Below are 61,922 nucleotides of genomic sequence, written 5' to 3' on the forward strand. Positions count from 1 at the left end.
GGGGTCAAGCTGCTCGTTTCTGAGATAATGGGTAGCGTCTATGACTACCCTAGTTCCGCACAAAATTCGAGTACTTTTTTTACAGGTACCCCATACATGTTTCAAGCACAAGGCTACTTGACACATTGGTACTAGATGAAATAAAATTGCATATTTGTTTTACCCAGATGAAACTATTATTTTTTACAACCAACACACTCACATTTATAACCAATCACAGGACTTGTGGTGTTTACTTCTCTATCAAAAGTTGGGTGCACCTCGAACTTTGACCCAGCTGGAAATTATTTGGTTTAGTATTACCTATAGAGACATAACTGTAACTTTATCCAAATGTGTGACAGCTTTGTAGATTAACTAAACTTAGTGTGCATTTTCATGGGCTGAAACTAAGGTCTGTCCCTTTAAGGACCACACACAGATATCGAGAGAGGGTACCCGCTGTTGCCACTTCATGGGCTACTCTTTTTATATGCACCCACCCACAAACAGGATAGTACATACCATGGCCTTTGTTACACCAGTTGTGGAGCACTGGCTGGAACAAGAATTAGCCCAATGGGCCCACTGACGGGAATCGATCCTAGATCGATTGCACATCAAGCGACCGCTCTACCACTGAGCTACATCCCACCCCAACACTGAACCACGTCCAACTCCTGAACCACGCCCAACTCCTGCCTTTCTGTGTTGTGTAGCACGGCGCGGAACGAGAAATAGCCTAATATTTTGTGTTTGTTTGTTTTGTTTAATGACACCACTAGAGCACATTGATTCATTAAAGGAGACCGGACACCAAAAGACATGTAGTGTGTAATGGATTAAGTCAGCGTCAAAGACCGCATTACTCGAACGCACGGCTCGCTGCGAGTCACCAGTCAGCTGCGCATCTTACAATAATGTAGGTTTGGGGTAAAAACAGAAGTGGGTGGGATTATGCATAGATCTGAACGAAAGCGAGGCAATACGTCATCGGTGAGAGTTATCAAGCAATACCGGTACACGTGTTGATTCTTTGGTTGTGCCTTTTAGTCGTCTTTTTTTCTTTTCTTTTCTTTTTTGTCTCCAGGTTTATCGGAAATTTAATTTACAAGATAATTAGTGTTATTATATACTGTCGACATAATTATATGATGGTTAACTGCAACAGTAACAGCAATGTATCCCAAGAAACGGCCAAAATCATGGTTTCGATTTTAAAAAAACCCGAAAGTTGTTTTAAAACATGGACGCATTATTGTCGTCAAACACCAACTAAATACAGCAGGTTATGGTACATTTACTATGTGAAAATTAAAACAAGTATGTACTTACGATATACATTAAATAAAGTTATTGCAATTTGTTCACATACGAATATTTAAACTTCACATTTATTTACCTATAATTACCAAATTAATTTTCACCGACAGCCCATAATGACTCCATACCTAAGTCTCTTGATCTCGTTGGTCTGTTAACCTCGTAACAAAACAGCTTCAAAACATGAATTATTACGTTAGTTAACAATGTTTATCGTCAGTTCAGTATATTGTCATTAAAATTAAAATGCTAACACTTTGGCAGGAACAACATATGTACTCTGGCCAGAAGGAATGATGGTTAATTAGTTTTAAAGCTAATGTTGATTATTAAAGCATAATAAAATTGTACTTTTCAATGCTTTCTTTATGTCATATTAAAAATACTCTACACCAAATGATTGTTTACCTACCCTGGGTTTCTACCAGAGGGTGCGGAGGGTAAACTTACATGTATGTACTAAAAAATCTCAGAAATTAATGTATATATATATATAATGTTTTCTTTTTTCGATAGATTATAGTAACATAATTGCTGTTTAAAATTTGTAAAAGTGCATATAATAAAATGTCCAATAAAAAAACATTTCAAACCTATAACTACCCAATATACTCCTTTGAATATATACTCTTCAAAAAAAGAAACGCAAAAGGGTACAAATGGGTTATAACTCCGATTTTATGTTTCCTACCGGTTCATGCTTTGTGAATATAAGGTCATTGCATGTCCCAAACACATTCCCACGGTTACATTCGATAAAACGCAGCTACTGTACAATAAAGTTCCAAAATGTGAATATTCGCAAAAACGCAGCCACGTGCAAACCATGTCACCACTGCACGTGCGTTGTCTGCACGTGCAACATGAACACCGACAGTATAAAAGTGCAGGGTGTTCACTTGCCTGGCCTCTGTATCTGGCCGACAGTTGACAATCCAGGACATGCCACGTCTCAGTGAACCGCAGAGAAACAATGCCATCGGCCGACTAGACGCAGGCGAATCCAGAACGGCCGTTGCCAGGGCATTCCATGTGTCCCAAAGCACCATCTCCAGACTGTGGGACCATTACCAGCAACATGGATCAACACGTGACCTCCCTAGATCCGGTCGACCACGGGTCACTACCCCCGGGCAGGACCGCTACATCTGGGTACGCCACCTTCGGGAACGATTGACTACTGCCACCTCCACGGCCGCAGCAATACCAGGTTTGCGCAGGATATCCGACCAGACCGTACGGAACCGCCTTCGTGAGGTAGGAATTCGTGCCAGACGTCCAGTTCGAGGTGTCATCTTAACACCACAACACCGTCGACTCCGACTGCAGTGGTGCCAGATTCATCGACAATGGCCTCAACTGCGATGGAGACAGGTGTGGTTCAGTGACGAGTCCCGATTTCTGCTCCGACGTCATGATGGAAGATGTCGCGTGTATAGGCGTCGTGAACGTTATGCGGCAAACTGCGTACAGGAAGTGGACAGATTCGGCGGGGGTAGTGTTATGGTGTGGGCAGCCATCTCACACACTGGCAGAACTGACCTGGTCCACGTGCAGGGCAACTTGAATGCACAGGGCTACATTGACCAGATCCTCCGGCCACACATCGTTCCAGTTATGGCTAACGCCAACGCAGTGTTCCAACATGACAACGCCAGGCCTCACACAGCACGTCTCACAACGGCTTTCCTACAGAACAACAACATTAATGTCCTTCCTTGGCCATCGATATCACCGGATTTGAACCCAATTGAGCATCTATGGGACGAGTTGGACCGACGCCTCCGACAGCGACAACCACAGTCCCAGACCCTGCCCGAGCTGGCAGCAGCCTTGCAGGCCGAGTGGGCCACCATCCCCCGGGACGTCATCCGTACTCTGGTTGCTTCAATGGGCAGGCGGTGCCAGGCAGTTGTCAACACACGCGGAGGCCACACCCGGTATTGACTCCAGATGACCTTGACCTTGGTGGTGTGTCCTATCACTTACTCACAATGGACTAGAGTGAATTGTGAACAATCCTGCAACATTTGGTAATTATCGGACTCACCATTCAATAATTAAATCAATTCTCCAAATGTTACGACAATGTGGTTTTGCGTTTCTTCTTTTGAAGAGTATATATAGTTTTTACAGGCCCATAGGAACGACTTTGGGGAGGTGGGGGGGGGGGGGCACTGACGGACTGGGTATAAACTCTACATCAGATTTTGGTTACAATGGCAAAAATTAATGTGATAAAAATAAGCTCACAAGTTGGGGGGTGGGGGGTGGGGGGGCTGTTTTATTATGTACCCTCAAATTATTTTCTGGCAAAAAACCTGGTACCTTTGGCAGAGGTTGAAACAATTGGTCATCTAATTTTCAACAGTTACCATACAATAATATAATTAATCACTTTTGGCATCTAGCAATTTAAAGCAAAATTAACAATAGTTACCACATGGAATAAGCATCATATATTATTTTGTTTTACCTGTAATATATTTTCACCAGGACTTCATTCTTCCTCCATGAATGATTAAAGAAAATAACACTGGATATATTGTAATTTTTTTTTTTTTTATTCCAATATATAACAAATGTGTTTTATGTCAGTATGTGGAGCAAACTACCTGAAACAGTTGGTTTGAAATCATGATTACAAAATCCTAAAGATAAAAGGAACTGGCTCCTAACCTCACCCTCTACATATTATCTACATCTGTACAGGCCTGTAGGAACGATATTTGAAGTGTGTGTGTGTGTGGTGAGGGGGAATACAGTCTCTCGTGAAGGATACAAACTAGATTTTTATCTTTGTATCATCTTTATTTATGTAGAGTAGTGAAAATTTAAAACATACATTTTCATCCTAGAGTGTGTGATGGAGAACAAGCCCCTAGGCCCGCCACTCCCGAGTTCCTACGGGCCTGTTGTATTTTATATTAATAAATGCAAAGATTACATAATAATATTGTCGATAAGACATATTAGTTGTAAATTGATTGTCAGTATGTGGCAACAGTATAATATTTTCCAACATTTCTGTGTTTCTGTACCCGGCTGTACATTTTCTTAATAATCAAAAATACACGGTTTAACCAAACACATTCAAACTTGGAGGATAACTAGTTAAGAGAACAAGGAAAATTGTGCTAATTTTAGTTTTTTGTTAAATTATTATACTTGCTTTGGTGAGGGGACGCTTTTTGCAAATTTGCGAAATCGGCCTATGGAATATCCACTGACGTGTCATATTTACATCTAGATGCTGAACAAGATTTATGATAAAATATTATTACATTTTGTGTGCTTTTCTTCTAATTAGGTCCATTTACTTCAGTTTACATTAAAAAAGTCATAAAAAATTATGTTTTAAAAAATGCTTGTATGCTAGTCTATGACCGCGTGGCTTCCTCGTCTTCGTCAGCAGTTGATTCATCAATATTTTCGTCTAAGACAACATTTCCAGGATTAGGGACAAAGTCTCTGATAAGTGGTTCAAACTGATACGGTTTGATGCCATTAGCACCAGCTGGACACAATTCTTTGTCATTCGAATCGCTAAGTTCGTCCATGCTGCTTGATAGTTTCTTCCGTTTTCCTCTCATCGATGATGTCACGGGTCTAGCTCATCAATTGTCGACAGTTTCCGGCAAACATCGGGAGATCAGCAAAAAAAAAAACCAACCAAGACTGGCACGCTTAACTTTGTCAATAAGGGGAGCGCGGTAGTTGCGTGTTGTGGTTTATGACGGCAAACAAATTCATTACGCCGTATATGTGGTTTGGTGTCCGGTCGCCTTTAATCATCGGCTATTAAATTGGACGTCAAATATTTGGTATTTATGACTCGTAGTCATCAGAGGAAACCCGCTACATTTTTCCTAATGCCCCAAGGGATCTTTTATATGCACTTTCCCACAGGCAGGAAAGCACATACCACAGCCTTTGACCAGTTGTGGTGCACTGGTTGGAACAAGAAAAACAAAAAATTGATTGAACAGAAGTGGGGTGGGGAGTGGAACAGGATTTAGTTCAGTCAGTTGAATGCTCTGTTGAGTTGCTTATGTCACAGGATCGAACCACCTCGCTTGATCCATTTAACTGATTGGGGTTTTTTTTTATTCCAACCAGTGCACCACAACTGGTCAGTGGCAGTGGTATGTGCTTTCCTGTCTGTGGGAAAGTGCGTATAAAAGATCCCTTCCTGCATTAGGAAAAAAATGTAACGTGTTTTTTTTTATGACTACGTATCAAAAATGCCAAATGTTTGACATACAATAGCTGATGATAAATTAATCAATGTGCTCCAGTGGTGTCATTAAACAAAACAAACTTTAATTTTGTTGGACAGAAGAGCTGGCCATAGTCAGAACTTGTGCCCATGACAGGCGTGCATAATAACAGCTTGCTCTGAATGTGCACCTTAAACACCCCTGAACGGAACAGAACTGAACGATGGGGATTGATCCTAGTTTTAACACTGATTAAATAATGTATTGGAATTCTATTATAAACGAACATTCCTTTTACATTTCATGCATGTACAAATATACACAGTTGTGGTTCTAATTATATGTATGTACGCAGGTCCATTCATGCTTGCACATTCAGACGAACAGGCCATATTTTACAGAGCGTGTAGGACCGGCATGGTAATCTATAAAGTAGTGATCAATTGGGGGACAAATCTGGTCAACAAAAGATCCCGGACAATAAAAATCACTTGCTTTTCTCCGAGTTAATAACACTGACCAATATGGGGTAGGTACTTTAGGAAAGCATTCAAGTAAGTGTACAATACGTTTTTACATGTACATGTACATGCATAATATAATACGTAGTATGGAATGGACTGTTTGTAAGTACATACATTGATTTTGTATTTGTCAGGAATTTATTTTTATATGCAGTAAATTACACTTATAACAAACATGCTTAGAACCAACTACTGCATATAGAATGAACTGATCTTAAAGTCCTTTTTTATCTCCCTATACATTAATAACCAACTTATGCAAATGTGTACAACGAACTACAGCTGTAATGAACCGACTATCATGGTCCCTTCCGGTTTCTTGTAAGAGTACTTTACTGTATATACTTGAGGTGTTTTAGCAAAGCTCACAGTAAAATTGCTTGGTTTTAAGCCCAAGGGCTTCATTTCACATAATGGGTTGAATTAAGTAGGAGAAACCCCAGTATGGTTATATCGCGTCAGATGTATGATTAGCGTTCAAGAGTTTAGAGTTTGTTTTGTTTAATGACACCACTAGAGCATATTGCTTTATTAATCATTGGCTATTGGATTCAAACATTTAGTCATTTTGACATTTAGGATTAGAGAAGAAACCTGCAACATTTGTTTCATTAGCAGCAGAGAATCTTTTTTATGCGCATCCCACAGACAGGATAGCACATACCACAGCCTTTGGTATACCAGTCATGGTGCACTGCATGGAACAAGAAATAGCCAATGGGTCCCCCAAAGAGGATTGTAGATTCCATTAGTAGCAAGGCATATTTTATATGCACCATCCCACAGACAGGATAGCACATACCACAGCCTTTGGTATACCAGTCGTGGTGCATTGCGCTTGAATGAGAAATAGCCCAATGGGCCCACCAACGGGGAATCGATCCTAGACCGACCACACATCAAGCAAGCATTTTACCACTGACTACATATCCTGCCCCAGTTATCATTTAAAGTAATTTAGTAATGACCAACTGATTGTTGTATTTTTCAGAAACATTCCCGACCCGACCAGTCAGAGGTTACACTGGCACAAACCTCCACAGTCGGTTCTTGTGGTTCGTAAGATCCACGATGATTCCGTCCTCATTCCCTTCAGAAACCTGCTTTTCTGGTTAATAGAGGTGAGTTGTGGTTTCTATTAGTATTAGTTCACTACTAGACCAACTGGAGGGGACTATATGTCTCATCTCCATCCTGTCTGTCTATCTATCTGTCTCTCCATCCTGTCTGTCTGTCTGTTTGTCTCTTCATCCTGCTGTCTATCTGTCTATCTGTCTCTCCATCCTGTCTGTCTGTCTCTCTCCATCCTGTCTGTCTGTCTCTCCATCCTGCTCTGTCTGTCTATCTGTCTCTCCATCCTGTCTGTCTGTCTATTTGTCTCTCCATCCTGCTGTCTATCTGTCTCTCCATCCTGCTGTCTGTCTGTCTATTTGTCTCTCCATCCTGCTGTCTGTCTATCTGTCTCTCCATCCTGCTGTATGTCTGTCTATTTGTCTCTCCATCCTGCTGTCTATCTGTCTCTCCATCCTGCTGTCTGTCTGTCTATCTGTCTCTCCATCCTGTCTGTCTGTCTGTCTGTTTGTCTCTCCATCCTGCTGTCTGTCTGTCTATCTGTCTCTCCATCCTGCTGTCTATCTGTCTCTTTGTCTTTCTGTCTATCTCTCTCCATCCTGTCTGTCTGTCTGTTTGTCTCTCCATCCTGCTGTCTATCTGTCTCTCCATCCTGCTGTCTGTCTGTCTATTTGTCTCTCCATCCTGCTGTCTGTCTGTCTATCTGTCTCTCCATCCTGCTGTATATCTGTCTATTTGTCTCTCCATCCTGCTGTCTGTCTATCTGTCTCTCCATCATGCTGTCTGTCTGTCTATCTGTCTCTCCATCCTGTCTGTTTGTCTATTTGTCTCTCCATCCTGCTGTCTGTCTATTTGTCTCTCCATCCTGCTGTCTGTCTGTCTATCCATCCTGCTGTCTGTCTGTTTATCTGTCTCTCCATCCTGTCTGTCTGTCTGTCTCTCCATCCTGTCTGTCTGTCTGTCTTGTCTCTCCATCCTGCTGTCTGTCTGTCTGTCTGTCTGTCTCTCCATCCTGCTGTCTGTCTGTCTATCTGTTTCTCCATCCTGTCTGTTTGTCTCTCTCCATCCTGTCTGTCTGTCTCTCCATCCTGCTGCCTGTCTGTCTGGCTCTCCATCCTGCTGTCTGTCTATCTGGCTCTCCATCCTGCTGTCTGTCTGTCTATCTGTCTCTCCATCCTGTCTGTCTGTCTCTCCATCCTGCTGTCTGGCTCTCCATCCTGCTGTCTGTCTGTCTATCTGTCTCTCCATCTTGCTGTCTGTCCCACGTACAGTTTTCCAGATGTGTTTTTAACAATGCTTTGAGATATTGGGCCGATATTTTGTGTTTACATGTAGCTTTACCATGTACTGTTACAGATCAAGTTTGATTTTCTTGGCAAATATTTACACATTTTTGACAGTTATGGCCCTTGAACTAAAGAGATATCAAAATTTGTTTTCCGAACATTATTTTGCAGTGCCTCAAGTTATTGAGCTGAAATGTGTTATATAGCTTTATCAAGTACTGTTACAGATTGAGTTTATCTTTCATGACAATTTACCCATTTTTGACAGAGTTATGTCCCTTAAACTGCGGAGATATCAAAATTTGTTTTCCGAAAAAAAAATTGCAGTGCCTCAAGTTATTGAGCTGAAATGTTTTATATGTCTTTATCATGTACTGTTACAGATCAAGTTCATCTTTCATGGCAATTTACCCATTTTTCACAGTTATGGACTTTGAATTTAGAAGATAGGAAAATCTGTTGGGCCCGGTAGGGGAAATGTGTTGCTTTAGTAGAATGCTTGTTATTATTATAATCGTATTATTATTATTATTATAATCGTATTATTATTATTATTATTATTATTATTTACCATGATAGCCAATACATTTTTCATTCTGGTCTATTGGCTGAGTTTTTATTTCTGTGTTTTCAGGAGAGGAACATGATAGTGTTTGTAGAGTCAAAAATGATAGAAGACCAGGTGTGCATGGATGAGGAGTTTCAGAAAATAGTTAACAAGCTACAAACTTTCAAAGAAGGTATGCGGTAGATTAAAGGGTCACCATCAGAGTTGCTTCTTGATAAAAAAATAAAAAAAAATAAAAAAAATTGTTTTCTTTTCTTGTAAAATGTAAACATTATACCTTGAACGACATGGATGATGAGTTTCAGAAAATAGTTAACAGGCTACAAACATTCAAAGAAGGTATTCTGTAGATTAAAGGGTCACCATCGGAGTTGCTTCTTGATGAAAAAAAATAATTTTGTTTCGTTTTCTTTTCTTGTAAAATGTAAACAATATACCTTGAACGACATATTCAGAAAACAAATTTACAAACAAATAATTTCAATTAGTAGGATAAACAAATGTATAAGAACTGGAAATTAAATCTAAAGACAATCATGGTGGTTGACCAACATGTTGAACATATGTCATGTCATTGCGTATATGTTTTGCACACACTGTCTACTCAGCTGTAATTATTATTTGTTTAAAAGCAACAAAAACAAACAAACAAACAAAAAAATAAAAAAATAAAAAAAATTAATACAGAGACAAACACATTTTTGTTAGGTCATCATAAACATATACAAATGAATGAAACCTGTTTAAATTGGATCACGCTGGATCAAAAGAAAGACATATTATATTTAACGACGCACTCAACACATTTTATTTTACGGTTATATGGCATTGAACATATGGTTATGGACCACACAGATATTGAGAGAGGAAACCCGCTGTCGCCACTTCATGGGCTACTCTTTCCGATTAGCAGCAAAGGATCTTTTATATACACCATCACACAGACAGGATAGCACATACCACAGCCTTTGATATACCAGTTGTGGTGCACTGGCTGGAACGAAAACGTTGGATCACTCCTCACAATAAGAATTGTTGGAACACTGTAAGAAAAACAAAACAAAACAAAAAAACTAGCAGAAAGTGCTTGTGAACCTGATTATAAGAAAGCTTATTGTGCATTTGGAGAGGCATTACAATTGTTGCCTGCCTCCTGTCAGTTTCAAACCTTGTACTGGCCACTTACATGTATATATAGCAGGGCTTGAACTTAAGAATTTATGACCCACAGCATTTTTTTTTTTAACTTGCCAGGGATGAAACGGCTCACCAACAGCAATTTTGAGCCTGCCTTGCTAGCAATTTTGTAAAAGGTGACTTTTGCATAATTTTTTGGTGAAAAAAGATTTGACTTATAGGCAAAGATATACAGTTAACATATTTCAAATGTTAAATACTGGTAGATAATGTGGACCAGATATATTAATTTTGTTGTCACAGAGATTTTTTTTACTGACAGGAGTAACTTTTATCCAGCGGTACAAAAGTGCCGTCATTGATGCTCTCGATCCACAGCAATTTATATCTCAATGATGGCAATTGCTGTCGTTAAGTTCTAGCCCTGTATAGTATTCCCTGGTGTAGTACACTATACAGCATTCTGTAAATGTGAGATGAAGATGAATATATTGCTCGATTGATTTTGATGTTTTTTTCTTTCTGGTTTCTTCTCTAGATGAAGACAAACTGACAGACAAGATTGACTTTATTCTCTGCCTCGGAGGAGACGGGACACTGTTGTATGTGTCTTCTTTATTCCAGGTAACGGCTGTATACAAACAAAACTGAAATGTTGAATATCACTTTATCGGGATCACTGTCTTCAGTTTGTAACCATTAGACGGGACACTGTTGTATGGGTCTTGTTTTAGTCCAGGTAACGGCTGTACACAAACAAAACTGAAATGTTGAATATCACTTTATCGGGATCACTGTCTTCAGTTTGTAACCATTAGACGGGACACTGTTGTATGGGTCTTGTTTTAGTCCAGGTAACGGCTGTACACAAACAAAACTGAAATGTTGAATATCACTTTATAGGGGTCACTGTCTTCAGTTTGTAACCATTAGACGGGACACTGTTGTATGGGTCTTGTTTTAGTCCAGGTAACGGCTGTATACAAACAAAACTGAAATGTTGAATATCACTTTATCGGGATCACTGTCTTCAGTTTGTAACCATTAGACGGGACACTGTTGTATGGGTCTTGTTTTAGTCCAGGTAACAGCTGTACACAAACAAAACTGAAATGTTGAATATCACTTTATAGGGGTCACTGTCTTCAGTTTGTAACCATTAGACGGGACACTGTTGTGTGGGTCTTGTTTTAGTCCAGGTAACGGCTGTATACAAACAAAACTGAAATGTTGAATATCACTTTATAGGGGTCACTGTCTTCAGTTTGTAACCATTAGACGGGACACTGTTGTATGGGTCTTGTTTTAGTCCAGGTAACAGCTGTACACAAACAAAACTGAAATGTTGAATATCACTTTATAGGGGTCACTGTCTTCAGTTTGTAACCATTAGACGGGACACTGTTGTGTGGGTCTTGTTTTAGTCCAGGTAACGGCTGTATACAAACAAAACTGAAATGTTGAATATCACTTTATAGGGGTCACTGTCTTCAGTTTGTAACCATTAGACGGGACACTGCTGTGTCTTCTTTATTCCAGATAACGGCTGTATACAAACAAAATTAAAATGTTGAATATCACTTTATAGGGATCACTGTCTTCAGTTTGTAACCATTAGACGGGACACTGTTGTGTGGGTCTTGTTTTAGTCCAGGTAACAGCAGAACAAACAAAACTTAAATGTTGAATATCATAGGGGATTAAAGCTCTATCCTAACCGGCCGTGAGCTTATATCCAATTAAGGTTGAAGCACACTGTCCTGGGCACCCACCTCAACTCTCTGGGCTGTCTGTCCACGACAGTGGGTTAGTTGTTAGTGGTTAGTGAGAGAGAAGAGGGTGTAGTGGTCTTACACCTACCCACCGAGTCTTTAAAACTCGCTCTGGGTGGGAGCTGGTACTGGGCTACGAACCCAGTATCTATCAGTGTTAACCACAACACCACCGAAGCTGGTTAAACTCTGCTTCATTGTCTTTAAGGGTGGGACATAACCCAGTGGTAAAGCACTTACCTGATGCATGGTCGGTTTAGGATCAATCCCCATCGGTGGACCCATTGGGCTATTTCTTGCTCTGCCAGTGCACCATGAATGGTATACCAAAGACTGTGGTACATGTATGTGCTATCCTGTCTGTTGGATGGTGTATATAAAAGATCCCTTGCTACTAATGAAAACATTGTCTGACGCACTTTATTTTTGGTGTCAGTCAAAATTGCTCAAATCACCATGAACGTTTTCGGCCGGGCACTCAAAGTTTATTTTTGGATTTAACTTTTTGTTCAAGACATCAGTAGAATTATCAGTTCTCCATTTTTGGTTAATTTCGGTCTTTGACCTAACTACTGAAGTTTTTATTCCACATTCTGCCTACCTCAAACTTACCTCTCCCATCCCAGATTTAGTCACTGGCGAGGTCAGAGGCTGGGTCCGGGATGAGCTTGCCTGAACCTTTATTGGATATGGGCATGTTAATAGAGTTCCCTTTCCTTAATGAAAAAAATGTAGTGGGTTTCCTCTCTAAGACTATACTGTATGTCAAAAATTACCCAGAATTTTACATCCATTAGCCGATGATTAATAAAATGAATGTGCTCTTGGTGTCATTAAAGAAAACAAACTTTAACTTTCATTGTCTTTACTGTTCTATATTTCTGTAGACAAGCGTCCCACCTGTGATGGCGTTTAACATGGGATCACTTGGTTTTCTGACACCATTCCAAATCCATTTCATTGTCTTTACTGTTCTATATTTCTGTAGACAAGCGTCCCACCTGTGATGGCGTTTAACATGGGATCACTTGGTTTTCTGACACCATTCCAAATCCATTTCTTTGTCTTTACTGTTCTATATTTCTGTAGACATGCGTCCCACCTGTGATGGCGTTTAACATGGGATCACTTGGTTTTCTGACACCATTCCAAATCCATTTCATTGTCTTTACTGTTCTATATTTCTGTAGACAAGCGTCCCACCTGTGATGGCGTTTAACATGGGATCACTTGGTTTTCTGACACCATTCCAAATCCATTTCATTGTCTTTACTGTTCTATATTTCTGTAGACAAGCGTCCCACCTGTGATGGCGTTTAACATGGGATCACTTGGTTTTCTGACACCATTCCAAATCCACGAATTCAGGGAACAGATCTCTACAGTTTTAGAAGGTATGTTTGTATTTTGTATTTTCGAGTTACTGTTGCCCATGTAATGTAGCGGGTTTCCTCTCTAAAGACTATAGGCCTATGTCAAAATGACCTGGAAATGTTTGACATCTAATTGATTGAAACATATTGTATTGCTTTTTTAAAGAACAAATGGATTAGGCATTCAATAGTCTATGATTAATAAATCTGTGTGCTCTAGTGGTGTCGTTAAACAAAACAAATTTCAACTTTCCTTTCAGGCAATGCCACGTTGATACTGCGCAATCGTCTCAAGTGTGTTGTGTGCAAGCACAGCAGTACAGATTGTAGCGATATCCCACACATCAAACACATAGATCCCACCATGACCAAGAGACACATTCTCGAGTGTGTTATGGTAAGTAGTTTAAGAGACACATTGCCGAGTGTTATGGTTAGTATTTTAAGAGACACATTCTTGAGTGTTATGGTAAGTAGGTTAAGAGACACATTCTCGAGTGTGTTATGGTAAGTACGTTAAGAGACACATTCTTGAGTGTTATGGTAAGTATGTTAAGAGACACATTCTTGAGTGTTATGGTAAGTAGGTTAAGAGACACATTCTCGAGTGTTATGGTAAGTAGGTTAAGAGACACATTCTTGAGTGTTATGGTAAGTACGTTAAGAGACACATTCTCGAGTGTTATGGTAAGTAGGTTAAGAGACATATTCTTGAGTGTTATGGTAAGTACGTTAAGAGACACATTCTTGAGTGTTATGGTAAGTAGGTTAAGAGACACATTCTTGAGTGTTATGGTAAGTAGGTTAAGAGACATACATGTCTCCTCGAGTGTGTTATGGTAAGTAGGTTAAGAGACACATTCTTGAGTGTTATGGTAAGTAGGTTAAGAGACACATTCTTGAGTGTTATGGTAAGTAGGTTAAGAGACACATTCTTGAGTGTTATGGTAAGTACGTTAAGAGACACATTCTCGAGTGTTATGGTAAGTAGGTTAAGAGACATACATGTCTCCTCGAGTGTGTTATGGTAAGTAGGTTAAGAGACACATTCTTGAGTGTTATGGTAAGTACGTTAAGAGACACATTCTCGAGTGTTATGGTAAGTAGGTTAAGAGACACATTCTCGAGTGTTATGGTAAGTATTTTAAGAGACACATTCTTGAGTGTTATGGTAAGTAGGTTAAGAGACACATTCTTGAGTGTTATGGTAAGTAGGTTAAGAGACACATTCTTGAGTGTTATGGTAAGTAGGTTAAGAGACACATTCTTGAGTGTTATGGTAAGTATTTTAAGAGACACATTCTTGAGTGTTATGGTAAGTAGGTTAAGAGACACATTCTTGAGTGTTATGGTAAGTAGGTTAAGAGACATACATGTTTCCTCGAATGTGTTATGGTAATTCAGGCTTTCTGCCAGAAAATAATTTGAGGGCACGTAATAAAAAGAAAATAGATCCTAACTAACTGTTTGGTGGATGGGTGGGTAATGTTTTGCAGTAGTATTAATTTCAGACTTCTACATCAGCGCCCTCAGTAGTTTAAGAAGTAGCAGGCTACAACAGTGATGATAGCAGGGGGCAAAGCTGGGGGTCTGGGGGCCCTCCCCAAGAAACATTTGAAAAATCGAAGAAATTAAAGAAGAGAAAGCACTTTTTTTTTTACCATCAACGAAAAGTAGGCGGCGGCAAAAGCTGTTTCAGGCGGCGATTTGCCGCCGGAGACCGGGTACTTTTGAGGGCTCTGCTACATGATTTTAGTTTAATGGAAGTGGACATATTAAGTGCTCATCTCAGATTCATAAAATTCATATATAAGAATTTATAATTCACCATTCACAATACTGTTTTCACTGTTAAAAACAATTCTGTTATTACATACCCATTTAATCTTACTATAGTAATAAAGACAATAGACCTCTTTCACATTCCACTGCGCATGTGCCCATTGCGGGGTAACTCGAGGAAGCAAACAGCGAACTCAAGCAAGATCTCGCAAAAATAGACCTGTGTACAAGTTGACGAGCATAGACAATGGGTGGCCACATAATAGGAATGGGAATATCTTCATGATTAATTATTCTATCAGTATGGAATCCGAAAATTCTGTCGACATCCAACAAGACTTATTAGAGACATTTGTGAGTTATTGCTTATCACGAAATAAAAATATTTGGTTGTTGACGTCCGACAAACCATCGGTTCGGATTCGTACGCAATAAATATCGGATATGGGCTGAAATAATATTAATGTGTGCGTGCATGTATGTATGCAGATGTTCATTGTATTTAACATAATTTAAATGTTTATAAAGCATTATACAGATAAATAGGCCTACATTCAGGATTCTTGTCAGGATTTCTTTTCACCAAGTAATTTTTTTTTAAATTGGAATTTGGAATAAAATTAAATGATACATATGAAATTTGAGCTATGGTACTATAAAACATTAGAATCAGGCCTGTAGGAATGATATCTGGAGTTGGGGGAGGGGAGGGGGCACAATCTGTAGTGGAGGGACAGTCTAGTTGGTGAGGGGGAGGCAAAGCTATATTTTAAACCAGGTTTATAAAAGTGGGGTTACAGTCCCCCCCCCCCCCAACTTCTCGGTTGCTACTGACCTGAAAATGGTCAGAAATGTAATTGTATTGCATACACAGCTATTTAAATTGGAAGCAAGATTATTTAGCCTAAGAAACATATAAGTTTTATTTATAACAGATTAGACTAGCTTGATAATATAGCTGTAAACTCAGGATGATCTCTTCATTATAAACTCATGCGCAGTCATAAGGTACTTTGTTTGAATGTTTGAAGCAAACATATTAAGTACTAATCAACATAAGTAAACAGGCCAAGTCTGAATTTAAGCCGAAATAATTAAAACGGTGAATGAAAAAGAAGAAATAGGGCCTAATAAATAAATAAGTATTTTTAAAACTTCGTAAATACCAGATATTTCATATGAACTTGTCGTATATGACTGATATAAATGATGGTGAAGTGAAAATAAAGAAAGAATCAAACAAAGAAAATAAATTGAATAATAAATAAATAAATAAATACATGTAAATAAATTTTTGAAAAGTAACCTTCGTAAATACCAGATATATCAAATGAAGTTGTAAGTGATAGTGAAAAGTAGATAAAACGAATAAAGAAAGAAATATAATAAAATAAATATATAAAATAGGATAAATAAAATAATAAATAAGGTCATGGCACTACACACAGAGAGAGAGAGAGAGAGAGAGAGAGAGAGAGAGAGAGAGAGAGAGAGAGAGAGAGAGAGAGAGAGAGAGAGAGAGAGAGAGAGATTTTATATATATATATACATACATGTATATATATGTTTTAAAACTTCGTAAATATCAGATATTATTTCAAGTGAAATTGTATTTATCTGATATAAATGATAGTGAAAATAAAATGAAATAAGAAAATAAATAAAATAAGATAAATAAATAAATAAGTAAATAAGTAAATAAATAAATACATGAATAAATAATTTGTGGATAGACATGTAGCATTGATTAGTAGTTGTACGACTGTCTGTTTTTAATGAAACGATAAGGGGAAAATAGAGCTGTGATAAAGGTCTATGTGAGTTAGGCGTTTTGGTTTTTTAAGGGGGAAGGGGAGGCATATTTTATTAAATTTTAAATACTGATACATTTGGAGAATTAAACATCACAGGAAATCCACGTGAATATTTAACTATAATTCTAATTAGTAAAAGTAGAAAACACATTCCACTAAAGTTAATTTTATTATATGAATCTTTTAATTTTGTGTTGTTAAAAAACACTTGACAGATGGCTCCAGAGACTTCGTCTAAGTTAATGTTTCACTGCTTTTGGTCTGAAACCATTCTGATGTAAACTTTAGTAGACCGTTTTCCACAGCCATTTTACCATGTTATACAAAACATGTACGTTAGTCGATAAAGATTCACAGCTCCTACGAAGCTACTCACGACACTCATGACAACTGTCAATCATGCCCCCCAATTTGTATATAGCCTCGATACCGTCTAATTTGGCAAGGGACGTTACTCTTCACACACATGCCCAATGGGAATGTGAAAGAGGTCTATTCTGACGTAATAAAAAATATTATTTTATTGAACATATATGTAATACAAAATCTCACATGTGTAATACGTGTTCACCCGAATGACGTCATGTTCCTAGCCAGGAATGACGTCATGTTCCTTGCCAGGAATGACGTCATGTTCCTAGCCAGGAATGACGTCATGTTCCTAGCCAGGAATGACGTCATGTTCCTAGCCAGGAATGACGTCATGTTCCTTGCCAGGAATGACGTCATGTTCCTAGCCAGGAATGACGTCATGTTCCTTGCCAGGAATGACGTCATGTTCCTAGCCAGGAATGACGTCATGTTCCTAGCCAGGAATGACGTCATGTTCCTAGCCAGGAATGACGTCATGTTCCTTGACAGGAATGACGTCATGTTCCTTGCCAGGAATGACGTCATGTTCCTTGCCAGGAATGACATCATGTCTCTAGCTAATTCAGCTAACTTTCCGGACGAAGTAAGTTGTGTTATTTAATTAAACTTTTGTTGTTAATCATAAATATGGAAAGGTGATATGTAATCAACCAGGGCTAACTCTGCTACTCACCAAATTCACCAATTGCAAATTTTAAACACAACTGGCAAATTTTATTTTAATTTGGCGAATGAATTTCATGTAATAATTGATATTTTGTTGAAAATATTTGTGGGTTTCTGCAATTTTTGGCATTTAATAGATAATTTTGCGAAATGTGGTCTCTCTCATACATGTCCTGTGTTGATCATTTAATAGCTGTTTTGTTTTCTTAATTTTTAGGTTCTGAATGAAATTGTTATAGACCGGGGTCCAGCACCATACCTCTCCAATATCGACCTGTACATTGAAGGTCATTTGGTGACCTCTGTTCAGGGTGATGGTAAAGTACTATTTCAATAATATGTAATATCAAAGGGACATACCCTAGTTTGAAACCATGAAAATTAACACTAAGTCTGTGACTTTGAAATGATGAAATATGCTTTAAAAATAGACTAAAACTCAACTCCATAACTGTTACTTCTCAGACACTTGTGCGTTTTTAAAAATATGAGAAATATATTTTGTGACATTAAAGACACCAGGATGACCAGAAACACTTCGAATGTACCAAAATGGATAACCTACACAATAAAATCTAAGTAAAGTATGATTTCAGTTATCCAAAATGGCTCTAATAGTCCAAAATATGCCTTATTTAAAAACTAGGATATGTCCCTTTAAATTTTGTTTTGTTTAATAACACTAGAGCACATGGAATAGTTTATCATTGGCTATAGAATGTCAGACATTTGTTAATTATAATACGTAGTCTTCCGAGAAAACCTGCTGCATTTTTCCATTAGCTGCAAGGGATCTCTTATATGCATTTTGCCACAGACAGGATATCACATACCATGACCATTGATATTGTCAATCATGGAACACTGGTTGGGATGGGGGAGGGGGAACAATTGGAGAATGGGTCCACTGATGGGATTTATTAATTTGAATTAAATATATTTATTTATTAAATTTATGAAACTTACTCATTTGTTCATTCATTCATTCATTCACTCATTCATTCACTCACTCACTCACTCACTCACTCACTCACTCACTCACTCATTTACTCACTCACTCACTCATTCACTGAATGGGTCCACAGAGTGATAAACTGCTTGACAGATGTATGGTCGGTCTAAGATCGATTCCCATCGGTTGGGCCCATTTGCCTATTTTTCGTTCCAGCCAGTGCACCGCGATTGGTATATCAAAGACCATGGTATGTGCTATCCTATCTTTGGAATGGTGCATATAAAAATATCCCTTGCTACTAATGGTAAAATGTAGTGGGTTTCCTCTCTACTATGTCAAAATTACCAAACGTTTGACATCCAACTTTAACTAATGTATTTTTTAAATTAAATTTATTAAACATATTTGTTTGTTTGTTTAGTTATTCATTAATTCATTCATTGATTTGTTGATTGATTGATTGCTTGATTCATTCATTCATTCATTCATTCATTCATTCATTCATTCATTCATTCATTCATTCATTCATTCACTCACTCACTCACTCACTCACTCAGTCACTCAATTATTCACTCACTGATTTATTTATTTATTTATGGATTGATTGATTGATTTATTGATTGATTGATTTATTTCTTAGGTCTGATTATTTCCACGCCGACAGGCAGCACGGCCTATGCTGTCAGTGCAGGTGCCTCCATGGTCCATCCGAGTGTTCCGTGTATACTGATAACCCCCATCTGTCCTCACTCTCTCTCGTTCAGGCCAGTCATAGTCCCAGCAGGAGTCGAAATTAAGGTAAGTACAGTCAGACATGTCTTACACGGCCCTATAAGAATGGAAGTGGTGGAGAAGGGGGGGGGGTGGGGTGGGGGGGTGTTCCGTGTATACTGATAACACCCATCTGTCCACACTCATTCAGGCCGGTCATAGTCCCTGCAGGAGTCGAAATTAAGGTTAGTACAGTCATACATGATTAAACAGCCCTGTGAGAACATGAGGGGTGGGGAAGGGGGAGGGGAGTGTTCCGTGTATACTGATAACCCCATATGTCCATACTTTCTCTTGTTCAGGCTAGTCATGGTCTCAGCAGGAGTCGAAATTGAAGTTAGTACAGTCAGATATGATTAAATAGCCCTGTGAGAACATGAAGGGTGGGGAAGGGGGAGGGGAGTGTTCCGTGTATACTGATAACCCCCATCTGTCTACACTCTCTCATTCAGGCTGGTCAGTCTCAACAGGAGTCAAAATTAAGCTTAGTTCAGTCAGACATGTCTTACACGGCCCTATAGGAATGGAAGTGGTGGGGAACGGGGAGGGGAGTGTTCCATGTATACTGGTAACCCCTATCTGTCTACACTCTTTCTCTTGTTCAGGCCGGTCATAGTCCCTGCAGGAGTCGAAATTAAGGTTAGTACAGTCAGACATGTCCTACACTGCCCTGTAGGAATGGAAGTGGTGGGGAAGGGGGAGGGGAGTGTTCCGTGTATACTGATAACCCCCATCTGTCTACACTCTCTCTCGTTCAGGCCGGTCATAGTCCCTGCAGGAGTCGAAATTAAGGTTAGTACAGTCAGGTTTTCTCTGAAGACTACATTATTGAATATTTATCACCTAACACCCAATAATTAATTAACCTTTAGACTACTGGATTAATTTTTGACAAAAAACCACGTTGAATGGGTACAAGTTTTTAATTTTTACTTACATATATTCACTTAAATAATTTATAAATACATAAAATAAAATTCATATTTGAATCGGTAAGTATAATTTTTGTGATATTTTAGATCAGTTAATGTTGACTAAAATTAGGCAAAAAATAGAAAAAGTCGTGTTTACTTCCCGGCATTTGTGGCCAGCTGTCCAGTATTTATGTTTATTATTCCTGATAACAGTGGTTTTGTTACCAGAATTAAAATATTGGTGATTTTCATTGTTGATAAAACTATCAAATTTATTATCAAATTAGCTGTCACAATCAGCTATCCATCCCTGAAAATGACCGCGACATACCGCCATTGTTGCCAAGCGAAAATATTTGCCAAAAAACACTTTTTCAACTCAAAATTACAAGCTATTTTCAAAACAAAAACAAAAACCTAAAGATACAGGAAGCTGAGTTGTCTTCTGTTTCCTGTTGTACAAGTCTTTCCGGTGAGTGTCGTGTGCAAAACGGCGGGAAATATGAATTAGGAAATGCACTGTATACAGTGTATAGTATGTCAATTGGCGTGACATTGGGCGAGATATCTCGCCTGCAATAGTCAGAAGGTTAATCAGTGTGCATCAAACAAAACAAACATCAATGTTTATTTATTTATTTATGTGTTCACAGGTAATGGTTTCGCCAGAAGCACGGAATAATGCATGGGTTTCTTTTGATGGACGAAACAGACAGGAAATCGAGCAAGGAGATAGGTACGTTAATTTTAATCATTTATACATTAAAAAAAACCTGTTTTGTTTAACGACACCGCAAGAGCACATTAATTTATTAATCATAGGCTATTGGATTCATGTCAAGCATATGGTAATTTTGACACAGTCGTAGAGAGGAAACCTGCTACATTAGTAGCAAGGGATATTTTATATGCACCATCCCACAGACAGGATAGCACATACCACAACCTTTGGTATACCAGTCTTGGTGCACTGGCGGGGATCGATCCTAGACCGACCGGGCATCAGGCATGCACTTTATCATTGGGCTACGTTCCACCCTAATTTATACATTAAAGTCGCAGGCATCGAAATAAGCACATGTCCAGTAACCCATGTACAGGTTACCACAAAAAACACACCTGCGTGGGCCCATATTTTCAAATCCATCCTAACGCTACGAAATCCTGTGCTTGTAGATAATGGTAGCCCCACTCCCAAGGCTAGTGATATTCTGTGTTGGGCTAGTAAATAACTACTATTGCCATGCCTGACGGCTAGTGAATTTTTGGGGTCAGATGTTACAGTTTAGTCTTATATTTTGTAAATACGAATATCTTGCTCCCACCCCCACCCCCCATGTTAGTGTTTTTAAACTATTTGCCTCTTTAGGTGACATATCCAATAATTACTGTTATTTAGTAAAATTGTATTAACTTATAAATAAAGTTGTGCTAGTTAATTTTTAATCGTGGCTAGTAAAAAAAATTAATCCCTGATCCCATGGCTAGTTAATTTTTTTTTAATTCTAGAAGCCCTGCGAAATCATAAAATCATAGTAGGTTGTGACGTCACTACAGCACACGCCATAGTGACTTTATAGCTTACGATGATTTTACCATTTTATAGGCTAAAATTTCTTCAATATTATGGGCCTGGTAACCTAAAGCCTAGCTCAGGTTGACCCTGCAATTATACAGATCAGACGCCGACTGACTTTTCTGCATCAGACTGTGATCGTGCCACGATCGCTTGTGACAGATTCGTTGTCGATCCAGTGTGACCTGAGTTTTGTTGCAGTGGTGTTAAGACGATTGGCACCAGTCGGTGATCCAAAACATCAACCGTCACAATATTTCAACATGTTAAACTTCTGCGATGTGATGAAACAGGTTCCCAACTATTGGACACAGATTGCAGTCAACCCGAGTGTGATTGTGATTTTCCATGTGCAAATTTTATATGTCGCACGACCGGCTTGTAATTTCACTTACTGACCTGAGTTAAAACAAAATTTCTGATACTGACTGTCAAACATCTGATCTGTGTAATGCAAGGTCAAGGTACCCATTTCCATCTATGTTTTGTGTATTTTAGTGTACAGATAACCACTGCAGTGTACCCGCTTCAGTCTCTGTTTTGTGTATTTCAGTGTTCGGATAACCACTGCAGTGTACTCACTTCCGTCTATGTTTTGTGTATTTCATTGTTCGGATAACCACTGCAGTGTACCCACTTCAGTCTATGTTTTGTGTATTTCAGTGTTTGGATAACCACTGCAGTGTACCCACTTCTGTCTATGTTTTGTGTATTTCAGTGTTCGGATAACCACTGCAGTGTACCCACTTCAGTCTATGTTTTGTGTATTTCAGTGTTTGGATAACCACTGCAGTGTACCCACTTCTGTCTATGTTTTGTGTATTTCAGTGTTCGGATAACCACTGCAGTGTACCCACTTCCGTCTATATGTGCTAAGGACCAGGTAGAAGACTGGTTTGGTGGACTGGCCGACTGTTTGCACTGGAACATCCGTCGAACACAGAAAAGTCTTTCATCGGGACAGAGCTCGGGCAGTCTCGACACATTTGATTCTGAGTCCAATGCAGGGTCCACCGGTTAATGATATCTCACAGTCAGTCGGTGTTACAGTCCGAAAACCACTATGTAAACACATTGGGTCGAATTACGAAGCTTGTTTTTCTTAAATGCAGGAGTTTAAGCATTGTAGATGTACATAGTTACACGCGTGTAAGTCTAAAACAGGCTTTGTAAATTCGGCCCATTGCATTTACTTACAGTTAGTCAGTGTTACAGTCCGAAAACTACTTTGTAAACACATTGCATTTTCTTACAGTTAGTCAGTGTTAGTCCGAAAACTACTTTGTAAACACATTACATTTTCTTACAGTTAGTCAGTGTTACAGTCCGAAAACTACTTTGTAAACACATTGCATTTTCTTACAGTTAGTCAGTGTTACAGTCCGAAAACTACTTTGTAAACACATTACATTTTCTTACAGTTAGTCAGTGTTACAGTCCGAAAACCACTTTGTAAACACATTACATTTTCTTACAGTTAGTCAGTGTTACAGTCCGAAAACCACTTTGTAAACACATTACATTTTCTTACAGTTAGTCAGTGTTAGTCCGAAAACCACTTTGTAAACACATTACATTTTCTTACAGTTAGTCAGTGTTACAGTCCGAAAACCACTTTGTAAACACATTACATTTTCTTACAGTTAGTCAGTGTTACAGTCTGGAAACCACTGTATAAACACATTACATTTTATTACAGTTAGTCAGTGTTATAGTCCAAAAACCACCGTGTCAAAGTTGGAGAAACAAAACACATTGCAATTTTATTACAGTTTGCCAGTGTCACAGTCCAAAAACAATTGTGTCAAAGTTGTAGAAACTAAACACGTAATATTATTATGTAAAGCAATATGTATGTTGGATCAAGAGAAGCATTATATTTGTAGTATGTTTGTAGCACTGTGTCTAAAAAAATTGGAAACAAATGGGGGGGGGGGGGGGGGGGAAGTACTAAAGAAAACATTTTTTAAATTAGCCAGGGCAAATATTAGCAACTATTTAACATCAGAAACTTGCATAGTGAATCACAATGCAGTACTAAACAAAATGTCCCTTGATATGGTATAATGAAATGTAAAGGGTTGTTCTCAAGTTGGACAGAAATAAAACTTTTAAACTAAAAAGGACACTTCTTTTTTAAAAGGGCACTGTTAAACTAAAAAGGGCACTTTTTTATATGGCACTTTTAAACAAAACAGGGCACTTTTTAAAAAGGGCAATTTTAAATTTAAAATGGTACAGTTAAACTTTTAAAATGGCACTTTTAAACAAAACAGGACACTGTTTCATATTTTTCTGGACTGGTTTTAATTTCCCCACCTCACCCTCTAACCTTATACTAGACACAGCTGTGTGAATAAAATACACCATTCCAGACATTGACAGTATAAAAATCTTAACAGTAACTAAAGTAACTGACGTCATTCAAATTCAAAGTTAGCTACATTATTACAATTCTTTGCCAGATTAAAATAAAAACTGGTCTACTAACCTTGACCCCTGTTAAAATTCTATAACATGCAGACAACGCTGTTTACAGGTCGGTATTTGTTTTTCATAATTCTGCACAAAATATTATGTTTAAGTTTTAAAAGATGAAAGAAATAAAAAGTACCTTTTGTCAAATATATCACCAAAATAATTACTGTTGAATATGCTATATTTATTGTGTACGAAGCCAAAACAAGGGTTCGAAAGGTGACTATCGTCAACCTTAGTAGCATATATATATATATATATATATATATATATATATATATATATATATATATATATATATATTATTACTGTAAATCATAATAATAATATATTAGTGACCTTAAAATTGATCGAAATCTAACTAAGTGAAATACATGTTTTAGCATCATAAAACTTTTATCAAGGTTTGTATATTGGACACTAAAAATATGAGCTTTAGGTTGTAGGATCGGCTGAAATAATACTAATATTTTTGACCAGGGCCGTACCCTGATTAAAATCCGGGGGGGGGGGGGGGGGGGGGGGGCACTACTTTTTATAAACAAATGAAACACAATACAAATTAAACCCTGAGATGTGTATGCTATTTTCTGGAGTAAAAAAAAGTAGAAAAAAACGTGAGATTCTCAGGGGGGCAGCTGCCCCCTCCCTCCTCCCCCCAGAGGGTACGGCCCTGTAGACAGCTGGACTTTAGTAGAATCTTGCTTTAAAATGTAGACAAATTATTGCTGTCTGCTATCCTTACATGTATAAGTTACGGTTTAATCAATAGCATGTATAACCATTGTTGTGTAATCAGTTAATCAATGACAAAACATTAATTCAAAAGTTTTTCAGTACAGTCTATATTGTACACCTCTTTAACAGGCACGGTGGGGCAGTTGGGGCTGGGGGACCTCTAGCCCTCCACCCCCAATATTTCTGAATCAAAAATATTATTGGTAGTCAATCTTAAGGCAGAGATGAATTTTAATTGTAGAATATTGGAAATTGCATTTCAGGAAATCTAGTTCTAAAACTTTTATGAGGGAGCATACCCCCGAACCCCCTAGAAACTCAAATCTCAGTCTCCTCTTCCCCCCCCCCCCCCACCCCCCTGCAATGTCTACTTGATTCCGCCGTGCCTGTTATAATTTAGCGTCTTGAAGTATTAGCATTTTGTATGGCCCCGTTAAATTCACTAAAATTTCATGGTCGACAACATGTCCTGATTTTCTGGAAATTGCATTCCAGGACATTTAGTTTTAAAAATTTTACAAGGTAACATATCCTCCGAAACCCCTAGAAACACAAATCTCAGTTAGGCCCCCCCCCCCCCCCCCCCCCCCCCCCCCCCCCCCCCCCCCCGTTTAAATTTAGCGTCATGAAATATTAGCATTTTATATGGCCCCATTAAATTCACTAAATGTTATTTTCGCAAACATTTCCTGAATGTAGATGTGTTTTATGTAATCATGTGCAATATAATGACCGGTGGACCATAGTGATTCAAAACTGATAATGTGCAGATTGGACAGAATAATAAAATGATCGTCTGCAATATATTACTTATTTCTTGATTGAAAATGTGTCTCATTGTTTCTCTACCTCTTATAGTAATATATAGTTTTCTTCAGATGTTGGTTAAAGAGTGATTTTTATTTTTATTAGTAATATGAACTTTAATTATTATTTACTTTAAATTTTGAAAAGTTGAAATACATGTAATATGCCTTTAACAATGTTGCCTTCATGCAAAGTTGTGTGCAGGAGTTTTAGAATGGGGAGGTCTAGACTGTGGTGAGAGAAGTTTATATGGGGAGGGGAGGGGAGGGAGGTATCGAGTCATGCTCCCCCAGAAAAAATATATTTTTTAAATCTTGAAAGTCTCCCCCTGAAATCCTCCCCCTGCACATGCACCTGGCTGGTGTGTATATCAGATCAGAAACAATATTACTGGGGGTTTTCTAGTAATAAGAAAGAATTTTTTTATTTAACGACACACTCGACACATTTTATTGACAGTTATATGGCGGCTAACATTTTTGTAGGAGGATGGGATGGACTATAGTTGTGTTGCCCTCAAGTCCATAAAATGCCATCATGCACTATTATTGATTTGCTATGGTTGACCGTCTTTATTCTTTATTACTTATACTAGAATACAGCGTTCGTCTGATGTGTGATCGATCTAGGATTGATCCCCATTGGGCTATTTCTCGCTCCAGCCAGTGCACCACAACTGGTACATCAAAGGCCGTGGTATATGCTACCCTGTCTATGGGATGGTGCATATAAAAGATCCCTTGCTGCTAATTGAAAAGAGTAGCCCATGAAGTGCTCCCTCAATATCTGTGTGGTCCTTAACCATATGTCCGACGCCATATAACCATAAGTAAAATGTGTTGAGTGCATTGTTAAATTTTTTTATTTTTTTTTAAACAGAGACCAGAAAACAATTGTTGAGATGCCAGTATTTTGACCCCTGGCTTGCATCGTAGGATCAAACAACATCACTGGACCCGATCCTCTGTATGAGTTTTTTACATCCCAAGCAGTGCCCCAAGACTGGTACATATCAAAGGTCACAGTGTGTGCTGTCCTGTCTGTGAGGATAGTGTGTATAAAAGATCCCTTGCTGCTAATGGAAAAAGGCATTTCCTCGAAGATGGTGTCAAAAATTACCAAATTTTTAACATCTGATGATTAATAAATCAATGTACTCTAGTGGTGTCGTTAAACAAAACAATGATTAAACCTAACTGCCTTGTGACCCTGTCTTTTAAAGTGGAATCATTTACAGACTAAAATTTATATTTTTAAAGTTTTATTTCTTACACACTTATTGGTGAGAAAATGATTTGTTATTTTTTTTATAACACATACTGCTAATACATATATGTGCAATAACAATTTAAAGACTTAATTGAATGAGAGTGCTCTTCCTTGCATGGGTATTCGAGTCCTGTGAATGGACTAGAGTCTGGCTAGATACGGTCCATGCCCGAGTACTCATGGAGACCCTAGTCACTAATGCCATACATCCAATGAAAAAAAACCCATTCGAAATTGATTAAATTTGTGATGTAAAAAGTTAACTTGAAATTGACTTGTCTGTGACGAACAAGTCAACTATCAGCCTAGGGCCATAAATAGGTTTTAGTTGGAAAAAGTGTTTAAATTTATTTTAAAACTGTCATTTGAGGATTTGTAAGAAATACAACACTACATTCGTGTTCATTAGATACCATTTTTCTTAAAATTTGTTTATAAACACATTCAACTCGTTTACGCTTGTTAGATAGGTTTTTAAAACAACTCGTAAGATTAAATGGTATATAACGGCAACTCCGGCAGTATTATCTATATACATGTACATGTATATGTACAGTGAAACTCCCCTAAATCAGACACCCTCGGAACCAAGTAAAAAGTCTGCTTTGAAGAGGTATCCAGTTTTAACTGTTTAGAGAGGTTCTCTTCTGCACAGATATTTAAAAAGGGACCAAGAAAAATGTCCGGTTTTGAGGGAATTCCGGTTTACAGAGGGTCCAGTTTGGAGAAGTTTCAGTATACATGTATTTATACTGCTACCCATAATATGTGCATTTAAATGTAATTTTATGTTTTAATAATCCAGGTGATCTATTGATACAATGTTGCATAATTGTAATACATGGTTAATACATGGTTACAGAATTGTATAGTAGATATCTTTATTATTCACATAGTTCAAGATATTCAGGAAAATATAACCAGTATGACCCACGTGTGTCATAATGATTTCACATGCACGATGAATGACGTAATTTTTGTGAAGCGACGTCATGACTTAATGTGGCTTCCTCAGTGTAAACGCTTATCAAAATGACGTCATTTCTGAAAATGACATCGTTTTGTCGTCTTTTAGTTACATTTGAAACGTGTTGACATGGTCCCAGCTTATTATTCGTGAAAATAATATTTTGGATAATGTGGATAATAAAGAAATTATTACACTCGCGTGTGAATCACTCGGATAATACAATAATCCTGACACTCATTTCGTACGATACACAAGCTTGTATAATAATCTCTATATATGACACTTGTACAACACTAGGATTGATCCCCGTCGGTGGACCCATTGGGCTATTTTTCGTTCCAGCCAGTGCTCCACAACTGGTGTAACAAAGGCTGTGGTATGTACTATCCTGTTTGTGGGATGGTGCATATAAAAGATCTTTTGCTGCTAATCGGAAAGAGTAGTCCATGAAATATTGACAGTGGGTTTCCTCTCTCAATATCTGTGTGGTCCTTAACCATATATCCGACGCCATATAACCGTAAATAAAATGTGTTGAGTGTATCGTTAAATAAAGCATTTCCTTCCACGTACAACAGGTATGATATGCAGTTGGATACTTAATGAAATGATATACAAATCACTGTATTTAACTTTTAAAAAGGCATGAAATGTTCTATTAATTATAAAACATTCATCGTTTTATCTTTATTCTCAAATAAAACAACTAATTTTCCTTTGTGAACCAAGTTAGTGGTGGTGTCATTTTGGTAGGTGAAATGATTACATTGAAAACGTTAATTCCATTGAATTAGCGTAAACTGCATAAGCAGGCAGTATTTATTTCAACTTATTTTCGTGTTTATATCCAATTAAGGTTCAAGCACGCTGTTCTGGGCACACGCCTCAGCTATCTGGGCTGTCTGTCCAGGACAGTGGGTTAGTTGTTAGTTGGTTAGTGAGAGAGAAGAGGGTGTAGTGGCCTTACACCTACCCACTGAGACCTTAAGACCTGGTCTGGGTTGGAGCCGGTACTGGGCTGCGAATCCTGTACCTACCAGCCTGTAGTCCCTTGACTTAACCACTGCACCACCGAGGCCGGTGAATTAGTGTAAACTGCAAAAGCAGCCAGTAAGTGTGTTTTGTTTTCACTCGTGATAGAAGTTTGTTTTGTTTAATGACACCACTGGCTACTGGATGTCTAACATTTGGTAATTCTAACATATAGTCATCAGAGGAAACCCGCTACATTTTTCTTAATGCAGCAAGGGATCTTTTATATGCACCATCACACAGACAGGATAGCACATACCACGGCTTTGATATACCAGTCATGGTACACTGGCTGAAACGAGAAATAGCCCAATGGGCCCACCAACAGGGATCAATCCCAAACCGTATCAAGAGAGTTGGGCTATGTCCCTCCCTTCACTAGTGATTGATAACACTGTTGCATGTATTTTGTTGATCTTTTCACATATTTCACTGAATGTTGTACAATAAATTCATTGTTAAAATAATATATTTATTGTCAATATACATGTATATGGTTACACACAATTTTATGAAATGTAATACATTGTTACAGGTGTAATATATGTTATTGCAAATATATACATATACCCTTACTCTCTTAACTCTTTGTTATCAGTTTATGAAAAACAATATATATATATTATATATATTATATTATATTTCATGAGGTTATGTTCAACCAGTAATATTGTTAATATTGTTTTCATAATATTTGAATGTACAAATATTTGTCAATTATCATTGTATATTACCCAAACATGTGGGTGCAATTAATGAATATAACATAATCCACGAATGTTTATTGTTGGGGTTTTTTATCTTTGTTTTTATTGTGGCTGGTTTACTGACTGGTGTGTTGGATGGATGGCAACATGAGACAAGTATATTTCAGTGTGACTTGTCATGGTTGAAGAGACAAGGACTAGGATGTGGAGGTGGACAGCAAAAGAAGTTGGAAAATTGTGAAACTGTCAGCTAGTTCAGGAAATAATAACATTGAATTCGAAGGAGAAAAAGGAAAGATGAAAATGAGATAAAACAACAAAATTACATTGTATCTAGTCTAAAATATTTGGGGAGTTAAACAAAAAAATTAAATATATAACCTTGCCGTTTTAGAGCTAGACGGACATTTGGATGGTTCTAGTGCCGCCCTATAGCGAAAACACGGAATTTGCCTAGGCAGAGCTTTCCACTCTAATAGATGAATACCGGCCTCGGTGGCGTCGTGGCAGGCCATCGGTCTACAGGCTGGTAGGTACTGGGTTCGGATCCCAGTCGAGGCATGGAATTTTTAATCCAGATACCGACTCCAAACCCAGAGTGGGTGCTCCGCAAGGCTCAATGGGTAGGTGTAAACCACTTGCAGACCATGAACTGGTTCAACAAAGGCCATGGTTTGTGCTATCCTGCCTGTGGGAAGCGCAAATAAAAGATCCCGAAGCCTATGTGGCGACAGCGGGTTTCCTCTAAAAAAATCTGTGTGGCCTATATGTCACGATATAACCGTAAATAAAATCCACGTCTAATAAAACATTTGAATGAATAACCCTATGTTTGACGCTGAATACCAGGGCCCCGTTCCACGAAGCGATCTTAGCCCTAAGATTACCTTAGGTGCATAGCTACCCTATGCAGTTAAGTTGATCTTAGGGCTAAGATCGCTTCGTGGAACGGGGCCCAGGGACCTAATTCACTAAACTCTCGCAACTTTGCGATATCGCAGTGCAATGCAAAAAGACTTGCAAAGAAGATGTTTTATTGTCTAGCAGAGCCTAAGAGATCTTTGTGTCATTTTCGAGTTTGCCGATAACAAATATTTCACATAGTAACCACTAATACACACACTACAAGAAGAAATCCGACATCACTCTGTTCCGGTTAAAGTATGTAGGTAAATGTCCGTCTACCTCTCGAACCGCAGAGTACTATGGCTAAACGAAATATAGAATAGTAATGTAGCGTTTTTATCCATCTAGATAAAAAGGGAGCACTTTTGAACTATAAATGGCACTTCAGAGTCCAGACACTAGCTTGAGTGTCCTCCGGCAATATTCTCACATAGAAGGGGCAGGACGTAGCTCGGTGATAAAACGCTCACTTGATGTGCGGTCCGTGTGGGATCAATCCCCGTTGGTGGGCACATTGGGCTATTTCTCATTCCAGCCAGTACACCACTAGCCTGTCTGTGGGATGGTGAATATAAAAGATCCCTTGCTACTAATAGAACAATGTAACAGGTTTCCTTTCTAAGACTATATATGTCAAAATTATCAAAATGTTTGGCATCTAATAGCCGACGATTAATAAACCAATGTGCTCTAGTGGTGTCGTTAAACAAAACAAACTTTCTCACATCGAATAACGCTAGAGGACACTCGAGCTATTCAGACATATGTGCGTTTAGTATGGCACTTGTGGTTAATACTTATTATGGTCTCACTACACAGATGTCATCTGCCATTGAAACCCATGTTAAATTGCCCAACTTCAAATGAAGATTGTCCATAGAACGAGTTCTCGTTGGCACTAACAACATACACCATAGCGAACATACATTATATAAGCATTTATTTTCACTCCAAAATTGAGAACATTTCCTTCTCAGTTTTTTGCTATAAGACCGCATCTGACTGTAGTACCGGTCCGAACAGGTGGTTCATTAACCGATTCACTCCGGCTGTCACTTGCGCTGTATACCCATGTCCCAAAAGGTCAATGGACAATATTACAAAATAACATGGGCAAAATACAGCCAGAAGGCTTACCATTAAACACATATTGTTTTAATTCTTCCCCATTTCCTAGAATTGAATATGTGAACCACAACATATGTCACAATTAGGAACTATAGTGGACCTAAGGTTAACCATTAAGCACGTGGTTTTGAACTGGGTGTCACGGACACGGTTCTAAAGAATCGTCTGAGTACGTAGATCTGGATACACGCCGAGATGACGATGACGACACACTGGGTGACGGAGTAGTAGCTGACGTAGCGGTTGTTGCCGGTGACGAGGTACCAGTCGCGCAGCACGTTGGAGCTGGCGCGGTTCTGGTGACGTCTCACCTCCGAGATCAGCGACTCCACCCCTTCCAGCGACGTCTGCGAATGGAAGAGGAAAAAAAAACAAGAGGGTGGGGTCAATACTTCTTGATAAATAGTAGCACATTGTGTAACATATATCAGAAGCGGATCTAGGGGGGCAGGGGCCCGTCCCCCCTAAATTTTGTGATAGATATAATTTTATTATATATTAATTTTCATTTTTTTTACGACCCCCTCCAAACCTCCCCCAAAGTTCCCTTGGCATTCCACATCATGTCACTGCCTCCCCCCTAAATGAATTTTCTGGATCCGCCACTGTATATACATCAAACTCTGTTGAAGTTACTTTGTTTCAATGTCAGGCAGCCACCAAAGGGAATATCAAAAAGTGTTCTTTTACGACAGGTGGCCGTCTTGAACAGATGACTTTATACAGTATATTATAATTTGGGAGAATGTATTGTGGTCTCTAAACACAGGTGGCTGCTTAATACAGGTCAGTTTGTGCCATAGATGATTTGGGAGAATAAATATGTGGCCTCTTAGCACAGGTGTCTACTTAATACAGGTGACCACTTAATACAGGTGGTCGCTTAATACAGATGGCTGCTAGTGCAGCTTTGAAAAGAACAGGTTTGTTTTGTTTAACGACATCACTAGAACACATTAATTTATTAATCATCGGCTGTTGCATATCAACCATTTGATGATTCTAACACTGTTTCTGACAGAAATTGGAGGGGGGGGGGTGTTTTGTTTTGTTTTTTTCGGGGGGTGGGGGGTATGGCGCTGTGGAATTGAATGCAACCACAGTCAACGGGCTATGGGGGCCTCCCTCAGAAAGAAAATGGGTTAGGGTTAAGAAAACCATACAGTAATGATAAAGAGTCATTAATTTTGTCAAAAGGTTAACTTTAAAAACCCCACCAAAAATAGGGGTATGACATCATACCCGTTTTACCCTTAGGCAGAAACCCTGAACTGGTATAATATATCAAAGGCCGTGGCATGCTTTGTCCTGTCTGTGGGATGGTGCATATAAAAGATCCCTTGCTACTAATGGAAAAATGTAGCAGGTTTCCTAGTAGCACAGATGTTTTTCTTTGTAAAGAATCATCATATGTAGCGGGTATCCGCTGATGACTATATGTCAGAATTACCAAATGTTTGACATCCAGTAGCTTTAATCAATGTGCTTTAGTGATGTCGTTAAACAAAACAAACTTTAACTTTTAACAACAACTGACCTTTAACAACGTGGCCACTTCTTTGAGTTCTTCTATGTTAGCGGTGTACTGGTCCCAATCCTCGTATTTCGACGCAATCAACACCACCACCACCAGTTTGGACGAAAAGCGTGAAAACGTGTTGTCTAAACAAACGCTATAGACGCCTGGAATTATAAACACTCTCTTAAGACACGAAATAGCTAAACGCCTGGAATTATAAACACTTTCTAAACACTCGCAATAAAGATCTGAAATTATAAACACTTTCTAAACACTCGCAATAAAGATCTGAAATTATAAACACTTTCTAAACACTAGCAATAAAGATCTGAAGTTATAAACACTTTCTAAACATACGCTATAGGCAGCTGGAATTATAAAACGATTTTTAAACAAGCGTTAGAGACGCATGTAATTATAAACATGTTCTAAAGACGGAATAGCTAGACTCCTGAAATTATACACTTTTTAAAAGCACACAATAAAGACCTGAAATTATAAACACCTTTTAGACATCAGTAATTATAAATACTTTATGAGCACACGCTATAGACAATTAAAACATTATGAACACTTTGTAAACACATGTACTGAGCAGACCTATGCACTTGAAATTATAAGCACATACCCTAGTTTTTAAATACTAAGGCATATTTTTGACTATTATAGCCGTTTTCGATAACTGAAATCATACTTTACTTAGATTTTATGGTTTAGATTAGCAATTTCCGTACATTCGAAGTGTTTTTGGTCTTCCTGGTGTTTTTAATATCACAAAATGTATTTATCATATTTTTATAAATATATAGCAGTAACAGTTATGGAGTCGAGTTTTAGTCTATTTTTAGAGGGTGTTTCACCATTTCAAAGTCAAAGACTCATATTTCACTCAATTGTAACTTTATCCAAATGTGTTACAAGTTTGTAGATTAAATAAACTTAGTGTTAATTATCACGGGTTGAAACTAGGGTCTGTCCCTTTAAGCGTACCCTAAATAAAGACCCCTGAAATTATGAATACTTCGTAAACAAACGTTATTTATAAACACCTGAAATTATAAACACTTTCTAAACAAATGCAATAAACACCTGAAATTAAAAATATTTTTCTAAACGCACGCAACAGATACCTGAAATTTTAAACTTTCTAAACGTACGCTACATATAGCAAGGCCCCTGAAATTATAAACACGTTTTAAATAAACGCTACCCAACAAGCATGCATCGTCGGCCCGATGTTGGCGAATGGTCGGACATGAGCGGCCACCATCGGCAAATTTTTCCTGCAGCGGCCCGCTGTTGGCCCGACGTCAGCGCGATGACGATATTTTCTGCGACTACATCAACACTAATTTACCATCGGGTAGTAATTATAATTATGTAAATAAATCCATAGCTTGTTTTAATTAAGAAAAAAAGAAGATCAATTTTGTTTTGCCTACAGCGGGCCTACGTTGGAGCGATGACAATATTTTCTGTGGTTAGATCAACACTAATTTACCATCGGATATAAATAATAATGTAGACCAATATATTGTTTCTCTACATTTTGTTTGAATTTAAAAAAAAAAAAAAAAAAAAATAAAAAAGCTCATAAAATGTGTTCTGCCTAGGGCCTACATGTACAGCGGCCCGCTGTTGGCTCAACGTCAGCGCAATTATGATATTTTCCATGGACTAATTTACCATCAGACATAAATAATAATTATGTACAGATCTGTCCATATTTTGCTTGAATTATAAAAAAAAAAAAAAAAAAAAAAATGATTTAAAAAATTTGTCTGCAGTGGCCTGCCATCAGCCTTACACTGATGCGATGGCAATATTTTCAGTGACTGTATCAACATTAATTTACCTTTGGATATAAATAATAATTAAATAGTAGATATATGTCTATATTTTGTTACACTTAATTTTGTTTTAATAAAATTGTACACTTTCTAATACTAGTAGGGCCTAATAGTAAAATAAAAGCTATAAAAACATGAAATTCGTGCCTTGATTACTAGTCTTAAATCGTTTTAAAACTTTAAAGCCCGCCTTAGGATTTCGGTTAGGATACAATCTATTTATTCTTGATCCATTCATCTTGTTATCCCTACTGGAGAATTATTCGTTTCCATAACTTCATTAAAGGGACATACCCTTGTTTTTAAACACTACAACATGTTGTTTCACTATTGGAGCCGTTTATGATCAATGAAGTCAAACATTACTTATATTTTATTGTCTAGAGTATCCATTTCCGTAGAATGGAAGTGTTTCTGGTCATCCTGTTGTTTCTAATACCACAAAATGCATTTTTCATATTTTTTTTAAAACGCACGTGCGTCTGAGAAGTAGCGTTTATTGATTCGAGTTCTAGTCTATTTTTAAGGATATTTACCGATTTTAACGTCACAGACTCTTCTTTCACTCTGTTGTAACTTGATCCAAATGTGTTACAGGTTTGTAGATTAACTAAACTTAATGTCCATTTTTTAGAAATTAAAACTAGTGCCTGCGCCTTTAAGTGAATAATAATTTGATGACAAACTCAACTTGCCTTCGATCACTGCTTTTTTATGCACGGACCCGTCACTTTGGAGATACACGTTTTCTAATATTTGAAAGTTCGGATCCCTCACGATGAAGTCTATTTTTGAGTCGCCACCTCGAAGAACCTGTTTAAAAGATGGTAGGACTGAGTCACAAATTAGCAATTAAGTCTGTAGGAATAATATGCTAATGGCGGTTGGTGTTGCACACGATATAACGAGTAAACACTTATTTTTACATTTATATATCAGGGCCGTAGCTAGCGGGGGAGGGGTGGGGAGGCAAAAAATAAATATCCGGAAAACATTTATAGAAACATAAAGAAAATACTCTTCTTAAACATTTAAGGAGTTTTAGACTATTAACTACTCAGTTGCCCCCCCCCCCCCCCCCCCCCCCAACAAAAAATCCTACCTAAGGCTCTGTATATACATGTATAGTAGGACACAAAAGTAAATGTTTTGGCCGCAAGTGGGGAAATTAAAGTTAAAAGTTAAAGTCTGATTTGTTTAACGACACCACTAGAGCACTGGATTTCAAACATTTGGCAATTCTGACATATAATCTTAGTGAGGGAAACGGCTATATTTTTCCATTCGTAGCGAGGGATTGCTTATATGCACTTTCCCACAGATAGGACAGCACATACGACGAATTTTGATATACCATTCGTGGTGTATTGCTTGGGACGGAAAAATACTATCAGAGATTGGATGCACTGAGGCGATTCGATCCTACGACGCAAGCACTTCAGGCGAGAGCTCGTTCTCGTTCTAGCCAGTGCAACACGACTGGTATATCAAAGGCCGTGGTATGTGCCATCCTGTCTATGGGAAACAAAGATAGAGAGTGGGGGAGAGAGAAAAAAAAAAGACGAAGGAAGAGGAGAGAGAGAGAGAGAGAGAGAGAGAGAGAGAGAGAGAGAGAGAGAGAGAGAGAGAGAGAGAGAGAGAGAGAGAGAGAGAGAGAGAGAGAGAGAGACGGACACACAGAAAATGCGATTTTTTAAAAATCATAGGTCGCCGACTGGCTATTTTAGGTCAGACAACATCTGGACTGAGGAACCAGTATATATATATACTCTTCAAAAGAAGAAACGCAAAACCACATTGTCGTAACATTTGGAGAATTGATTTAATTATTGAATGGCGAGTCCGATAATTACCAAATGTTGCAGGATTGTTGACAATTCACTCTAGTCCATTGTGAGTAAGTGATAGGACACACCACCAAGGTCAAGGTCATCTGGAGTCAATACCGGGTGTGGCCTCCGCGTGTGGTGACAACTGCCTGGCACCGCCTGCCCATTGAAGCAACCAGAGTACGGATGACGTCCCGGGGGATGGTGGCCCACTCGGCCTGCAAGGCTGCTGCCAGCTCGGGCAGGGTCTGGGGCTGTGGTTGTCGCTGTCGGAGGCGTCGGTCCAACTCGTCCCATAGATGCTCAATTGTGTTCAAATCCGGTGATATCGATGGCCAAGGAAGGACATTAATGTTGTTGTTCTGTAGGAAAGCCGTTGTGAGATGTGCTGTGTGAGGCCTGGCGTTGTCATGTTGGAACACTGCGTTGGCGTTGGCCATAACTGGAACGATGTGTGGCCGGAGGATCTGGTCAATTTAGCCCTGTGCATTCAGGTTGCCCTGCACGTGGACCAGGTCAGTTCTGCCAGTGTGTGAGATGGCTGCCCACACCATGACACTACCCCCGCCGCACCATGACACTACCCCCGCCGAATCTGTCCACTTCCTGCACGCAGTTTGCCGCATAACGTTCACCACGACGGTGGAGGTGGAGGTGGCAGTAGTCAATCGTTCCCGAAGGTGGCGTACCCGGATGTAGCGGTCCTGCCCGAGGGTAGTGACCCGTGGTCGACCGGATCTAGGGAGGTCACGTGTTGATCCATGTTGCTGGTAACGGTCCCACAGTCTGGAGATGGTACTTGGGGACACATGGAATGCCCTGGCAACGGCCGTTCTGGATTCGCCTGCGTCTAGTCGGCCGATGGCATTGTTTCTCTGCGGTTCACGGAGACGTGGCATGTCCTGGATTGTCAACTGTCGGCAAGCGAACACCCTGCACTTTTATACTGTCGGTGTTCATGTTGCACGTGCAGACAACGCACGTGCAGTGGTGACATGGTTTGCACGTGGCTGCGTTTTTGCGAATATTCACATTTTGGAACTTTATTGTACAATAGATGCGTTTTATCGAATGTAACCGTGGGAATGTGTTTGGGACATGCAATGACCTTATATTCACAAAGCATGAACCGGTAGGAAACATAAAATCGGAGTTATAACCCATTTGTACCCTTTTGCGTTTCTTTTTTTGAAGAGTATATATATATATATATATATATATATATATATATATATATATATATATATATATATATATATGCAATGGCGTAACCAGCATGAGACAGACGAGGCGCTTGCCTACCAAACCTGTATCATCTGGAATTTCCCCAGATTTATTTTATTTTTCCCATGACACTGATATTTATTTTACAGGTCTGGGTTTTCCTCGGCGTTTTATTCCTTTATGGCTACACCCCCGATCCCAGTTTTGTTGGTTGATACTTTAAACGTTATTTAAACGCCAGTGTATACTATAGTGCACGTTATTTAAGTGGAATATTTCTCGCTACGTCCCATATATATCTATTATAATGTAGAGTTCGTGATTACCAGGTGGAAGCCTATTTTTTATCGTACCTCGAAAGATAAAAACAAATCCATTCCCTTGGCGACGTGTTGATAGAAACAGTCTTCTCGGAGAGGTCCCACCTCCACGGTGAACTCGTGGTAACCGCGGGGCATGTTGAAATAGAAGTCATCATCCCTCTTTTCGGCGACAATCGTCTCCGCATCTAACTGACCCACGACGTTAGTTAGTAGAGCTACGACGACGAAACCAAACTGTCCTGGCATACTGCAGAACGCGGTGATATCCAGGAGTTATATCGCCAGCTGGACGCGTGGGAATTTTGCCACGATGGTCTATAATAGCACATGGCAGAGTTTACCAACTGCGACGTACGAACGTGTCTTTGGTGACGTTTTTCATGCATGGAATCGACGTTATCTATTCAAGTGGTTATTATATATACAGCTTCAGGGCCAAATCTGGGGGTAAAACGATGATGAAGTTTGTTTCGTTTAACAACACCACTAGAGCACATTGATTTATTACTCATCGGCTATTGGATGTCAAAGGTTGATTCATACTTCTCTCGCCGACCTCCATACGGAACGGAAATTTTGGTCGCCGCAAGGTTGCCCGACAACAAAAATCCGTCGAACAAACTCGCATTGAAGGCGCACGCAAGATGACGTAGCGAAGCGAGTGAAACTGACATGTTTTTAGCGTTCGCACGGGTAATCCGTTTCCAATCCGCCCCAGATGAATTTTATTTATCTTTTTGCGCATTGCGTTTCTGCTTTGTTGAGGTAAAAATAAAGATGGCTGGCGTTAAAAAAGCTCCCCTTTCTTCATTAGAAGACGAACTTCTCATTAACGAAGTTCGTAAGTATCCAAACCTGTATGATACCAGTTTTCCACAATACAGCGGCCATGGACAGATAGAACAATCATAGATTGCAGTAGGCAGTATTTTTTTAAATAAAGATCGTGGAGGGAAAGTATTTGCGGGATCAATACACCAAATGTAAATGGTCCAACGTGGTGATCCTGCTATTAAAAAAACCAAATGGAAATACTACGACCTACTGAGTTTCCTATCCGACCATGTAAAACATAGAGAAACAGATGGGGAACCTATCCAGGTTACCAAATCTAAAATCTATTTTACAGTGCAGTTATGAATTATAACTTAAGCCCCTTTCGTATGAAACTACATTGTAGTTAGTGACAAATCTACTGTTGACGGCCCAATCACACGTTATTATCCTGCATAAATAATTGTTTTTTGTATAATATTATGTATACTGCTTACCTAAAACCCCTTGAAATGACAAACTTTACACATCTATGTCAATAAACATACATGTTAAGTTATTTAGGTATGTAAAAGTATATTAAAATGTCGGTAAGCATTCACATGTCTTAGAAATATTACATGTAGGTTAAAAAAATATAATTCAATTAAACACTATGGATAATATGTTTTTAACACATCCATAGAAATTTGGTAGCCCCATTATCAGTACCATGTAGTGTTATATATATAATATATATATATATATATATATATATATATATATATATATATATATATATATATATATATATATTTGATGATGAAACCATTTATAGCGCGGATCACGACAACATGTAAAGTATGAATTGTCAGCCGTGAAAAAACGCACGTGAAAATTCCGAAATGCATTCGTCTATGGAAGCTTAAATGGTACCCCAGTTGAGCTTGTGGAAAGCGGACTGAGTATGAACACAATCACGACGGAGTGTGCCGGGTACCCGCCGACCAGTGTCGGCAGAGAAGTATGAACCTAGCTTTAGAAAGGAAACCCGCTACATTTTTTCATTAGTAACAATAGAACAGCACATACCACGGCCTTTTGATATACCAGTCGTGGTGCACTGGCTGGAGCGAGAAATGGCCCAATGGGCCCATCGATGAAAGGTTTTGAGAACTAAATCTGCTACTTTTTGCCAAACAGTTTGGGATGTAGTATTTTCTGTATTAAAACATTTGCCTGATGTGCAGTCGATCTCCGTCGGTGGGCTGATTGGCCTATTTCTCGTTCCAACCACTGCATTACGACTGGTATATCAAAGGCAGCTAGTGGTGTGTGGGGTCTTATCTGTGGGATTGTGCATGTAAACAAATCCATTGCTACTAATCAAACATTTTAGCGGGTTTCCTCTTTAAGACTATATGTCAAAATTACCAAATGTTCGACATCCAATTGCCGATGATTAACAAATCAATATGCTCTAGTGGTGCCTTTAAACAAAACAAATTGTGATAATGTTTAATATGTTTTTCGTTTTGTGAAATATTGGGTTTGTTTACCACAGCTTCATACACTGTTTTCAAAGTCTGACCACAGCGTTTATTTTTGTCTTTTTGAAGAATGTATATATATATATATATATATATATATATATATAATGTTACTATGCATAATTGTGTATTTCACGAATGTTACTCTTTCAAGGATAGTACCAGTCTCGGTGGCGTCGTGGTTAGGTCATTGGTCTACAGGCTGGTAGGTACTGGGTTCGAATCCCAGTCATTCATTATTAAAGTCTAGACTTTAAGGTCTATAAGCACGGGGGCCTGAACTCTAGAATATTTTAAAGGTTCATATCCCGCTAGGAAGGGAGCAGGTTAACTAGCCCCGTACACCGGCCTCAGTGGCGTCGTGGTTAGGCCATCAGTCTACAGGCTGGTAGGTACTGGGTTCGGATCCCAGTCGAGACATGGGATTTTTAATGCAGATACCGACTCCAAACCCTGAGTGAGTGCTCCGCAAGGCTCAATGGGTAGGTGTAAACCACTTGCACCGACCAATGATCCATAACTGGTTCAACAAAGTCCATGGTTTGTGCTATCCTGCCTGTGGGAAGCGCAAATAAAAGATCCCTTGCTGCCTGTCTTAAAAGAGTAGCCTATGTGGCGACAGTGGGTTTCCTCTAAAAAAAAAAAAAGTGTCAGAATGACCATATGTTTGACGTCCAATAGCCGATGATAAGATAAAAAATCAATGTGCTCTAGTTGCGTCGTTAAATAAAACAAACTACTCTTTTTTTTTTACTTTCATTGATATGAATATTATTATTATTATTTTAGAATTTTGACACTATACATCATTTTTAGATGTCCGACAGTCAGCGACACCATTCATTCACTCGACAACAGCAAGGCAAGATAGAGTAAAGATTACGATTACCCACTAACACTGTCGTGTCGGCGTAGTGAATGGGCGTGTGTCGGTAAAGACACAACGGTTGCATGTAGTTTTGTCGCGACTAGAGCTTGCGTACACATGATTTTATATTGGCGGGAGGGGGGTTACGCTATGTATGTATGTATGATTTTATAAGATTTAATATAGTAAAAAGAAAAGAAAAAAGGTTTAAGTGTGTGTGTGGGGGGGGGGGGGGGGATTGTCGTAGAGACTGGGTGTGTTCTTAATAAAAGAATACAATTATAACTCGGTCAGGGCCCTCAACAGTTGAACTGCCCGTGGCCCTTAGCTCCAGGACACAGCTTCACTTGAGTGGTGAGTACATACATGTCACGGGGACCAGAAAGCTTGGCCCCGTGGCCGAGTTGTCTCGGACAACTCTGGGCCGAGTTATTAGACTGCATTATACCGATAGATACCGCTAACTATATGGTCACCATTAAGAATGACAATTGTGCATGTCGTACGCGCATATTGTAGCGTCGGATGGGTTTCTAGAGTTATTGTACTATAGAAATAACGCAAAAGACATCATTTGCCAAATTCCCACATTTATTACATTAAATATATACGCACATATGTACGCAAAAAACCAACAGAACACATATACATAAATAGTTATAACAACGATCATCTCCAATGTTTAGGCCACCGACTGTAGAACAAAAACAAATTATTCGAACAGCGAAAACTATCTTCAAAGATAAATGGATCAGCAATTTATCAATCCGACATGACACTTCGTTTCGGGACGTTTAGGTTAAGGGGGGACTAATTCAATACTAACAAAAACACATTCTTTTATTTCGGTGAGAATACTTTAATTTAAAAAACACTTGTCCAACAATAGACAAGATTGTCCCTGTGCCGAGTTGTCTCTGGACTCCGGGCCGAGTTGTCTCGCATTCCATGTCACGAGTTGTATGTAGTAGTAGTGTTGGTATAAAGTGCTCCTCCTGGCAATATAAAATGCTCCTCTTGGCAGTATCTGGTATCTCTGTCGCTACCGACTTTGGCGTTCCTCTCTCCCACCCATCCCAACCACTTTCCTGTCCTGGACAAAGGAGCCCGCTTAAGTCGACACCTGTACCCATAAAAGTCGTGTCCTACAACAGCTTGATCTGAATGTGCACGTTAAAACCTATGACCTGATCTGACCTGACCTGACCTGATCAGTAGCTAGTCTGAATTTTCCCATTAGATCAGATGGTAGATCGCTGGACTGTTGTTCCTGAGAGTCAGAGGTTCGAATCCGCTCAGTGAAGGTTGATTTTTCTGTTCTAAACACAAGATCACAGCCACCCCACCCCCCAAAAAAAAATAAATAATAATAATAATAAAACTGACAAAGAAAAAAGCATCACATTTACGGTTTTAATGGTAGATTTTATTGGTTAGTTATTTGTATAAATAATATATACACACAAGCTTCCTGGGTGGGGAAGTTATCATTTTCAACTGGGAGGAATGCATTATCTTAGGAGGTAATGATACATTCTGAATTTGGATATTTTGTACAATAATTAATTGTAATACATTAACACAATGCTGTGTTTGTCATCATTGTACAATGTTTCTGTTTAATAGAGCAATGTGACCTTGCCGTTAAGATTATAAGATTTCTGTCAATAAATTGTTATAACTTAACTTTTGACTCCTTTTTCTTCTCTAACTAGTTCCTCTTTTTCTTTTCTCAAAAGTTCCTCGTGTTCTTTTTACAAAAGTTCCTCTTTATCTGCCAAAAGTTTGCGATATGTTATTTTTAATTCCTGAAGCTTTAGCTTCAAATTAGCTATCGTCACACTAACGTCTATGGCTGCTTTAAAACTAGACTGACTTCGTCGCAGGTTCTGAGGCACCAACACCCCAAACCAGTTTATGGGATCAACAATGCTCTTTTTGTGTTTACCATCTGAAGCACTTTCATTCTCGTCTGTTGGAATACCACCCAGTCCAATTGTTTCTACATCCAACTTGTTTCCCTTTTCGTCATCATTTACAACATTTCGTTTTCTCAACTTTGACTCTTCATTTGTTTTCTTTTTGTCAGAATCCTGATTAATTATTCTCAGAACAGTGTTTCCATTGTCTTGCTGGATTTCCAGTTTGACTAGAGCTTTCATCTCATCTTCATTGAACTGCGCTGGGGTCACAAAGTTCGTGCCCATGTTGTACCTCGAACGAGACAGGTCAAGGAATCCGGATTTCATGAGATCGCCAAGACATGCCTGTTGTTGGTACAGTTGTTCCAGAATGTCAAAGAAATCCAACAAGGTTTCGTCCAGCTTTTCACAAATGGATTCCATAACTGCATGTAAAAGTTTCTAGTTTTATTCTGAAGAAATAAAATCTGAAATGAAAAAAGGAAAGGGGCTCATTATAATAAATAATAATAAAATTAAGTCTCTCTTTAAGCCACAAATATTTTCTCAAAACAGCTGAACAGGAGTTTCCTTTGACACTGTCAGTCAAATGTAATTTTAAAACATACATTTATTAATATGTCTATCAACAAAACTGTTAAACAACCACTTCAGCTGATTCAGTCTCCAGTGTCAAAGTAAAGTCCTTCCCTTTTAACAAGTCACAACATCCCCTCTACCTCCATAACATTTTAAAAAGCTTAAAGGAGAGGACAATTAAGGCATTTGGCCTGGTATGCATATTTAACGATATGTAATGCACATTATTGCTTAATATCGACACGTATAATCGTATAGTTAATTAATAAAACGGTTAAATGTGACGGCTATTATATATAACGGGCGCAGCCATTTTGTACCATCTCAGTGAGTACGCCCTCTGGCGAGCTGGTGGTTACGTAATGCTTAACGCGTCACGTCAGGAATGAGCCTTAGAACTAGAGAAACACAATCTACCTGGTTTTTGCGGGATGATAAATAGTCATACATTGCAATGTTCTGTAATAATACACATCCCAGTAAGCCAGTAATAAGTATATCCAGTACTACATATATTATTATTCAATACAAAATAAAATACCATTGTCAAAGCGGCTACACAACAAGTCGAAACAATTAACAATGTTATGCCCATGCATTAACCTACGTACTGGAATGATACACGGAGTGCTTTCTTAGTTAATTGGTCTATGCTGTTAGTTGCTTCTACCTGTAATTCCTGATTGACAGGTGTGTATTTGATTGGTAACCAGACGAGCCAGTTAATTGACGCTGTCTAGACACAAAAATACATACCGGTATTGTGGAATATTACCTGTCGCCCCTAAAATTGTAATGGACATGGTTTATTAATGTATTGATTAAGTAGACTTTTCCATCTAAAACCACAGAACTGACCAATTACGTAGTCCCAAAGAAAAAAAAATCATCACTTGGGTATCGTGGGTTGTCGTTTTTGCTCCAACGTAGCATATCAATAAGCCTAATAGTGTACATTTTTCCTTTGGATTATTAAACAGAGAAAAATACTATAACCCCATTTTGTTCCGTTAATGCAACTTGAAATATATTTAGTTAAATAGTTTATTATATTATTGCGTCATTTATGCTGTTTTACAAGTCAGGTTGATCAAAGAGAAGCGCCTTGTCGAAAATTACTGCTTTTGTTTACACTGTACATACAGGAGATGGTCAGGAGCTGACGTCACTTCGCCCCAAGCTATCCCACCGGACGTCATAAAAACGAAACAAAATGGCTGCCCCCAGTTAGCAGGAATAATCATGTTTTTTTATTAACTCTAAAATTACGCGTTTTTAATTTGCTAAAGTGTCAGTATGTGTTGGTGGTCCGGGTATGCATCTTTCCAACACATAAGGCTCTTGTTGGAGTTGACCCTACCTTTAATAACACCTAAATCATAGGGTTTTTTCTCTCCATATCTTGTCTTATCATAATGCGGCACATAGCATACCTCAATAGTGTTGCCCTATCTTATTTCTAAAACTGCCTTTATAAAACACTCAGAAAATTAGCTCAAGTTTCTAAATCTGATGCCAGAGCTTTAGTTTAATTATTCTAGAGTTCAGTTATGACATTAAACATACATGTTGTTAATACCAATGCTACACGAAGAACCTCGACACGAAACGAAACTGTGTTGTACTTTCTTGTGGTGATGCAGAGCAAAGTGTGTGCTCATATGACACGTTGGTACTGGTTATCAACAAGTAAGTTTAATGTCATGACTGGAAATGAGAATAATCAAAACTAACGCTCTGTGGCATCAGATTTAGGAAATCATGTGTATTTTAGACACAGTAGCTTGCGAACATTTCATTGTCGACAATTGCCAAAGCATTACATAGAGTTTCCTCTAGCCTTCCCCTACATATCAATATTATAAACGGAGGGCTGGAGGTGACTCAAGCTATCAGAAAAATGTGTTATTAATCAATAAAACATCCCAGTTTTATATTTTGCCATTCATTTATTAAAGCAAGCACATTAATTACATATAGTTTTATTTCAATTGGTTTTTTTTTAATTATAAGAAAAAAGTGCCCCGAAAATGGGTAAAAATGCCACAAACGTCACGTGACAAAGTGACAAAGGTTTTAGTCTACCAATACCATGTCTTGCCAAAACACTAAATCATGTCATTAAGATACATAATTATCAACTTTGATGTATAAACCCCAATAAAGACTGTCCACCATAATTGTATGTCATCACCAACTCAACCAGATACAACATAATTTGTTAAACAATCATCACTTTAAATATCTCTTTACCAAGTTCCGTATTGTCAAATACCAAATGTTTCGAGAATTACCTCCCCCTGATGTTATTAACTATTTCCCTCCACATTTGGGAACGCCCCAAGATAATAATTTCGGCCCACGCCACGGACCAATCTAATTAAAATTAGCTCCAGTAGAGCTAATTTTAATCAGATTGGCCACGGACTATTACGCGATGCACGTGCCTACCATGCTAAGCTTAGAACCACAAGAGCTCAGCGCAGAAACAAAAATAAATTCACATGTATGCGTCGAAAGCGGAGAGGGGGAGAGGTTGGAATCACTACCCCTTCCTTGAATACTATCGTTTGATATATATTTTAAAACACTGCCCACAACTCTGCATCATCTCATCTAAAAATCTAAATGAATTAACATATAGCCACCTTCCACCACCCACTCGCTGCCATTGTCTCACGACAAACTTTCAGATATGTTACTTGCGAAGTGAAGCACGCGATCAAGTTTATTAAAACTAGTTGTGTTCGTCTTCATTGTTATTAGTAACTGACATAACGTTAAAAGGTGGGCAAACGAGAGCGAACTATTTCACTTAACTAACGTGCACTATAGTATACACTGGCGTTTAAAGTATCGACTAACAAAACTGGGAGTTGTAATAGATCGGACGCAGGCATGTTTACACTATATGCAAAGGATCAAAAGGAATGAAATAGCTCATTTATGACGCAGTGGATTTCACGGTCAGTAATAAGAGCTATCTCTGGTATTATCAGTCGTGTAGCACTGATTAGGACAGGAAAAACACTGAGTCCATCGAGGCGGATTGATGTTACGACCCATCAAACCTCAGGGAGCTGCACACTCTCTACTTATGCAGCTACAAACAAACAAAACAAAATGACTGGTACGTAGAACAAATTTTAATCAGATTGAACTAAATGATTGAATGATTGAATGAATGAATGATAGACTGGAGAAAGGAAGGAATGTTTTATTTAACAACGAACTCAACACATTTTAATCACGGTTATACACAGGCGTAGGAAGATGCCAAAACGTGAGGGCGCGCTGCTGCTACAAAGTAACTTACACCCTCCTTTCTCCGCTTTCTACGCTAGTGTTATATCTTTGAGCAGAACATATAGTTAAGAGCCACAGACAATGAGAAAGGAAACCCGCTGTCGTATCGCAATGGGCTACTCTTCCCGCTTAGCAACAAGGGTCTGTTGTATGCAGCATCCAACAGACAGGATAGTACATACCACGGTCTTTGTTACACAAGTTGTGGATCACTGGATGGAATGAGAAACAAACCACTGGTCCCACCGACTGGCATCAATCCTAGACAACATAAAAACAAAACAAAACTGATTTGTTGACCTTAATACTGTATGCTTGGGTTCCAGTATTAAAACGAAAACCACCCACTGACCACTGACGATCTTGTTTAGCCCGAGTGCTTTGCCGTTATTAAATCTGGAGCGATTATAACTTTTAAAAAATCAATCAAGTACAATGTCAGAAAAAGTTCCAGTACAATGGTGATCACCTTTATAGTGGAGGAAACTACAACGAAAGAACAAGTATGGCAGTGGAAGGCGGTGCAAATTTAATTTTGCATTATAAATGTTCATGTTTGTCAGTGACAGATCTTCCAGAAGAAATTTTAGAATATATTCTTTCTCAGCTGTCGCCATATCGAGATTTAAAAGCAGCGAAACAAGTTTGCAAGCAATGGCATCGATTGGTTTTAGGTAACTATGGATTAGGTTTTTACTTTTTAGTTGGCAACGGTCGTTGGCGTCACAGGTACCCCCCAAACAAAAATCCCTAGTACTAATACTATAGTTACATATATTGTATAACAACTATAGCCTTATCTGTGCTTGGCGTTGACTGTTACCGTAGCCTAACAGACGTAATGTTCAGACACGGTGGAAGCAATTGAATGAAATCGCACAACCAATTTATTGTAATAAACAGTGACATTCCCGTCTGCTTATATGTATATAGAGTACTGCGATTTCGCTCAGCAGTATATGGAATTTACGGGCGAGATCACCCGGAAGAGATCAACCGGTGATGAAATCGCCAGACTCCAGCTGTGACACTAAACAAGTCGGGAGTCTTGATTTAATTAATGTTTTGGGTTTGATACTGTTCTTTATTCCCAAGCTTTTGTTTTTTCTGTCATTGCTTTTGTTCAGTTTACTCCATATCAGCAAGGTTGGGCGAGATCGCCGACGTTTTGTGTACCATTTCATTGTACACTTACTTATTGTTTGAGAACATATTAATGTAACAAATTAATAAAATTCAAACTCATCTCGTTAATTATGAGTGTTCATTGTTAAAACTAATTATATAATTAACGTATTCCCATGTGTTACAGGCGACATACGTAGCGGAAGATCCGGTTGACTATTTCCACGACCACCCTGTCCTGCAGATGTCATAGAAGACTCACTTGTTGAACCACCAAGCTTAATTGTTTAGAACATTTATTAAGCAGAAATAGCAACAGTCCCTTCAATTTACATACACTATGTACATACACCCCAAAGTAGCCTAAGTCCGGACAAAACTACGGCGATTTCGCCCAGCTTCGATCGGCAGAATACAAACACTAGCTAACACTTTAACAGGCAAAGACAGAAAAAAAGGACACATCACATTTGATTTGAACATTGTTCGTATCATTTCATGCAGTAAATGATAGTAATATAAACATTTTAAATAATAACATTCCTCTTTAGTTAGATATATATAGTACGGCGATTTCGCCCAGCAGTATATGGAATTTACGGCGAGATCGACCGGTGGCGAGATCGCCCTACTTCTCACAGCTCACTTGGCACCTTGTCGCTGTATGTCGCAGGGGCGTAGGCTGGGGTGTGTGTGTCAAATGACCCCCCCCCCACCCCCAGCTGAAGCAATGGTCCACTTTCAGAACTAAAACGTATACACGTTTATACATACGGAGTTTCTGGTGGTGCAAAAACAGAATAGAAAAAGTGTCCACTTGGTTCATATTTGACCCTGCCCCCCCCCCCCCCCCCCAAGTCCATATCACACTATGCCCCAGTGTCAATCTGTGTTTTCACTTTGGCTCCAGACTGTATTTCAATGCATGTCACGCCATTTGCAGTGACCAGTCAAGCGTTGTTAATCCTCTGCCACATTCTTTTGAGTATTGCCAAAAAATACTAATTATTACTTTCATTTTAACATAACAATTCATAATTAAATACTTAACAACACATAATTAACTACTTAATAATATTACGTTTTTCGTTTTGTTTAAATTTTATTACCAGAAGTACATATAGTATTTTATAAATTTAGATCGAAATATTACGATCAGAACCAAATTCAGAATTTTTCCGAAGGAACATGGTACATGGCAAAATGTTATGAAATGTACCGATAAATGTTCACTGTGCCTATTTGTATCAAACTTCTCCCCTTTCTTCTGGAAAGGGAGAAGTCACTTCTACTTTTTCAATTCTAGATTAGGGCCTGCTTACAATGAACAATTATACAATCCATTAAAATAATTTGTTAGGGTTACAGAACTTCCCAAATATGAATAATAATATTTGAAAAACTATCATTCAGCAATGTATTATTTTCAAGTTGCGATGTATTATTATTGTATACACATGTAGTATGCATTAAAAAAAAAAATGACATGATTCCAAATATGTTATTTACATAAGATTCATTAGCTTTTATCTATATATATTTATTACATTTACAGATCTGTTGAATTACATACATTTACTGTGTCATGCTTATGCAAATTAACTTGGGAGTTAAATTTGGACAAATGTTTTCAGTCTTATCATACAGGGACTCATTCTATATTGTTCGTTTGACTTGGTACCAAACTAAATATTTACCATAACTATCAAATTGAATATTGCTGTTTTTACATACATGTAGGTGTGACCCAAATGATGCAGCAGACTTTTCGTTATTCCTTGAGGGAGTCGAAGACAATTTGGACGCAGATTTTGCCACCGCCGGTCTTGCCGACAGAGCGATACTCACACTGTGCCTGCTTCTTTGATAAATCCATGTACGTTTTTGGCGGGTGCACCTTGAGTAACACGACTTTCAACGACCTGTGGAGATTCGATCTGGCAACCCGACAGTGGATCCGTCCACTTGCAATGGGTTTGTGTTTACACATCTTGCAGTTGCAAATGTCATCGTCAAATTAGCAAATTGCTAATATTAATACAAAGTGGCTACAACATTTAGTTTTTGGCTAATAAAATATTAACATCTATAATAACATCTAAATATTGAATTTGATTGCTATCTTTCTTTTTTATCCTTTTTGTCAGGTCAGACTAAATAAATACATTTCTAAAACATTTAATATAATTCATTTTATATGAAGGAAAAAGAAAATGTTTTTGTAGACTAACTGAAGATTAATCAGTATCAAATTATGTTTGCCATGTTGCAACTGCTTTATTTTGTCTGTTTTAAACCATAAGTGACTTAGCAACGATAACCTATTGATACATGACTGCACAATGCATGCTACATCAATAATGTTACCTTGGTTTATTAGCGACATGTATTTGCCAGAGCTAACTCTGGCACTTGCCAAATTCGGCAATTGCGAATTTTGAAACAAGTTGGCGAATTTTACTTTAATTTGGCGAAATAATTTCATGTAATAATTGAATTTTTTTTTAGAAAACAACTATTGATTTCTGCAATTTTTAAAAGTTTAATAGACAATTTGGCGAAATATTTTTCTCACCCAGAGCTAGCCCTGATTTACATATACTCATTTTAACAGGTTCTTACCCGTCGCCGAAGGCCTGTGCATCCATGGTTGTGTACAAGGACAGTCTGGTATTATTTGGAGGGTGGAGCCATCCTACTCCATTCCCCCTACATCAGGTACTGTAAACATTGTCTATTCCCTTGCATTATGTATAGTATGCATCGGGGAACATTTTGTTCAGTATCATGTTATGATGCACTACGCCAGTATCAGAGATAACTACTCAATTCTAAAACAGATCACCAACTGTTGCTAATCAAAGTTTTTAAAACAAAATGTTTCATGCAGATACAGTATTAACTTTGCTTGAGGTATAATGAACATTCTATACACCCCCTGTGGTATGTGCTATCCTATCTGTGGGATGGTGCATATAAAAGATCCCTTACTACAAATGGAAAAAGTAGCGGGTTTTCTTTCTAAGACTATATATCAGAATTACCTAATGTTTGACATCTAATAGCTGATGATTAATATATCAATGTGCTCTAGTGGTATCATTAAACAAAACAAACTGTCTATATATCCCTTGCATCAGGTATAACAAAAGTTCTACATTCCTTTTGCATCAGGTGTCAAACATTCGATGTGCCCCATGATTCACATACATAAGACATTATATATTGCCATTACATCAGATATCCATGCAGCAAAGTTTTGGTGTTCCCCTGCCACAAGGTATTGCAAACATTGCTTATTCCCTAAAATCATTTAAATTGTATTCATCCCCAACAATTTCTGTTGTACCCCTGCTTAGCCTTAATAGAACATAAAGTTGATATGACATCGACCATTTGACAGAATGATGGAACATATCGATAATTTGAATAAATGCCTGGCTACATATTTTAAAGCTATCTTAGTGCTACAAAATTGTGAACCCATTGTAGGCTGTGACGTCGCTACAGCACACACCATAGTGACGTCATAGCTTATGATGGTTTTACGATTTTATACCGCTAAGATATTTAAAAAAAAAAAAAAAAAATTTAATTAAAAAAAAAAACGACAAAAAACCTGCCACGAAAATTCAACACAGAGATAAAGAAATTTTTTGTTTTTGGACATTACAAACATGGATGATGATGAGATGAATAGTGAGGCCACAGTATGTACATTTCGGTATGGGACTACATGACAGGGCCGTGCTTCACGCTTGCTGTCAGTTGAGCTATCTCGATATCACTCGAGCCCAGGGTACATGGAACCTGCAGTGCATACTGGGTAATCATCCCCCATGTGGGGTCATACACTCGGGAGACACACCCATAATCGCACCCGTGAAGTGGGTGAAACTCGATGTATGTGCCCTTACACCTACCCATTGAGCCTAGCAGTGCACTCACTCTGGGTTGGAGCCGGTACTGGCCTCAGGTGGGATACGAACCCAGTACCTACCAGCCTCAAGTCCGATGGCATAACCACTACACAACAGAGGCTGGTTTTGTAGCACAAAGATAGCTTAGAAAATATGGGCCCAGGTTTTGATAGATTTATTACAGCATGTATACAGATGCAAATAGATTCGCTGATCCATTCAGACAGTTGCCCACACATTTTTCTCTCTCCAATTTTCAACATTAATTTTTATTTTGTTTTTATCCCCATCATTTCAGGCGGACCGTTTTTTCAACGAGCTGCACATGTACAACCCTGAATCAAACCGCTGGATCCAGCTGAACAGTGTGTCGGCATCTGTACCGGAACCAGTGGCTGGTCACTCCGTGTCCATCGTTGAAGACCGGATGGTTGTGTTTGGCGGGTCGCACGTCCCAGCGGCAGGGTAATTGAGTCTTTGCACAGGAAAGGAAAAGAGTGTCTCTTTAAAGAGAGGGGAAGGATGCAGCCCAGTGGTAAAGCGCTCGCTTGATGCACGGTTGATCTAGGATCGATCCCCGTCAGTGGGCCCATTGATCTATTTCTCGTTTCAGCCAGTGCACCTTGACTGGTATATCAAAGGTTGTGGTATGTGCTATCCTGCCTGTGGGATGTTGAATATAAAAGATCCCTTGCTACTATTGAAAACAAAAATGTAGCGGGTTTCTTCTCTAAGACTATATGTTAAAATGACAAAATGTTTGATATCCAATAGCCGATGTTTGATATCCAATAGCCGATGATTAATTAATCAATGTGTACTAGTGGTGTCGTTAAACAAAACAAACTTTTAACTTTAAAAGATCATGGAAAGTCATCTAATTGTTTAAAAACTAAGTGTACCAACCTTGTACTAATTAGTAAGTAAACATTGTAGACCACTGTATTACTCAGGAGATCCTTGTTAAATGATTTTTTATATTTCTTTTTTCACAGAAGCAATGATGTGTGGGTCTTTGACTTTGAGTATTTGTCTTGGAAACAACAGCCGATAGCTGGTCCAAGGCCAAATATGCGATACGGTCAATCTCAAGTGAGTTTTAAATGTTTTTCTTAGGTCTTGAAAGAAGCAGAATTAACTTACCTGTGCCGTTATTGTTCATTGAAAGTCATTTGTGGTCAGAGTTCCATGACTGTTATGTCAAAGGTCATGGTATGTACTGTCATGCCCATGGAAGGTGCATATGAAAGATGCCTTGCTGCTTATTTGATAAGAGTATCCTGTGTGGCAGCAGCAGGTTTCCTTTCAGCCATATTTTAAAATAACCATATGTTGGACACCAATATAACTGTATAAAATGTGGCGAGATATTCCTTTCCTTTCTTTTACAGTAATATGGAATAATCTGATTGTATTAACAGTTTGAGATGCACTGTCTGTTTGGGGGCTGGACATAGCCCATTGATAAAGCGTTTGCTAGATGCGCTGTCGGTCGAGGATCAATCCCCGTCGGTGGACCCATTGGGCTATTTCTCGTCCCAGCCAATGCACCACAACTTATATCAAAGGCAGTCGTATGTACTATCCTGTCTGTGGGATGGTGCATATAAAAGATCCCTTGCTGCTAATCGAAAAGAGTAGCCCATGAAGTGGCGACAGCGGGTTTCCTCTCTCAACATCTGTGTGGTCCTTAACCATATGTCTGATGCCATATAACCGTAAATAAAATGTGTTGAGTGCGTCGTTAAATAAAACATTTCTTTCCTTCCTATCGGTTTGGTATCGATTGATCCTGTTGGTGGGACCATTGGGCTATTTTTCATTCCAGCCAGTGCCCCACAAAGGCCATGGTATGTGTTATCCTGTTTGTGGGTTGGTACATAGAAAAGATCTCTTGCTGCTAATGGAAAAATGTAGCGGGTTTCCTCTCTAAGACTATATGTCAAAGTTGCAAAATGTTTGCCATCCAGTAGCCGATGATTATTAAATCAATGTGCTCTAGTGATGTCAGTAAACAAAAGAAAACTTTTAACAGTTTGATTTTACTTTTGTTGCAGACTACCATTGATGACAAGCATATCTTAATTCTGGGTGGATGTGGTGGGCCCAACCAGGTTAGTTCAGATTTGTGTTTCAGGTGATTTTTACTTTTTATATTTTAAAGTATGTGTAAGAGTCTGGTTCTTTAACCTTCAAACTACTGGATTAATATTTGTCAAAAACCACGTTGAATGGGTACAGATTTATTACTTTTACTTTCATATTTTCACCTAAAATTTGTATAAGTACATAAAATAAAGTTTATATTTTAATCGGTAAGTATTATTTTCGTGAGTTTTTCTCATTTTTATGTTTTGGATCAATTATTGTTGATTAAAATTAGGCAAAAAATTAAAAAAGTCACGTTTATTTACAGGCATTTGTGGCCAGATGTCTATTATTCCCAATAGTTGTGTTTTTCTGACCAGTCATTTTTTGGGAAAGAAACTACGATTCATATCCCAATATTTCGTGATTTTCATTGTTGGTAAAATGGTTATATTTATTATCAAATTAGCTGTCAATCAGCTATCAATCCTGAAAATTACAACGATATTCCGCCATTTTTGTCAAGTTAAAATACTTTGCCGAAAACCACTTTTTCAACTAAAAATTCCCAGGTATTTTCCATTAAAAAACCTATAAACTAAAACTTTTTTACTCTCAGTTAATGTATTTCCTGTTCTGTTATTATTTCCGGTGAGTGCAGTGTGCAGGAAATATGAATTGGGGAATGCACTGTATACTGTGTACAGTGTGTCGACTTGCGAGTATTGAGCTAGATGGCTTCGCCTGCAGTAGTATGAAGGTTAATTGTAAATTTTTAATATCTGGCAGCCATCTTAAGGTCAACAAGTCTGGATGTATTAAAATATTTCTAATGTATATGATCTACAGCAAAGTAAAATGTTTTGATGTAGATTAGGCCAGAGGCCATATACTGAATAAATAAATATACCATCTGTATGTAAGAATATGCCTGGTTTGTTTGTACATTTTTAATGAGATCTGGCTGCAATCCCTGTTTTATGACACATGTAAGAAACTCTTTGTTTAACTGTAAATTTTTAATAATATTTAATTGTATATTTTTAATGATATTTAATGGTACAGATTTAATGATATTTAATGGTACATTTTTATATTTAATGGTACATTTTTGATATTTAATTGTACATTTTTAATGATATCAGGTTGCTATCTTTATATTATGATACATGAAAGAATGTGTTTAATTGTATATTTTTAATTACATTTTTCTGCTGTCTTTGAATCAACAAGACAGACATTAAAAAATATATTGTAATAGTATCACACATATATGTAAGAATTGTTTAATTGTAGATTTGTAATATCTGGTTGCTGGCTGTATATTATGACACATGAAAAAATAAGTTTAATTGTAGATTTTTAATGGCATCTGGCTGCTGTCTTTGGATCATCAAGACATTAAAAAAAATATTGTAATAGTATCACCCATGAAAGAATGTGTTTAATTGTAGATTTTTAATGATATCTGGTTGCTGGCTCTTGGTCGAGGAGACTGGACATGGGCAGAGGTGAAAATCAATAACAGCGAGTTTGCAGCCACCCAGCTTTGGTGTCACCCAGTGTGTAAGGTAAGCTACTTTGTAGGGGTGAGTTGTGATGGAGAGTTCAGGGAGGGAGTTTACAGCGACCCAGCTTTGGTGTCACCCAGTGTGTAAAGTAAGCTACTTTGTGGGGGTGAGTTGTGATGGGGAGTTCAGGGAGGGAGTTTGCAGCGACCCAGCTTTGGTGTCACCCAGTGTGTAAGGTAAGCTACTTTGTGGGGGTGAGTTGTGGGGGTGTGTGTCAGGGTGGTTGTTAGTGGGGAGTTTGCAGCGACCCAGCTCTGGTGTCATCCACTGTGTAAGTTAAGCTACTTTGTTGGGGTGAGTTGTGAGGGGGGTGGGGTTCAGGGTGGTTGTCGGGGGGGAGTTTGCAGCGACCCAGCTCTGGTGTCACCCAGTGTGTAAGGTAAGCTGCTTTGTGGGGGCGAGTTGTGAGGGGGGGTTCAGGGCGGTTGTAAGGGGGGAGTTTGCAGTGATCCATCTCTGGTGTCACCCAGTGTGTAAGGTAAGCAAAGAAAGAAAGAAATGTTTTATTTAACGGCGCACTCAACACATTTTATTTACGGTTATATGGCGTCAGACATATGATTAAGGACCACACAGATTTTGAGAGGAAACCCGCTGTCGCCACTACATGGGCTACTCTTTCTGATTAGCAGCAAGGGATCTTTTATTTGCACTTCCCACAGGCAGGATAGCACAAACCATGGCCTTTGTTGAACCAGTTATGGATCACTGGTCAGTGCAAGTGGTTTACACCTACCCATAGCCCTATAATGTAACTGGCGGCAAGCATATGGCAAAACGACGTACACAAATATAATTAAATGAAAGTGACCGTCCTTGCACGGGTACTCGAGTCCTGTGAACGGACTCCAGTCTTTGCTAGACTCTGTCCGAGTACTCGTGGAGACCCTAGACTACCTCCTCCACCCACTGCTTCCTACACATTTATTGTGCACTAAGGGGTTCAGTTATGCGAACCATACCACCCCAGAAAGGTCCCTTAAAGGCGCAGACTCTAGTTTTAACCCGTAAAAATAGAAACTAAGTTTAGTTAATTTTCAAACCTGTAACTCAGTTGGATAAAGTTACAGTAGAGTGAAAGAAGAGTCTGTGACGTTAAAACGGGAAACATCCTTAAAAATAGACAAGAACTCGAATCAATAAACCGCTACTTCTCAGACGCATGTGCGTTTTTAAAAATATGAAAAATGCATTTTGTAATATTAGAAACAACAGGATGACCAGAAACACCGGTTCTATGGAAATGGATAATCTAAACAATAAAATATAAGTAATGTTTGATTTCAGTGATCATAAACAGCTCTAATAGTGAAAAAATAAGCTGTAGTGTTTAAAAACTAGGGTTTGTCCCTTTAATCACCGATCTAAATATCGACACCATGTGATTATTTCAGAAAATTTGAGAAATTTATCTGAATCGAATTCTTAGTATAGTTGTACTGAGGCGAGTTGGTACGGGGCTAGTAAAGTAAAGTTTGTTTTATTTAACGATGCCACTAGAGCACATTGATTTTTTGTCTTATCATCGGCTATTGGACATCAAACATATGGTCATTCTGACACTGTTTTTTAGAGGAAACCCGCTGTCGCCATATAGGCTACTCTTTTACGACAGGCAGCAAGGGATCTTTTATTTGTGCTTCCCACAGGCAGGATAGCACAAACCATGGCCTTTATTGAACCAGTTATGATTCACTGGTCGGTGCAAGTGGTCTACACCTACCCATTGAGCCTTGCGGAGCACTCACTCAGGGTTTGGAGTCGGTATCTGGATTAAAATTCCCATGCCTCGACTGGGATCCAAACCCAGTATCTACCAGCCTGTAGACCGATGGCCTAACCACGAGTCCACCGAGGGCGGTGTAAGGTAAGCTGTTTTGTGGCAGATTGGGGTGGCATGAGTTTGCCGCAACCCAGTGTGTAACGTAAGCTGCTTTGTGGGGGTGAGTCAGGAGGTGGGTGTGTGAGTTCGCAGCCACCCAGCTCTTGTGTCACCCAGTGTGTAAGATAAAGTGCTTTGTGGGGGTGAGTTGTGAGGGTGGGAGGGTTCAGGGTGAGTTGTAAGGGGGGGAGGGTTCAGGGCAGTGGTCACGGGGGAGTTTGCTGTGATCCAGCTCTGGTGTCGCCCAATGTGTAAGGTAAGCTGTTTTGTGGCAGATTGGGGTGGCACGAGTTTGCCGCAACCCAGTGTGTAACGTAAACTGCTTTGTAGGGGTGAGTCAGGGGGAGGATAAAGTGTAAAATAAAGTGTTTTGTGGTACATGTAAGCTGCCTCGGGGAAGTTCACCACTGCTTCATCAAGTTCGTGGGGGTAGTGGTTGAGGGCGGGGAGTTTGCTGCCAACCAGCTCTGGTGTCGCCCAGTGTGTATGGGATCTTTCATATGCACTTTCTGATAGACTGGACTGCACATACCACAGTCTTTGATATACAAGACATAGGGCATTGGTTAGGATGGGTAAAATCTAATGGGTCTGTTGCAGGGGATCGATCCTATGAGTCCAGCACCTCAGGTGAATATTTTACTGACTGAGCTAGATGCTGCCCTCTATAATCTGAATGCCAAATAGCTATGTTTAAACATTTTAGCCCTACTTTACTTAATACAATCTTACTAATACTAATAATCGGATATGCTACATAAAGAGGAAGATAAAGATTAAAACACTAAGATTGGGGGGTGGGGGTGGAGGCAGGATATTCATATTGACAAAATACTTGAATGCAGCATTTAAAAATAAAAATTCACTAACCGTTGGGCATGGCAATATTAGTTATTTACTAGCCCAACATTGAATATCACTAGCCATGGGAGTGGGGCTACCATAATCTAGAAGCCCTGGTGTTGTTAAACAAACATTCCTTTCTTTTTTTTTCTTTTTTTCTTTTTCAGGTTGGTAATACCTTGGTCATCTTGAATAAACCTCCCAAATCGAGCGAGTCTGTATCACAGACGAGTCATCAACAGCACATCCAGTCAAATCGAGTTTTACAACCAGCAGTGATACCGAGAGAAAATCAACCAGCCAGATACGGGAACAGAGAACCAGAAAATCAACCAGATTCACTAATCAACCGACTGGGTAAAAATCGCCTTAGCACCTCATCGCAACAGAACCCAGGTGGTGGATTTGTTAACCGGGAACCGGAATACCAACCAAGGTTATCGGTTCACCCACCAGCCGAACACCAACCAGGGCTGATAGCAGCTGTGAACAGAACACCGGAAAACCAACCTCCATGTCAGTCGGAAAACCGTCTCGGCGGAAAGCAACTGGGCGTTGCTGCCAGGGCCCTGCATAAAAATCCATCACTGGGTCTGATGGATCAGGGCGGTTCCGACCTCGATCACAGGGGTGGGACCTCGAATCTCCGTCCCGGCCATCCGTCCGTGAAACCGAACTCCATGCACGATCGGCAGAAGCAGCTGGACCTTCTCCGGAAGTACGAAGAGCGGATCCGCCAGCACCGGAGCCCTGCATCATCGGGGGGCCAGGGCGGAGTACGGTCGCTCCCGGCAACGTGTGATAATAGCGTGACGACCCCCCGCGAGTCCAGAATTCCCATGTGTCTTTACCTACTGGACATCGGCTCAGTCGCGCAGACCCAGACCTCCACATGGCTGTGCCCGCGAGAAACGTTTGTGTGCAACAGCGTGGACGACCGTTCTATCACCATTTTCTACTCCCTCGTTGAGGGCTGGGGGGAGCTCGTTCTGTTCGGAGGGATTCAGATGGATCTGTCGTCGACGCAGAGACGAATGGACATGAGCTCAAAGTCGCACCTCGTCAGTAACAATCTGTACGTCCTGCGTGCCTGTAGGCGAAGGTTCTGAAACTCACTGGTTTTGACTCACACAGAGTTGAATCGAGTTGAAAACGATGGATCTTACTACTCACAGGGCTTCTAGAATTTTTTTAAAATCCACTAGCCATGGGATCAGTGATTTTACTAGCCACGATTAAAAATTCACTAGCCCTACTTTACTTCAAGTTAATACATTTTATTAAATATGTCACTTAAAGAGTGAGATAGAGCTTAAAACACTAACATTTGGGGTGGGGTGGGAGTAGGATATTCATATTTATAAAATATACTTTACTGCATCATTTGACAGAAAAAATTCACTAGCCGTCGGGCATGGCAATAGTAGTTATTTACTAGCCCAAAACTAAATATCACTAGCCATGGGAGTGGGGCTACCATAATCTAGAAGCCCTGTTTTAGTTATTTACTAGCCCAACATTGAATATCACTAGCCATGGGAGTGGGTCTGTCTACCATAATCTAGAAGCTCTTTTTTTTTTTTTAAATTTAGATATATTTTTTAATTATTATTATTTTCACAAAGGTTGGATTTGATCAGAAATATAAAACAATGACCTTTATTTATATGTAGTGTAGAGGTTTCAGCTGTATAAAGATCATTTCAGATTTTATTTTTAAATGGGTATGGCATCATTGAGATATACAAAATATTTTGATCGCTGTGGACCGACCGAAACTGATCAAACTCATCTTCATCATGTTTTAGAGTAAGAGACCAGTTGACTGGTTTAAAGTAACCGACCCTAGTTTTTCACTATTAAAGCCGGTTTTAATAATTTACGTTAGAAGTGCTTTCATTTTATTATTTAGAATATTAATTTTCATACACATAAAGAGGTTCTGGGCCCCGTTCCATGGAGCAAACTTATCTCTAAGATCACCTTAGGTGGATATCTATATTATGTACTTAAGGTGATCTTAATGCTACGATCGCTTCGTGGAATGAGGCACTGATCATCCATGTTTCTGCAATAACCCAAAATGCATTTTTCTAAAACAATATCCATGTTCATCGAAGAAGTACTCGTCATCAAAACAAGCTCTAGTTAGCTTTAGACAATATTTCTCTGTTTAAATATCACAGACTTTAGCTGCTCTCTGTTATAACCTTATCCAAATGTGCTACAGGTTTGTAGATTAACTAAACTTAGTGTTAATTTTCACAGGCAGAATCTAGGGTCTGTGTGTACATAGTAGATTAATAGACCCAGGTTTAAAATTTGACGGAAGACGGAGACGCATGTTGCTCAAGATGCACAGTATCCTTTCTGACAATCGGTTTTACAAGCATCTGTTGTTTTCCACCTTGTTTTTTGGCAGTGTTTCAGGCCTAGGCCCAAATTCACTAAATATTGTAAGCCTAGTTTTGCATGTAAACATAAATCTACGACAAAACCACAATTTGTATTTTAACTATATATATATATATATATATATATATATATATATATATATATATATATATATATTCAAACCTGTCCTAGCGGCCACCTGTAATAAGCGGTCACCTATCTAACGCGGCCACCTAAG

General features: G+C 38.8%; 4 protein-coding genes across 8 annotated transcripts in view; 2 read left to right on the top strand and 2 right to left on the bottom strand.

Moving 5' to 3' along the window:
• LOC121390090 (NAD kinase-like) overlaps positions 1-25,119 on the top strand; it is a 68,849-nt gene extending 43,730 nt beyond the window's left edge. For all 4 annotated transcript variants that reach the window (XM_041521807.1, XM_041521808.1, XM_041521810.1 and 1 more), the window contains 9 exons: positions 7,038-7,167; positions 9,038-9,143; positions 10,647-10,732; positions 13,172-13,274; positions 13,514-13,650; positions 18,105-18,204; positions 19,483-19,640; positions 21,181-21,263; positions 22,932-25,119. In XM_041521807.1, the coding sequence (XP_041377741.1) occupies positions 7,038-7,167; positions 9,038-9,143; positions 10,647-10,732; positions 13,172-13,274; positions 13,514-13,650; positions 18,105-18,204; positions 19,483-19,640; positions 21,181-21,263; positions 22,932-23,124 (1,096 nt within the window). In that variant the 3' untranslated portion in view covers positions 23,125-25,119. The remainder of the gene's footprint in view (positions 1-7,037; positions 7,168-9,037; positions 9,144-10,646; positions 10,733-13,171; positions 13,275-13,513; positions 13,651-18,104; positions 18,205-19,482; positions 19,641-21,180; positions 21,264-22,931) is intronic.
• Positions 25,120-32,161: 7,042 nt separating this feature from the next.
• On the bottom strand, positions 32,162-39,129 carry LOC121390364 (transmembrane emp24 domain-containing protein 5-like). The gene is made up of 4 exons (XM_041522160.1): positions 38,914-39,129; positions 36,203-36,320; positions 33,676-33,821; positions 32,162-32,485 (listed from the first exon to the last, which is right to left on the bottom strand). Exons 1-4 carry the CDS (start codon positions 39,127-39,129, stop codon positions 32,252-32,254), a joined length of 714 nt encoding a protein of 237 aa, XP_041378094.1. The 3' UTR covers positions 32,162-32,251.
• A 3,498-nt stretch (positions 39,130-42,627) lies between these two features.
• On the bottom strand, positions 42,628-46,875 carry LOC121390142 (coiled-coil domain-containing protein 115-like). Its single transcript, XM_041521890.1, has 2 exons — positions 46,809-46,875; positions 42,628-44,443 (listed from the first exon to the last, which is right to left on the bottom strand). The coding sequence occupies exon 2, from the start codon at positions 44,397-44,399 to the stop codon at positions 43,809-43,811; it is 591 nt and encodes a 196-aa protein (XP_041377824.1). The 5' UTR covers positions 44,400-44,443; positions 46,809-46,875; the 3' UTR covers positions 42,628-43,808.
• Positions 46,876-48,364: 1,489 nt separating this feature from the next.
• Positions 48,365-60,583, top strand: LOC121390141 (F-box only protein 42-like). 2 transcript variants are annotated; one of them, XM_041521888.1, is made up of 8 exons: positions 48,365-48,535; positions 50,727-50,960; positions 51,601-51,704; positions 53,205-53,371; positions 53,902-53,998; positions 54,964-55,020; positions 56,449-56,565; positions 59,458-60,583. In XM_041521888.1, the coding sequence occupies exons 1-8, from the start codon at positions 48,367-48,369 to the stop codon at positions 60,397-60,399; spliced, it is 1,887 nt and encodes a 628-aa protein (XP_041377822.1). In that variant the 5' UTR covers positions 48,365-48,366; the 3' UTR covers positions 60,400-60,583. The 2 variants fall into 2 exon arrangements, with proteins under 2 accessions (XP_041377822.1, XP_041377823.1); XM_041521889.1 differs by having other exon boundaries at positions 48,399-48,535; positions 49,174-50,960.
• Positions 60,584-61,922: the final 1,339 nt, after the last annotated feature.

Source organism: Gigantopelta aegis, chromosome 15, assembly GCF_016097555.1.
Source record: "Gigantopelta aegis isolate Gae_Host chromosome 15, Gae_host_genome, whole genome shotgun sequence".
NCBI classification, from domain to species: Eukaryota; Metazoa; Mollusca; class Gastropoda; order Neomphalida; family Peltospiridae; genus Gigantopelta; species Gigantopelta aegis.

Coding starts and splice junctions, on each gene's coding strand:
- LOC121390141 (XM_041521888.1), top strand. CDS start 48,367: ATGGCAGTGGAAGGCGGTGCAAATTTAATTTTGCATTATAAATGTTCA. Junction 48,536..50,726: donor ATGGCATCGATTGGTTTTAG/GTAACTATGGAT, acceptor ACATACATGTAG/GTGTGACCCAAATGATGCAG. Junction 50,961..51,600: donor GATCCGTCCACTTGCAATGG/GTTTGTGTTTAC, acceptor TCATTTTAACAG/GTTCTTACCCGTCGCCGAAG.
- LOC121390364 (XM_041522160.1), bottom strand. CDS start 39,129: ATGCCAGGACAGTTTGGTTTCGTCGTCGTAGCTCTACTAACTAACGTC. Junction 36,321..38,913: donor ATTTGTTTTTATCTTTCGAG/GTACGATAAAAA, acceptor TCTTTTAAACAG/GTTCTTCGAGGTGGCGACTC. Junction 32,486..33,675: donor AAGTGGCCACGTTGTTAAAG/GTCAGTTGTTGT, acceptor TTCCATTCGCAG/ACGTCGCTGGAAGGGGTGGA.
- LOC121390142 (XM_041521890.1), bottom strand. CDS start 44,399: ATGGAATCCATTTGTGAAAAGCTGGACGAAACCTTGTTGGATTTCTTT.